Source organism: Diceros bicornis, chromosome 21 (assembly GCF_020826845.1).
Source record: "Diceros bicornis minor isolate mBicDic1 chromosome 21, mDicBic1.mat.cur, whole genome shotgun sequence".
Classification (NCBI taxonomy): Eukaryota; Metazoa; Chordata; class Mammalia; order Perissodactyla; family Rhinocerotidae; genus Diceros; species Diceros bicornis.
This window is the reverse complement of record NC_080760.1, coordinates 14,223,842-14,295,930: the sequence shown is the minus strand read 5'-3', so window position 1 is coordinate 14,295,930 and position 72,089 is coordinate 14,223,842. Positions and strand designations below refer to the sequence as shown.

General features: G+C 40.8%; 1 protein-coding gene across 5 annotated transcripts; it reads right to left on the bottom strand.

The window, feature by feature from the left end:
* Nucleotides 1-16,349: 16,349 nt before the first annotated feature.
* On the bottom strand, nt 16,350-54,123 carry NDUFAF6 (NADH:ubiquinone oxidoreductase complex assembly factor 6). 5 transcript variants are annotated; one of them, XM_058564648.1, is made up of 10 exons: nt 53,912-54,123; nt 48,218-48,317; nt 42,688-42,810; nt 37,904-37,960; nt 34,060-34,162; nt 32,039-32,172; nt 30,600-30,701; nt 28,452-28,508; nt 23,412-23,547; nt 16,350-16,469 (listed from the first exon to the last, which is right to left on the bottom strand). In XM_058564648.1, the coding sequence occupies exons 1-9, from the start codon at nt 54,106-54,108 to the stop codon at nt 23,419-23,421; spliced, it is 1,002 nt and encodes a 333-aa protein (XP_058420631.1). In that variant the 5' UTR covers nt 54,109-54,123; the 3' UTR covers nt 16,350-16,469; nt 23,412-23,418. The 5 variants fall into 5 exon arrangements, with proteins under 5 accessions (XP_058420631.1, XP_058420632.1, XP_058420630.1 ...); XM_058564649.1 differs by lacking the exon at nt 16,350-16,469 and adding an exon at nt 18,858-19,638; XM_058564647.1 differs by lacking the exon at nt 16,350-16,469 and having other exon boundaries at nt 22,115-23,547.
* Between the last annotated feature and the right edge of the window lie 17,966 nt (nt 54,124-72,089).

Genomic DNA, 72,089 nt, shown 5'->3' with positions numbered 1-72,089 from the left:
TGTGTTTATTTCTCAGATCTTTTCAACAATGTTAAAGATTCTGAAGAGGTCTGTAGGAATGCAAGTACAACATTCTTCCTATAAGGTGGCATATGTTCCACCTTGAGAGGCCTGTGTAGTATCTAGAGGGTTCTATTCTCAACTACCACCTGTTTGATTTTATGAACCTCCTAGATAGGGTTTTCCATCACCTTGGTGACACTCTCTAGCTTTCTTGCTATTTTCTGAACCATGGCTTGTAGGACTTTTCTCATTCTTCAGGCCTTTTGTAAAGTGTGGGATGAAAAGGCATGGGAGAAGGCCCCAGATTCCTTTTAAGTAATTAAAGCGTTTGAACTCAGATCAAAATCCAGTTTTTCTCGGGCCGGCCCTGTGGCTTAGCGGTTAAGTGTGCGCGCTCTGATGCTGGCGGCCCGGGTTCGGATCCCGGGCATGCCCCAAGGCACCACTTCTCCCACCGATGTGAGGCCGAGTCCCACGTACAGCAACTAGAAGGATGTGAACCTATGACATACAACTATCTAATGGGGCTTTGGGGGGAAAAAATGAATAAATTAAAAAAAAATCTTTAAAAAAAAAAAAAATCCAGTTTTTCTCATTCTTGAATCACATTATCTAAGGGAACTTTATGGGCCAAGCAGACCCTGGATGATCCTGAAGGTAGGCATTAGTTTACCAAGGTAGCAGATCTCTGTCCAATTGTGGGTGATAGTCAACAGGCTTTTGTGCTGCAAATCCGGTACCAGTTATTAGCGGCCATCAGAGATTTGTCTTCGGCCAAAGTACCCCTAAGGAGTTATCATACGGCATTGTAATGTTTTGTACAATTATCAAGTGTGATTCAAGGCCAAGCAATGAAGTTTTTAGTATAAAGGTCATTAAGTATATTTAAAACAAAATTACTTGGGCCTGAGCCTATATACTATACCATTTTAAAATAAGGTCTATATGGCCGGCCCCGTGGCTTAGTGGTTAACTGCACGCGCTCCGCTACTGGCAGCCCGGGTTCGGATCCCTGGCACGCACCGACACACCGCTTCTCCGGCCATGCTGAGGCCGCAACCCACATACAGCAACTAGAAGGATATGCAACTATGACGTACAACTACCTACTGGGGCTTTGGGGAAAAAAAGGAGGAGGATTGGCAATAGATGTTAGCTCAGAGCCAGTCTTCCTCAGCAAAAAGAGGAGGATTAGCATGGATGTTAGCTCAGGGCTGATCTTCCTCACAAAAAAAAAAAAAAAAGAATGAACCCTAATGTACAAAAATTTCCTTAACAAATCATTTAGGAGGCTGGGGGAATCCCAGGATGGAATGTAAAATGTGACAAAAGCACCTGACTACATTACAAATGTGAGAAGTAACCTCACTGTTAGGGGGTAGGAGAAAAAGATGCTGACCTAATTAACTTTGGACATGAGTAGAGTCTGTGAAACTAAAGGCAAAGGTAACTGTACATAAGCACTGTGCTCTAGTTGATCTAGTTGTTTCTCACAGGGGTACAAGTTAATTCTGAAGCCACCATTCACATGTACTGAAATTCGACAATTAAGTAAATGATAGTGGATGGCAGGAGCCAGGATTCCCTCTATTGGCATGGGAGGTCACAGACATGTTATGATGAGTTTGGGAGACACAGTAGGAACACATATTTAGCTTAATATAGATATACAAGGTTACATGTAGAAATATTTACAGATATATATAATATACACGTGGCTTAATATACACACATATTTTTCTTTGCTCTTTCAGCTGAGAGGGCCTAGAAGCAACAACACTCCAGTAACCCAGTAGCCATGAGTACACCTAGCACCCAGATCTTGGTTTCTAATACCATTCTCCAATAAAAGAAACCAGGGCTCTTTGGAGAAATGGCTGACTCTAGGACTGGCACAGAAAACATACAAGATAAGCCTGGAGCATCTTGTAGTGCCAGACAGTAAGGAAGTGCTCCAGAAAGAAAGGAAGAGGGGCCGGCCCCCTGGTGTAGCGGTTAAGTGCACGTGCTCCGCTGCTAGTGGCCGGTGTTCAGATCCTGGGCGCGCACTGATGCACCACTTGTCAGGCCATGCTGTGGCGGCGTCCCATATAAAGTGGAGGAAGATGGGCATGGATGTTAGCCCAGGGCCGGTCTTCTTCAGAAAAAGAGGAGGATTGGCATGGATGTTAGCTCAGGGCTGACTTTCCTCACAAAAAAAAAAAAAAAAAAGGAAGGAAGGAAGAAAGGAGGGAGAGAGAGAGGCAGGGAAGGAGGGAGGGAGGGAGGGAGAAAGAGAGAGAAAAAAAACACACATGCACACACAGTGAAGGGACACAGGAGCCAACTGAAAGAGCTCCCAATGGCCGAAGCTGGAACAATTTGAGCAACAAAATGAAGTACTGTTGGATAATAACTCAAATTATAGAATAAATATCCATTAGTCCATGCTGATATAAATAAATGATTGAATAAATAAGAAAATGCGAGAGAACAGACAAATCTCCCATGCAGAAGGATTTCAAATCATTTACGTAGATACTTTGCCCTCAAGGAGGTGACGTGTACGTCTCACTCCTGAAACGTGAGCTGCACATGGTGACTTCCTTCCCAAGAGCACACTATGAAAAGAGGGGGAGAGTAACCTTCCAGGGGAGAAATACTAACAAACACCACCTCAGCAAGGCGATCAAGGTCAATATCAACAGTGGTAAGTCATACTGATGTACCCTTGATATGATGTGATGAGAGTGGCACTTGACTCCGTGATCTTCCTCCTGAAAACCTATAATTCTAATCTGATCGTGAGAAAAACATCAGACAAATCTCAACTGAGAGACATCCTACAAAATGCTGACCAGACCCCCTCATAACTGTCAAGGTCACCAAAAACAAGGGAAGTCTCAGAAAGTGTCACAGCCAAGAGGAGCCTAAGGGGATGTGATGACCAACTGTAATGTCGTGTCCTGGACGGGATCCTAGAACCATCAAAAGATATTAGGTGAAAACTAAGGAAATCTGAATCCACTATGGACTTCAGTTAATAACGTAATTAAAGAGGGTTTCTACACCTCCCCTCCAAAAAAAAAAGGCTGAAAACTCCTGCTTTGCTTCATTTCCACAGGGACTTTTCGAGATCAGAGTTTTCTCTTGATTAACTTCTAGTGTTTATGTGATTAAACCGTCAAAGCTTTACATTGTCATTAGTTAAAAATGAAGTGCTGCATTTGCAACAAATTGGCCCCTCCACTGCCATCTGTCAATTAATTAATCGTGATGCATTCCATTCTCTTGAGAAAGGGCCCACAGTGGGGTTTGGGGGGCTTTGGTTGGGGGTCTGTGTGTGCACCTGTGTTTGCCTAAGCGCTGGTTAAGTAGCCTTCATCTGGCTTTCCCCTCAGGTCACTTGCTAGATGTGTGACTTTGAGCAAATTACCTAACCTTCCCTTACATGCATAATCGGAATCTAGTCCTTCACTCAGTGAAAACGTACTGAGAACCTACTGTGTACTGGGCCCTGAGCTAAGTCCTGGAGATGCAAAGTACAAAAGTGAACTCTGTCCTCCACAGAGCTTATGGTCCATAATAATTAGTATTAATTAGTAATAATTCAAATTATCTCAAACAAAAGCAAAATAATCACAACCGGGACACACAGCACCAGGGTACATGGGAGGGTATGTTCTGCCTTGAGGTCTGGGAAGATTGCCTGGGGTAAGCGATGCTCCAGAGATCCAAAGAGTGGGAGGGGGAGGAAGGCCTGCCTGGCAGAGGAAGGCACAGAAGGCCCTGTGCCCAGGGAGCATGGTGAGCAGGCTGCCCTGGTCTCGGCCTCCCTCCAGTCCCCTAGTCATCTAGCTAGTTCCTCCAATGTGCTGAATCTGGGAAGAAGGACATGAAAAGGGACAAATGTCTCCAAGTCAGCCACACTTGAAGTCCTCTCCCTTCCATTCCTGGGGAAGAAAATGAAGACCCAGAGCCCGCCTCATGGGAATTGGTCCCAGCAGGAACCCTCGCAGCGCCGTCCATGCTAGCAGCCCCACAGTTCCTGTGGCTCCCACCTCCACCTCTGATTCTCTCCGCTGGCTCCTTCTGCCCCTACTGACTGCTTATTCTGCCCTCCTTCTGTGCTTCACGGCTCTAGTTTATGAGTGGCCTCTCAGTCCCTTGGCTGCTGCTCACTGCCTTCTTTACATCCCTGTTGTCCCAAATGGCACAATTTCGTCTTTTTTTATGGTTGAGTAGTATTCAACTATGTGTATATATATATCACATCTTCTTTATCCATTCATCCCTTGATCGGCTCTTAGGTTGCTTCCAAGCCTTGGCTATTGTGAATATGTTGCAGTGGACACAGGGGTGCATATCTCTCTCTCTCGCTCTCTCTCTTTTTTTTTTTTTTTGAGGAAGATTGGCCCTGAGCTAACATCTGCTGATCCTCCTCTTTTTGCTGAGGAAGACTGGCCCTGGGCTAACATCCGTGCCCATCTTCCTCCATTTTATATGGGACGCCACCACAGCGTGGCTTGACAAGCGGTGCGTCAGTGCGCGCCCGGGATCCAAAACAGCAAACCCCGGGCCGCTGCAGCAGAGCACGCACACTTAACTTGCTTGCGCCACCGGGCCGGCCCTGCATACGTCTTTTTGAATTAATGTTTTCATGTTCTTTGGATAAATACCCAGAAGTGGAATGGAATAGCTGGATCATATGGTATTTCTATTTTTAATTCTTTGAGAAATCTCCATACTGTTTTCCATAGTGGCTGCACCAGTTTGCATTCCTACCAGCAGTGTACGAGGGTTGCCTTTTCTCCACATCCTCACCAACATTTGTTATTTTTTGTCTTGGTAATCATAGCCATTCTGACAAGTGTAAGGTGATATCTCATCGTAGTTTTGATTTGCATTTCCCTAATAATTAGTGACGTTGAAAATCTTTTCATGGGCCTGTTGGTCATCTGTAAATCTTCTTTGGAAAAATGTCTCTTCATATCCTCTGCCCATTTTTTGATCGGGTTGTTTGTTTTTTGTTGTTGAGCTGTATGAGTTCTTCATGCATTTTGGAGATTAACCCCCTGTCGGATAAATGATTTGCAAATATTTGCTCCCAGCTGGTGGCTTATCTTTTCATTCCGTTGATGGTTTCCTTTGCCTTGCAGAAGCTCTTTAGTCTGATGTAGTCCCATTTGTTTATTTCTTCTTTTGTTTCCCTTGCCTGAGGAGGCATGATATTAAAAAAAAAAATGCTAAGACCGATGTCAAAGAGTGTACTCCTATGTTTTCCTCTAGGAGTTTTATGGTTTCAGGTCTTACATTCAAGTCTTTAATCCATTTTGAGTTAATTTTTGTGTGTGGTGTGAGATAACGGTCTACTTTCATTCTTTTGCATGTGGCTGTCCAGTTTTCCCAACACCATTTATTGAAGAGACTCTCCTTTCTCCATTGTATTTTCTTGGCTCCTTTATTGAAAATTAGCTGTCCACAGAACAACAAAAGTCTCCAAATAGCCAAAGCAATCCTGAGGAAAAAAAACAAAGCTGGAGGCATCACACTCCCTGATTTCAAAATATACTACAAAGCTATAGTAACCAAAACAGCATGGTACTGGCACAAAAACAGACACACAGATCAATAGAATAGAATCAAGAGCCCAGAAATAAAACCACACATCTCTGGGCTCTCTCTTTAATTGTTTTGGTTTTGTGTGGTTACCTTGCCCTGCTCACACACCACTGATGTGTGTTTGTCAGAGATTCTCTTGCGGTAATTGATAAAAACCCCTAGAGCCAGTTAAGCAAAAGCTTTCTAAGATCAAGTGACTGGAGAGGGAGGAGTGCTGGTGGCCTCAGGTATGCCTGGAACCAGGCTCTCCAGTCCTTCAAATCTCTCTGGTGTTGGCTTCATTCTTTCAGGCTGGCTGGCTGGCTGTACAAGACTCACATCCTGAATGGCTATATCCTTAATTTCCCCCAAAGAGGAAAGAGAAAGCTCCTTACCAGAACCAACTAGAAAATTCTAGGGAAACACTGATTGGGTCATTTACCCACCTCTGCCCCAAGAGATGCATATGGCTGACTTGGGGAGGAGAAAATCCCTCCTCAAAAAAGAGGGTACTAATCTAGGCTTATAAAATAATAAATGTCTGTTTTGGGGCCTCAAAGAAATTATTTTTATTTCCAAGCATTTTGAGGCTGTGTGTTTGATCCTGGTGACCTTCTAGCCCGAATTTTCCTGGATGGTCCCAATTTCATTTAATGTGATTTTTCCTCAATAAAGATAATTTTTAAGCGTATAACTAAATATGATTTATTTTAGTACACCTTTGTACACTTTTTTGTATACTTCATATGAATGAACAAACAAATCTGAAAGTCATTTGTCAAATCTTGTGTCTTTGGTTTAGAAAACCTGATGTATTATTGCTCTACTGTAGAGCACACTGGAGAAATTAGCAGAAATCTCTGGATCTTCCTTCTTCTGTCATTTGAGCTGTTTCATTGGTCTCTTGACCCACTTGAATGGGATCCTTGTGACCTTGAATTCTGCTTGTTGATCGTCCACGTCTGGGGTGGTGTCGACCTACCAACAATTGGTGAAGGATGTATTTGCTTAACAATTGAGATCTAATATTTTCCACGTTACACTCTATTTGAGGTGTGGGGGCCCTTTTTGCTGGCTGCCTGATAATAATCATTCCAGGTTTCTTTGAATGAGGCTCCTTTGAGATTATGAGGGAAGGAATTTGGGGTTTGCGAAGTCTAAATCAAGATTTCCCCCTCTTTTGGCTTCAGACTAAACACGAGGCTCTTGATCTAATGGCAGTCTCTAATGGTCAGTGGCAGGTGGGATGGCTGGAAGGAGGACGCGAAGGGCAGGAAACTGGTAAGGAAGTAACGCACACAGGAAAAAATCCACACCTGGGGTTAGAAGATAGCTATGAGGGTGGAAAGGAAGAGCGGAGTCTAAGAAACACTGTGCAAGAAGAATCCACAGAACCTGCTGACTAAATGGATGTACAGAGAGAAGAGGAGAGGGGAGTCGACGACAGCTAAATGGCTTCTTGTCTGTGATAGAGACAGAGGAAATGCTCAACCATTAATAAAAATGGGGATTTTGGAGTGAGAGCATGGAGCTGTACAGTTCTAGATTTACTGAGATTGGAGGAGATAGAAAACCACCTTCAGGTGGTTGGAAACTGAGGACCACTTTTAGTTAATGTTCAGGAGGGGAAGTGCAGAGAGGTAGAAACCCCAGCACCAGGTCAAAGATCAACCCAGTCAGGGGTCAGAGGGCACCAGAGGAGCCACACAAGTCAGTAACCAAAAGGGCTCCCAGGTCATCTTCATATACTTGTATACAGCCCTGAGAACGTTGAGACTAATCAGCTGGACTATATTCATTTATTCTTTCCTTTCTTTTGTTTTTTTAAACTTCTTATTATGGAGAATTTTAAAAATAAAGAAAGATAGAATATAATGAACCCCCTTGTTCCCATCACCCAGCCTCAACAATGATCAAATCACGGCCAATCTAGTTTCATCCAAACCCGCATCCACTTCTCCCTGCCTTATTATTTTGAAGCGAATTCCAGACACTGTATCTTTCACAATACTCAGTATTTCTGTATGAATTTCAAAAGATAAGGACTCTTTTTAACATAAGCACAGTACCATTATCACGCCTTAAAAATTAACAATGATACATTATCAATATCAAGTCAGGTTCAAGTTTCCATTTTTAAAAAAACCAGTTTATTTGAATCAGGACTCAAATTAGACCACAGAGTGGGACTGGTTGATAAGCTCTTAAGTCTCTTTTAGTCTGTGGATTCTCTCTCCCTCTCCTCCTCCTCCTGTAATTTATTTTTGAAGAAATGGAGTTGTGTGCCCGTAGAGTCTCCCACACTCTGGATTTTGCTAGTTGCATTCCCTCGGGGTGCTTTTTTTTTTTTTTAATTTTTTGTTTATTGCAGTAACATTGGTTTATAACATTGTATAAATTTCAGGTGTACATCATTATACTTCTATTTCTGCATAGATTACATCATGTTCACCACCCAAATACTAATTACAACCCATCACCACACCCATGTGCCAAATTATCCCTTTCGCCCTCCCCCCTCCCCCCTTCCCCTCTGGTAACCACCAATCCAAACTCTGTCTCTGTGTGTTTGTTGGTTGTTGTTATTATCTACTACTTAATGAGGGAGATCATACGGTATTTGACCTTCTCCTTCTGACTTATTTCACTTTGCATAATACCTTCAAGGTCCATCCATGTTGTCACAAATGGCTGGATTTCATCGTTTCTTATGGCTGAGTAGTATTCCATTGTGTTTATACCACATCTTCTTTATCCATTCGTCCCTCGATGGGCACTTAGGTTGCTTCCAAGTCTTGGCTATTGTGAATAATGCTGCAATGAACACAGGGGTGCATGTATCTTTACGCATTGGTATTTTCAAGTTCTTTGGCTAAATACCCAGCAGTGGAATAGCTGGATCATATGGTAGTTCTATCCTTAATTTTTTAAGGAATCTCCATATCACCTTCCATAGTGGCTGCACCAGTTTGCACTCCCACCAGCAGTGTATGAGAGTTCCCTTCTCTCCACATCCTCTCCAACACATGTTGTTTCCTGTCTTGTTAATTATAGCCATTCTGACAGGCGTGAGCTGATATCTCATTGTAGTTTTGATTTGCATTTCCCTGATAGTTAATGATGTTGAACATCTTTTCATGTGCCTGTTGGCCATCTGTATATCTTCTTTGGAGAAATGTCTGTTCATGTCTTTTGCCCATTTTTTAATTGGGTTTTTGGTTTTTTTGTTGTTGAGATGCATGAGTTCTTTATATATTTTGGAGATTAAGCCCTTATCAGATGTATGGTTTGCAAATATCTTCTCCCAATTGTTAGGTTGCCTTTTCCTTTTGTTGATGGTTTCCTTTGCTGTGCAGAAGCTTTTCAGTTTGATGTAGTCCCATTTGTTTATTTTTTCTATTGTTTCTCTTGCCCGGTCAGACATGGTGCTTGAAAATATGTTGCTAAGACCAATGTCGAAGAGCATACTGCCTATGTTTTCTTCTAGAAGTTTCATAGTTTCAGGTCTTACATTCAAGTCTTTAATCCATTTGGAGTTAATTTTTGTGTACGGTGTAAGGTAAGGGTCTACTTTCATTTTTTTGCATGTGGCTATCCAGTTTTCCCAACACCATTTGTTGAAGAGACTTTCCTTTCTCCATTGTATGTTCTTGGCTCCTTTGTCGAAGATTAGCTGTCCATAGATCCTCGGGGCGCTGTAACATATTCCTCTGCCCTCCGCATGCCCTGTAAATTCGAAGCCCTGATCAGATTCAGACCCATTTTTATTTTAAATGTTATGCAAAAAGATGCCCAGTGAGGATGTTAGAGGGAGCCATGGCGCGGATGCGATCGGCAGGAAAGAGCGTCAAGTGAGAGGGGTCTGAGGACGGGTTGACCCCTGGGGAAGGGCCCCATTAAGGGGCAGGCAGAGAAAGAGACACCCGGGAAGAAGAGGAGGAGGAGCAGCCAGCGCGAGGCTGAGGCAGGATCTCGGGGCTCGGCTGGACCGGGCGTCTTCCCCTCAGGCCCTCCCCGGTCCGCGCGGGGGCACCGAGGCGACGGCGGCCGCTCCCACCCCGCCTTCCCTGCTATGAAGCAACGAGGCAGCCCCACCTCTCTTCTCCAGGTGCCCTGGCAGTCTGGAGAGAGAAAACTGGCAGTAACGCGCTCAGCCTCCCGAAGCGCAGAAACACTGCCCGCGATGCGAGGGCCGGAGCCTTGAGGACCGGGCTCAAGACTGAACACGCATAGCCCCCGATGGATCCGGATCCCTTGGTCAGACTGCCCTCCACTCCCCCTAGGGGAAGTGGGTAGCTCCGTGCTGGATGTCCCTCCGTCTGGCGAGGCTATGTGGTGTCCTCCTGGCCCTCAGTGTGTCCAGCCCTCGCAGCTGCCTTTGCAATTACACCCTCGCCCACTCGCCTGGCGGCCTGGCCGTCTCCCTGCAGAGGGCTCTGCTGCTCCACCTAGGTCAGGCTTCGCTTTCAGGTGCTGGCCTCCAGAGAGCCTAGTGATTGGCCTGCTTTCCCTCACTACTTGGGGCCCTGTTCTTCTTCCAAGTGTCCACCACCCACTATCCTCACCTGCCATGTGCCACTTTCTTGCTGGCTGTGAAGGTATTTGTAGTCACCTTGTTCTGGGCCTTCACTGGTATAGCTTTTGGACTCTCCCATCCTGCAACACTGGCCTAAAAAAGCAGCGAGTTGCACTACCACGTAGACACACCTGGTCTCAGGTAGTTGGATCAGGCCAACTTGGCCACCTGTGCCCCAGCAATGACCATTTGGCTGCTTTGCCCAGCCTTGCTGCAGAGCCGGGAGCAACACGTCCTTCTCTGCCTTGGAAAGTTCTGGAAAGAAGCTGGGCCCATCACAAAGGTCTCTCTTTAGAAGGAATTGCTGGTCAGGGCTTTTGAACGCTAATAGGAAACCTGTGAGCTGTGCAGCACAGTCAGTTCAGCTCCCCTTCGCTAACTGCCAGGCACCCAGGAATCTCAGCGTCAGTCACCACTTTGCTTTGGCATTAAGGCCTCTGTCACAGGGTTAACTCAGTACACACAGGTGCCCAGTGTCACTCAACTACAAAATGTAGATTCATATAAAGGATACTACAGCCTCAACCATGAAAATTAGACTTTCAGGGAATGGAACAAAGGATAGTTAGGTTCTGATGGGGGTGGAGGGGGTTCTGGCGTGAGGAGCAGCCCTGGGCAGGTCTAGGTGGGGCTGCAAAGTGGGGCAGCCCAACATGAAGGCCCGGGGTCTTAGTGAATGGCCAGGGTCGGGGATGACAGGAGATATGAAAGGGAAGGAAACTATCATTGATCATCAGGACAGGCGTTGTGCTGGTGCAGAGATACATGCAAAGATTAACTTCTGGGGATGGGGGTTAAAACTTATTGAGGTGGAAACTGGCACCTTTTGTTACTCCTTTCCCTTGAAGATAAAACCAGCCTGTGCGGAGTGAAACAAGGCTTGAAAGATGTGGACATGAGCAACAGGAAAACCCCCTCTGCCTGACACCGAACCCTCTGCCAACACAGCTCAGTTCCTCACCAGAAGCCCCCTTAGTAGGATCCCAGCCTCAAACAAGGCTCGGGGCCGAGGGCAGGCACTGTAGACGCAGCTGGTCCTGAGATGCCCTGGGGCATTGCTGGAGCTGAGCCCTGCACCAGGAATGACTTCAGCCTGCTGCCCTCAAGATTCCCACACGCCACTCAGCCACCACCTCTTAAAGTAGGAGGGACATGTCTCCACCACCATCCAAACTCATCTGTGGAGGAATTCTGCCAGGAACTACTTACGGCCAAATGCGGCCAGGCTGGCTATTTCCAGGACATGAGCCATTTTCCCTGTCCCCACTGAAGCAGATGCAGGTCCCGTGATGCCCACAGAGAAGCTGCCAAGGTCCATGGGTTAGCCCTGGTGAATGGCCAACCTCTTAAATCCCCCTGCAGGCCCAGGAACCCCCAGGACAGCCCTTGGTGGTGTGCCAGTCTGCAAGGCTAGCTGGCTAATGGAGCCCTGTGCTCATGGAGTCTGCCTTAGGCTTTCAAATAACCATACAGTACTAATAGACGCAAGCTAGTTGGTTTCACTGGGCAAGGAGGGTAAATTTAACTTCTAAGTGATCCACATCATCACCAATGTTGTTTCCCTGTTAGAGAAATTTTCTCCTGCTTATTGTTTTTCAAAAATTATTTTCTCCCTCTGACTTAAATCATATAAGGAAGGTGATTAGAGGAAAAAAAAACCGATGGGAGATATGCTTCAAAACCACAAACCTGAGTAAAGGGGAAGTGTGGGAGAGAGGGTTTTTTGTTTTTAATTGCAGTTGAAATGCACGACAAATTGCTATAGAAGTGAATTATGACACCAGCAATTCTCTGCCTAGCTTCTGGTTGTTGATACATCTTAATCCTTTGTGTGACATTAACAGTTTTAGTGTATATTAATTATATGCCACCTGGCCTATTTGAAATATAGCTCTCGAACTAACAGATTTTATGTGCTTTTTGTTTTGTTTATATATATATTTTTTTTCATAATCCAAAGTAGAGAGAAACTCAGAACTCACTTTTAGAAGCTCATTCTCTGAAGTTAAAAGAGATAAAAATGTATTTCTTCTCTTAAAGTTATTTGTTTGATAAAGAATTCATTAAAGCCTCCAAGATATAAAAGTCCAAGATTCAAACCTCAATGTCACTAAGATTCCAACAGATTCCCCGTTTTCTCTGAAAGTGACTGAGTGTGTATAGAAATAGATTAAAATAGCAAACCTACAGGGAGCACTTATTCAATGCTAGGCACTGTGCTAAGTACTTTACAGGTGTTAACTCATTTAATCTTCATGACATTTCTAGGGAGTAGGCGCTATCATTACCCCATTTTATGGATAAAAATTGAGGCTCAGAGAGGTTCAGTAACTTGCTAAGGGTCAAGCACTAGGAAGTACAGGAGCCAGCACATAAATCCAAGCTGCCTGGCCCCAGGGCCACACTCTTGTCCTCTATGCTATGCCTCTCAAAAAAAAAAAAGAGGCCCTCCCCTTAGGACACAGAGGTCCCTCAAGGAGCCCACCTTGAATTGAATCCTTGTCTGGGTATGAGGTTCATGAGTTAAGGAGCTCCTGGAAACGAGACTAAGGAAGGTGCAGAGAGGTTAAGTAACTTGCCCGAGACTGTGCAGCTGGTATGCGGCTGGGCAAGTTTCAAAGTCATTGTGTAACATCAAGAACATATTAAACTGGTTTGAGGTATTTATAAATTAAGTTCTTACAAAAATTAATATTAATTCAACAGATGTTTTTAAATCACCAACTATGTGCAAATGTGTCTTTAAAGTAAACCATCATACAAATAAGTACAAAGTGGTAGCTTAAGTATTCTGGAAATAATACAGTTCTTACCCTTAGTAATTTTAGAATCTAATAGATAATTGAGATTATGCTCACAGAAGTTTACAAGTTTGATTAATATTGTCGAAATGCTATCTGGCTCCGTAACTAACCGATCTGTTGTTGCTGTTTGTTTATTCTCTGTCTTCCATTAGAATATAAACTCCATGAGAACAGCCACCTTGTTTACCTTGTGTCCTGCTACAGAACAATGCCTGGTACACAGCTGGTGCTCAATAAATGAACACTGAATGAATGAATGAATGAATGGGTGTACTTACCAGCCTTGTTGAGACTGTGAGCTTAGATAAGCTCTCTGAGAATGAGACTGGACAATGAAGAGAAAGGAAAAATCTTGAGGAATTCTGCCGTTCAGAGGATGGGAGCAGAAAGAGACAGAAAGCAATCAGTGGGATGGAGGGCAAATCAATAAAGTGGAGGATCATGAATGTCAAGAGGAGGGAGAAGTTTGGGAAGTGGTGAACATTACGAAACACTGCAGAAAATTTTTAAAAAGATGAGACTTGGAAGATACTATTGCATTTGGTCTTTGGGGATGGAAAAAAGGTAGCTGCAGAAGAGAAACCAGAGCGGAACCCCATTTGCATAGGAATTAAGAAGTGGGTAGGACACTAGGCAGGAAGTTTGGCAGTGAATGGAAGGAAAGAGATGACAGTATTGGGCGTTTGCTTGCAGAATGCAAGGACATTGTTAACTCAGTAGAAAAGTGCCATGTCACTTGGTCACTGTCTCAAGTGACACTCGTCCTTTGTCCTCAGAGAACAAAAGGGGCCTTGAATTCCATGAGTGCCCCAGTGATGCTTTTTAGAACTTGGGCTTTGGACTCAGACTGCCCAAGTTCGAATCCCAGTTCTTCCTATTACTAGCTATGTGGCTTAGGAGAAATTACTTAATTCCCTAAGTTTTCTCATGGGTAAAGTGGGGATTCAGTGACTCACTGAATATTATTAAGCTCCGACCATGTGCCAGACATTGTTCTAGTGGGGGATTTTGCATACTGGTGGTAAATAGATCTCTATGCAATTCCAAAAACGTGAAGCTAACTAATATTTTAAAATCATATCTTAACCTCTGCTTCCAGGAAGATGGGGTAGATGTACTTTTCCCTATTGCTCACACTAAGTACAACTAAAAACCCTGGACATTATATATAAGACATGAGAAGGCAGACAGGCTAGAGACTTTTGGATCCAAGGCACAACCTATGATAAGTTCCCTGGGTTTTCTTTTAGCCTCATATATCCCAGACTTGGAGCTGAAGAAGCTGCCAACCTAGAAATGCCAAGAGGAGCAAATAAAAAAAATTCCCCACAAAAGCTTGTTTTCTCTAGCCAAAAGACCAGGAAAGGGCCAGCCTAACAAGACCTAAAACTTTTAGACAGTAACTACTTACTCCAGCTAAAAACCACAAAAAAAATGGTGTGGTCCCACTCACACCCACCCCAGCAAAGGGGGAGTGGGAGCCTAGACTTCCTGCCTCACTGGGCTATAACAAAGGACCCCAATTGCTCCCCCTCCTCCAGCCAACATGCACACACTGAGGTGGTATCAGAGAAGCAATAGGGAGCTGGGACTTTCATCTCCCCAACAGTAACAAGTCCTCTACCCGCTTGGTGTCAGTGGAGACCATATGGGGAGTCTGACCTTTCACCCACACTCAGCAATAACAGGACATCCCTCCCCATTCGTGCTGGGATGGTGCCAAAGGAGGCCTAGAAGAGAGTCAAGACTTTCACCACTGCCCAGAGGTAATGGGGCCACCTTCCTGTGGTGTCAATAGGGGCCACACGGGGAACAGTAACAAGGCATTCCTACCCCTTCCAGCCAGGGTGGTATTAGTGGGTGCCTAGTGGGATCCAGAACTCCCATCCTCGCCCAGCAGTAATTAGGGGCCCCTTCCCTTTCCAGTGTCAACAGATGCTGAGTGGTGACTCTGACCTTCTCCCACCACCTGACAGTAACAAGGCAGTGCTCCTCCCTTCCCCTGCCTGATTGGCTCAGAAGAACCAGTTAAAACAGAAGGTTTAAGTAAGATCCAGAGTCTCATAGTATCCAAAATGTCCAGGTCTCAACTGAAAATCATCCATTACACCAAGATTTAGGAAAATCTCAACTTGAAAGAAAAATGATCATCAATAGATACCAACACCAAAATGACAGAGATGTTAGAATTATCTGACAAAGATTCTAAAGCAGCCGTCTTAAAAATGCTTCAACAAGCAATTACGAACATGCTTGAAAAATGATTTACAAAGATATTTTCACATTCACAGATGTTTTCATAAAAGATAGACCAAAATACTGCTCTACTGGAAGCTCCCCAATTTAAGCCTAAATTCTCTTTCCTAACTGAATGCTAATATTTACATTCCATTTCTATAGGCAATTTCTTACATTAACTAAAGCACATGTACAGTGGGAGAAAATTTACCAATGATAAGAAAATGTCCTTTGCCTCAGATAACAAAGTCTCCATGTCTTGGGCACTCTGGGCAACTGCAGAACCAAGCTCAGGCCTCTCGGTGCCCTGTGGCCTGCTCTGTGGATAGGACAGGAGGGGCCTTCCAGCAAAGCAGTCATTCCTCAGAGCCACATCTGCCTAAATTTCCTTTTCCTTCTCCCTCCTGCTTCTCCATCGTCCTGAGTGTGTTTTCTAGGAACTTCCAGGAGCCAGGACCAGTGCACCTGCACTGGGGATTAGCTGCAATCGTAACTCTTCCTCTGGTGGGAGAAAAATATGCATTTATCTTTGATCTCTGGTTTCTCACCAGGACCCAGCTGGGTGGATCTTTCAGAGTCTATACACCCTGAGGCACACACTGGTTAATTTTGCTTCTGACATTCAGGCAACACAACATAAATTTCACCTACTGCTCATCCATTCTCTCTCTCACACACACGCACACACATGAAAAAGTTGGAGAGAATAAGAACTAGCTCCCCCAGAGCTAGTTTAAGAGGTAAGCTGAGCAGCTGCGTGGGGCATCAGTCCATACAGGACACTGAACATCACTGGAATAACTCAGAAACATGTTTCCATTAATTCAGGTCCCACAAGCAACTCCTCACATAACTAGTAAATGTGAATTGGTCCCACTTCCATAGAAGACAGTGTCTTGAGTGGAGAAAACAGTCCTCACTGGCACCAGCTCCATCCACACTAAATGAACCTTGAAAATTTATCTAAATGAATATTAGTTTGGAGGGAGCTCAATTATTAGCCTGCCTCATATTCCTTTCGAGCCCAGGGCCCAGCGTGCCACTTCTCTTGTTTACTATGGTTCATGTCTGAGCTAACCCTACAGGAAACAAAATGAAAATCCTGTTTTATTTTGTACCTGTCCAAAGCCAAGAAAAAAAAGAAAACAGATAGTAAAGATGATTTATAATTGTGTACTCTGTCAAGTTTTTGCTCAGAGGCATGCCATCTTGCAGTGTGGTTTACAGGCTTCTAGTTTATCCTCTTCCTCTCTTCTGTTACCTTTTCACTGTTTGAGGAGGGAAAAAGAGAAAAAAAAATAAGAGGACACCAAGAAGAAACAAATGCCGTTCTTAAAATTTTTGTAGTAAAAGACAAGGAAAGAGAAAGCTGAAGGGATTGACTAAAATTTGGTTGATGCTCCAGAATATGCCACTCTGGACAACAGTAATTTTTTTAAAAACAGATTTATGAAGAAGAATCAACTTGAGCGTGACTATCCACTTCTCAAAGTCTTTTATTTTTTAATAAAAAGGAGTTATGAGAACATTTCTTTAAAGAGTGACTTCCTCTAACTTATTTAAAATACGCATCAGATTCAAATATGTATGGAAATCGAGTATATACTCAAGATGGCTGACAGAATTGATTCAACTGGGCAACTATCTGTGGATCCACCTCATCTTGCTTCAAATTCATCCATGTGGATGTAAATGTAAGAAATCAAAACACAAAAATACTGAAAGAAATCATGGGAGAAAAGTTTTTTATAATCTTCAAGTGGCCAAAGAACATAAAGAATTAGATCAAAGGATAAACAAATGGCTTTTAAATATATGAAAAGATGTTCAAATTCACCCATAATAAGATAAAAGCAGGGGCTGGCCACGTGGCTTGGCAGTTAAGTGTGCGCGCTCCACTACTGGCGGCCCGGATTCGGATCCCGGGCGCGCACCGACGTACCGCTTGTCCGGCCATGCTGAGGCCGCGTCCCCCATACAGCAACTAGAAGGATGTGCAACTATGACATACAACTATCTACTGGGGCTTTGGGGAGAAAAGTGGAAAAAAAGGAGGAGGATTGGCAATAGATGTTAGCTCAGGGACGGTCTTCCTCAGCAAAAAGGAGGATTGGCATGGATGTTAGCTCAGGGCTGATCTTCCTCAAAAAAGAAAAAAAAAAAAAGAAAATGAAACTATACTGAGAAGTGATAGAAGTCCATAAGTCCTATGTTCCATTCTACCCTGGAAATCCTTATAAATATAGGCAAAGTTATTGTGCTGGCTTTTCTCAGAACATTACATGGGATGGTGGCCTAAACAACTTTATTTGGTTATTAAAGGAGAGGTTGACTTCAGAAGGCTGGAGGCCTTAGGTACATTCGGATTATAATTACAAAATGAGATAACATCCCACTAAATTGTTCCATAGAATAAAAATTTACAAGAATATTTTTCTAATATGATCTTTTTCACATTGTATTACTAAGCTAAAATGCAGACAAAAAAACTATATACAATATATCAATTTTGTATATTATATGTATGCCAAGGAAAGAATTGGAAGGATATAGACCAAAATGTTAATGGTGGCTATCTCTTACTTGCTAAAATTATGGTTGATTTAAAAAGTATTTTTCTGGGCCGGCCCCGTGGCTTAGTGGTTAAGTGCGCGCGCTCCGCTGCTGGCGGCCCGGGTTCGGATCCCGGGCGCGCACAGACGCACCGCTTCTCCGGCCATGCTGGGGCCGCGTCCCACATACAGCAACTAGAAGGCTGTGCAACTATGACATACGACTATCTACTGGGGCTTTGGGGGAAAATAAATAAATAAATAAAATCTTTAAAAAGTATTTTTCTTTTATACTTCGGTATTTTTCCCCCAAGATTTCTGCAATAAGCACGTGTAAGTTACTCGTATAAAAAGAAAATAAACACAATTTTTTAAAAATGATCTCTCAGGAAAGAGTGTAGTATACATTCCCCCAAAACCAAGATTCAAACAAATCTATTTCTAACAACCACATGGAATAGCTTGCAAGAAAGCCGTGGAGGAGGTGTCTTTATGTTGATTAATTGAAGTGAGAACTTTCTCAACTTATTAAACTTAGAAGATTAGCATAGGATAAAACCACTGCAACAAGAAATGAATACAAGATATAGTGAAATAGCTTTTCAAATCATTAATGTTGAGTTCCTAAAGAATCTTTGTAGCACCCATAAAAAAGATCTTGTGGTGTTAAAAACCTCTTGAGAGAGAACACTCTGAGAAATTCAATCTGTAGGCTTGTGTTTAAACACACAGGATATTATTATGTAACTAAGCAGCTGGAAAAATTAATCGTGATTAAAAATAAAAGGGAAAACACACAGTGCACCAAGGCAGGACTGTTTAATGAGAAAACAGTAACTCAGAAGGAAAACAGTATTTGTATAGGCTAATAAAAAGTCAACCCACAGATTTATCAAATAAGAATAAAGACATTCTATCTCACATCTGATTCAAAAGATACTGCTTATCTAAAGATATGATCACACTAGAAAAAATGCCAATAATATCCACGAGCATATACACAAATTATGTGTTATGGAACATTTGTCAGGTATTTATTTTCAAATTTCATGCCATTCTTAACATCCAAACACCTTAATGTATCTACGTATGTATGTAATGTATCTTTCCAGCCTCACTTTTCCTTCCTCACACCCTGCTTTCCAATCATAACCAACAACCTAGTTTCTTTTTTTCTTTCCGTTTTATTGATATAATTGCTGTACAGCACTGTATACATTTAAAGTGTACAGCAGGTCTTGACTTAACATATATTGTGAAATGATTACCACAATAAGTTTAGTTAACATCCATCACCTTATTTAGATTCACAAAAAAGAAAAAAAAATGTTATTTTCCTGTGGACAACCTAGTTTCTTGAACAACACATGCACTGCCCAGCCACCACATCTTTGACACACACTTCCAGTTCGTCCTTCACATATCAGCCCCAACCCACTAACATTTCCTGAGAGCCCACTACCCCACCTTGTACTACGGCACGTTCATTCAGACCACAAAGATTTATGGAGCAGCATCAAGATCTATGGCAGTTTCTGAGGATACGAAGAAGAATAAAACACTGTCTTGCACTCAGAGAACATGGCTAAGTGAGGGACAGACGCATAAACAATAGTTAAAATGCAGTCGGCTTTTGGGGAGAAAGCACAGCTATGCTTTGTGAAGCCAGCCTCGAGCTGGCGATCACTTGTTATTAATCCACCGTCCACAAATTCTTCTAAACCACTGGTCACAAACTCAAGTGCCCAAGGAGTAAGCAGGTAACATGAGTGTATGAATCAGGCTGGGTGTGAGATGGTAGCTCATGCCGGGACCTGTGGCCAAGTGGCGAGGACAGGATCTGTCTAAAGGCATTCCATTTCTCCTTCTTTTTCAAATGCTATGCCTGCAAAACAAAATGTGCCTGCAGGCCTCATTTGGTTCAGGCTGCCAGTTTGTATATTAACAACAATATTTATCATTTACTACAAGTAGGTCACTGTTCTAGGCACTTGACATATATTAACTCACTTACTCCTCACAACAACCATTGAGGTGGGTATTACGATTTTGCCGATTTTACAAATGGAGAACCTAAGGCATGGGCGAGTTCACATAACTTGCTGAGGTAACCCAGCTAGTGGGGTGGTGGAACTGGGGTTTGCATCCGGGCAGTGAGGCTCCTCCAGAGCCCACACTCTTAAGAGAAGTACTTCATAGCACTATATTCTACTGCTCTGTATCTAAACTGTTAAAATTGCTTTATTCAGCTTATACTACAGAATGAATTACATATTTAATCATCTGCACCAAACATTATTCCTTTTTGTTGCTGAATACCGTTTTCACTGATATATACAGATTTGATGGAAAAATTCAGGCCCATCCATCTATTCATTATTCACAAATTTAATCCCAGTCCCTGCCTACCACTATCTTTCTCATTCAAAGGGTCCTAATTTTTAAGAAATAACTTTGCAGTTACCTAAGAAATACATGTTCATTACAGGAAAATGCAGGTAGAGTGAAGCGTCCAAGTTATTTAATGTATTCTCACAGTCACTCCCCCAACTCCTCTCCCCTCCTTGCAACCCACCTCTGATATCCTTCCCAGTTCTGGGCGTATGTGGTTTCTGGCTCAGTCCTCCTTACAGGTAACAATGTTACAATGTTTATTCTCCAAAACAAGGATAATGTTTTGTTATGTTTTCAATAACCATCTGCATAATATTTATAACTCTGTAGGTCTTTCTGGACAAGGCAATCGATCAGGCCAGTGTCTTCAGAGAAGTCCTATTTATATGACCTAAAACACACCCAAGGGAATCTAGGGATTTGCTGAAATGGCAAAATATAAACTCTCAAGTCTTTGATCTTAATACAAGATGTTTCACTAGACCAGGGAATGTGGCCACTTTTTATTCACAAACTTTCCTAAGAACTCTGGACATTACATTCTGTCTGTTCTTTTTACATAAGTTAAAACCAAAAAATTAAGTCTTGACATAGACTATCCATTCTGCCTCCTGGCCTTTGTTCACACTGCTCCCTCAGCCAGGACCTTCCCCACAATATCTACACCCCTCCCCAACCCTGGCTCCTACCCAACCTTCCTGCCACTCCTCACAGTCCACCTCCTCTGGGAAACATTCTTCGACCTCAAAAGTGGTGACACGCCCTTCATGAATATACCCAGTGACCAGCACTTAATATCTATTTCAGTTGCCTATTTCTCTCTCATCTAATTTGTAGTTGGAATTTATATAGTAACTATACTTTTCTTACCTATTTTGTACCTAAAATTTATGCAGTAATACTTACTTATGAAAAAAGTTGTGCCCTTGGGCTTTTAAACTTGGCAATTTATTTTACAATCTCAAGAATGGTAAAAATACATGGGTTGTGGGCTTTGGGGTTGAAGTAATGTGGGTTTGGCATCCAGCTCTAGTTCTAATGGCTGTGTGACCTTGAACTTAACATCTTTGAGGCTGTTTTATCATTTGGAAAATGAAGACCTACTTCTCTGTGAAGATTAATGTGCAGAGCACACCACCTATCCAAGTTCATGCTCAATAAGTGTTAGCTGATGTTATATTTCTTAAGAGTAATTTAATTTCATCAAAAGGGAGATTTAACCAAATGGACAGAAAGAATCTTGCCAGTTGATTGGGAACTATCCAAAACATATTTTATAATGATATGCAACTTTACCTACATTGAGATTAATCTGTAATTTATATCTAACATTTGTTATCTGTTACTTTCCACCCATTCATATCAAAATATATCTTAAATGGTTTGAAAATATATCTGACTCCTTTAAAATGCTCTAATAAAAAAACAGGTTTGAAAAATGAAAAAGAATGTTGGCACCATCTAAGGGAGTATCTTTTATGCCACGAAGTGAATAGTACTGTAACTGTCTCTGAATAAAATCTCATCTTAATATCTGTGAGACTGGAAACTTCAGTTCATCCAAATCTCTAAAGCATCAAATTTAAAATGGCTTAGAAAGTATTTTGAAATTATTTACTTAATAGTAAATTGGTTTCTGAGCCAGTAAAGAATGCAGTAATCCAGTCGAGTGTTTAAACTCTTTAAGACCCTTAGATAGCAACCAAGATGCTTAGCAGCTGATTGCTGCCAAATTTAACCTCGGAAGACCCACAGACAATTCTTATTACTAACAAAGACTGTCTCTAATGAACTCTTCAACCCCGGATCATTCAGAATCCCAAGAGGAAATGTGTCCCATTTCCTTGTACTTGCCTTTTTCAGATAAGCTAAAAGCCTTTCTAAAGCCACAGAATTAAACAAGAGGATATTCGTTCAGCATCAGTTATCAACTAAGAGTATACTAACATATACAACCACATTGCACATTCATTCAATTATACATTTATTAATCTCTCGTTTATTAATCTCTACTCGCTCTAAATCAGAAGCCATTCTAGATGCTGGGGGATCCCTAGATGAAAAAAAACAATGTATTCTTGCCCTCACTTTGAGTTTTATTTGCAAAAATGTAGTATTTTAAGCCATCACTAAGTCACAATTGATCTAGGCACTAATTCATAGCTGCAACCAAAGGCTTAAGAGAGATAGGATAGAGAACAGTACACCAGAGGTGGTAGTGGGCAGGAGACAAGACCACTGAAAAGGTAGGAAAAGGAAACTGCAGCATAATCCTGGTCTTGTGAGGCGGAGACCCGTGCAGAGTCCAGATCTGCCAATTAGCAGCAAGGCAAACAATTTTGGGGTTTTTTGCAATTAGTATGTATTTTATAATTTAAATTTTTTAATTACCAAAAAAATTCCTTATTTCATAGAGTTTTAAAGATCAAATGAGAACATTGGAGAAAGTATACAGCACAGAGCTTATCACTAGGAAGCTCAAATAGTGCACTAGTTTTTAAAAATATACTATCCCCTTAATGAATATTCACTACAATTTTCATAATATAATTTACATTAATACACATTTTGTTAATACAATTTTGTTCATGATCATAATAATATTGAATGACAGAGAGGAAAGCTGTGGGGTTAACAAAAAAGTAAAAGCTTTCGAATCAGCCAAACCTCAAGTCAAATTAGGATTCCAACTCTTGCCAGCCAGCTGTCTTATCTTAAAGAAGTAATCATCATGGATACACTTCCATAGAGTCGTAAAGATTAAATGTTAGGAATATAAAGCCCTCAACATTATGACTGACACTCCTCAAATATTAATGTCACTCTTTGTGACCCAGCTGTAATAGATACCTGAGTTCTGGCTGCTCAGTGTGCTAACCCAGCACTTCTTGAGCCCTTTCCCCCTTCTTCTCCAAGAGTGAAGAAGGAAGGAGACATTCCTTCTCCCTGCCCTCTGGTGGCTGAAGCATGGCCTGCAGCCTAAGCAGAGCTAAACCGATGCTCCCTCCTGGGGCTCCAACTTTACAGGGATGGCACAGCAGACACTGTCTGGGCTGGTGGTGACAATGGCGGTGCCTGAGGCAGAATCTTGGCAGTGTCTTGGCACCCTAGCCCCAGAGCAACTTCTCATCAACTCTGTGAGCTACACACATCCATCCAATATATTCGTTTTCTCCTTAAGAGAGTCAGTTCCTATTGTTTGTAAACAAGAACCCTAACTAGTATACTTTTGTAAAACAAATAAAAGTAAATTAAAACCAGTACCATAATTTTAATATCTTTTTCTCCATGACCGAATATACAAAGATAATGGAAGTAATGTATTCTTTTGCTGTAAAGATGGGTGGAATATATCAAAATCCACTTGTTGAATTTTCTTTAAATAGTCCTCCAGAGCAACCTGGAAAAAGAGAACAATGGTCACTAGATCATAGAATGATTAAGTCTTTAAAAGAAACTAAAGAAAAGTAACAAGTATTAAGGCTATTTTAGTTTCTCTACAATGGTCTTCTATATACTAAGAATCTATCTATCTATCTATCTACCTATTTATTTATAGGAAGAATGGCCCTGAGCTAACATCTGTTGCCAATCTTCCTCTTTTTTTTCTTTTTTCTCCCCAAAGCCCCAGTACACAGTTGTATATCCTAGTTGTAGGTCCTTCTAGTTCTCCTATGTGGGACGCTGCCTCAACATGGCTTGATGAGTGGTGAGTAGGTCCATGCCCAGGATCCGAACCTGTGAACCCCGGGCCACCGAAGCAGAATGCGCGAACTTAACTGTTGCGCCACCAGGCCGGCCCCCATACTAAGACTTTAAATGAGAATTTTAAAAGGGAGAGAGAAAATAAAGACATCTTCTAAGAAGTTTCTATTAGGCCAGTAAAACAGGATCATAAAGCTATTACTAGAAATATCAAGGCAACTCTGATCATAATTTATAGTGTTCTGGTCAAAATGTGAAAGATTAGAGAAATTATTGTTTGTCCGGTCTTATTACTAGATTCTGTAGAATACAAAAGGGGTGTTTCAATCAAGGAAAATGAACACCACCACTACTCCCTGCCCAAAGAAATGCATTGTGCCATGAGGGGGAGCTCAAGCGGTTTGTTTAAAAAATTATTTTGTAAAAAAGTTTAATGGGTCTTCATCTTCTTGCTAGAAAAGATTTTACAAGCAAGGAGAACAATCACAGATCCCTATAAATGTCATCCCACGCTTCCCCCATCACACAAAACTTGATAAAGCTTTCATCGGGATGGGGGCAGGATGGAAAACACTGCGATGGGCAGTGCTCTTTATTTTACGGTTTTCAGTTATTTTTATTAATTTATAAATTTTTATTTTATTTCAGTAACTTTTTCATTAAACAGAGAAACCACTGGTTTTGCACTGCACAATTCTAAGAGGCACCACTCCCTTCTCAGTCCAGGTGCACAGCTCCCCCTAGAGTTCTGCAGCACAACCTGTGAATCCAACAGAAATCATGCTTATGGATTCTCTAGAATATACAGATGAGCAAAAAGAAAACAAAAAGGATTGTATTTTCTCCCAGACTTCTTTTTCTATACACTTATAAACAGATGAGTGTACATACAAACAAATTCAGTATCCACTTTTTAAACCCTGAACTTATAAATATGTACAACAGGATATGTGCACGAATGTGCACAGCTGCCTCGTGTCATATTAGCAAAAAACCTGGAAACAACCCAGAAGTTTTCTTTGACCGAAAAAAGATAAACTGTTCACATAATGAAATATTATGCTGCAGTGAAATGACTGTGCTATAGCTAGATGCAATAATATGGATAAATCTTAGAAACGTGTGTGTATGTGTGCACGCAGAACCAAGAAGATATAAACAGAAATTGGTCCATTTTTATAAAGCTCAAAAACAAAACTAAGCAACATATTGTTTAGGAATACATAAAATGGGGAAAAGCTTTTTTGGAATAAAAGCAAGAGAATAATAAATACAAAATTCAGACAGCTTCTTGGAGGAGGAAGGCAGAGGCAAGGGGATGAGATGAGGAAAACACCTGAGTGCAATTTAATGGTGACATTCTAGTTCCTGGATTGAGTAGTGAGTTCATGGGTCTTCATTATGTTATGCTTTATAATACATGCATACATATATAGATATATTCATTTATAGATAACAAATATTAAACATTTTAAAAGAAATAAAAGAAAAAAACTTTGAAGATATTTTAGTGTTCTCTCTCCTTTTTTTGTGGAAAAAAGAGCTTGTGTTATTATTCATCATGTTCTGTAACCTGCTTTTTTTTTTTTGTGAGGAAGATCAGCCCTGAGCTAACATCCATGCCAATCCTCCTCTTTTTGTTGAGGAAGACTGGCCCTGGGCTAACTTCTGTGCCCACCTTCCTCCACTTTATGTGGGACGCCGCCACAGCATGGTCTGGCAAGCGGTGCATCAGTGCGTGCCCAGGATCTGAACCCAGGCCGCCAGCAGCAAAGCATGCACACTTCACCGCTAAGCCACAGACCGGCCCCGTGTAACCTGCTTTTTTTTTGTGATCAACTTTCCATCTCTAAGAATTCTATTATGTTCATTTTAGTAGTTTTATAATATCCAATTTTAAGGAATAGTTAATGAAATTAAGGTACAGGGACAGGATAGAATATTATACAGCCATTAAATATTGTATATATAGATATTTTTAATGATGTGGTTAAAGGCTTGATAAGTAGGACACTGACATATAAAGTGTGATTTCAACTACATAAAAAAATTCATTAAAAAAAGAACAGAATAGGGCCGGCCCCGTGGCTTAGCGATTAAGTGCACGCGCTCCGCTGCTGGCAGCCCAGGTTCGGATCCCGGGCGCGCACCGAGGCACCGCTTGTCCGGCCATGCTGAGGCCACGTCCCACATACAGCAATTAGAAGGATGTGCAACTATGACATACAACTACCTACTGGGGCTTTGGGGGAAAAAAATAAATAAATAAATAAAATTATTAAAAAAAAAAAAAAAGAGGGCCGGCCCCGTGGCTCAGCGGTGAAGTGCGTGCGCTCCGCTGCTGGTGGCCCGGGTTCGGATCCCGGGCGAGAACCGACACACCGCTTGTCCAGCCATGCTGAGGCCGTGTCCCACATACAGCAACTAGAAGGATGTGCAGCTATGACATACAACTATCTACTGGGGCTTTGGGGGGAAAAAAAAATGAATAAATAAAAAAAAAATTTTTTAAAAAAAGAACAGAATAAATAGCATCTCTCTCTGGGTTTTGGAATTACAGGTGATTGTTATTTTCTTCTAATATTCTTTTTATATTGTCTAAATCTCTGAGAATGTATTGCTATTATAATTAGGAGAAAACTCCATTAAAATACAGATAAAATGTGACCTCAAAATTAGAGTTCAACTGGACATTCACAAATTTGGTTCAAAGGAAAGTTTGGCTAATGGTAAATAAACTGTTCGAGGTAACAAATTCGTTGTGAAATTCTCAGACATTACAATTTCTGAATATGGCTTCTTAAAACCTCATCTATAGAGAACATACTACAGACTAGTCATTTTCAAATAGTTTTTAAACAGCAAAACCTTTTCTTTGAACAAAATAATTAACAGATGCCCCGTACATAAAACAACTAAGAAGAGATGTGCCCCAGCTGGAATGAAGGTGTACGATAGAAGCAGTCCCTCAGGAATTGCTATATACTCCCTCCAGTTTCTCATGGCACAGGATGGAAACTGAGAGCTGGGCTCCAGCCTCAAGAGTTTCTGATTCAGTAGGTCTGCAGTGCGGCCCAAGATCTGCATTTCTAACAAGTTCCGAAGTGAGGCAGATACTGCTGGTCCAGGGACCACACCGTGAGAACCACTAGTCTAAGACAGCGGTTCTCAGGCCCAGCTGCACTTCACAATCCTGGGGGAGCTTTTTAAAAGTATCAATCCTGGATCCAACCTCTTAGATACTGTGATTTAATTGGTTTGGGGAGGGGACCAACACTGTTTTAGGTTTTTTTGTTTTTAAGCTCCCCAAGTGATTTTAATGGGCATCCAGAGCTGAGAACAACCTTTTTTACAGAAGTGAACAAAACAAAGTCCTTAACCTTCATGGAGCTTAACTTAGAGAGTAAGTTAAAACAGCTGATGGTACATCACCAAATAACCATTAAGACCAAATAACCATTAAAAACGGTGATACAGAACAATACATGTTGGCATAGAAAGAGATGCTTGACACCCCATTTATACAAAAAACTCATATGTAATTATATGAACATATAAAGTCCAGAAAGATGAACAGACATTATCTCTATAAAGGATGGAATTGTGAGAGGATTCTAATTTCTTCTTTTGCCTCCTCTTATATTAAGTGAATATCTAAAATATTAATATATTACTTTTATAATAAGTAAACCTAGTTAAGAAACAAAATGATTTCAAACACTCAGATCTGAGACACCTAGGATAGAAGCTGTGAAGGGACAAACAAATCTTGAAATGTATTTTAGGGAAAAAGAAGATATATTTGGTATTGTAGAAAATGCATGAGTTTTCAATTTTCAAAGATCACAAATCTTTGAACTTCGGTTTCTATCTATAAAATGAAATAAATCGTGCCTAGGATGACTAGGAATAATGTAGGAAATGACCTAGCTCAGAGCCTGTCCATAATAGGTGCTAAATAATTGGAAGCTATTCTCATTTCTTTATGTATTTTACAACAATGGTTCCCAAACCTGGCTACACATCAGAATCATCTGGGGAACTTTTTAAAATCACAGATTCTCCTAGGAACGCCCCCCTCCTCAATCCCAAGAGTCTTATTTAGTAAGAATCTGTATTTTTTAAAAGTTTTCCAGGTTATTCCATTGGTCTGTGAATGAGTATTCAGGAACCAATGCTACAATATGGTCACGATACAGAAAAAAATTAATAGAATAATAAGTAATACTTACATCGCTATAAGTAGCCTAACAATCCTATAAGGTAGTTTCTCCTATGATACCCATTTTATCTATGAGTAAACTGAGGAACACAGTGGTTAAGGAACTTAGGGTTCCATGGCTAGTAAGTGACAAAGCAGATTCAAACCAATGCAGCCTAGCTGCAGTCAGTGCTAGCGACGACTCCACTCACCTGCCTCTGGGACGTACAGGCATGACCATCACCAAAAGAATGTAACTAACAAAACCCACCCTAAGGGAGGGAAACAAAAACAAGACTCCACACTAAAGAACTGCATTGGGAACCTTATAAAATAGAACAAGAGATCACACACATCTGCTTCATTAATTAAACAGCCTTCTCTGTTAATCTACTTACCGTCTGAAGAAAGGCAGGAAATGCTTTCACAGGAACACTTTTGTGAAAGGACCGCGCCTGAAAACGAAGACAAAAGGAAACTGGTTTGAAATATAAATATTTCTGGAAACAAACACTCTCCCTCTGAAAGTGAACACACAGCAACACCAGCAGTTTAATAACAGTTTAATAAAAAGCAGAGAAAGCAAGAAAATAGCCCTTCCAAAGCAAGAAAATAGCTCTCATCTCCTGCCGGTTAAGATTAACTTCCTAACCCTAAAGGACTCAGGAAAAAGTTCTATATTAACAATTCCATTCTTTTTACAGATTGGCTTTGGCATTTTCTACCTTATAACATCTTATACCTTCGACCCTCTGGATCTGTGGTAAGGGGTAAATGAAGAAATACTTGCATTGAGAATCCCAGCACCTCCCCAGCTGAGATCGTCATTCATCTCCTGTTTACATGAATTTAAGATCCTCCTGGCTGATCTTCCTGCCTCTGTGTTCCCCAGCCTTTAATTCAATCCACGTGGCCAGCCAAATTAATGTCCTTAAGTCATTGTTTTATTTTTACTTTAACTTAACTCCCTGATAGATCAAGTCTCAACTATTCATCTTGGAATTCCAAGGCCTCCACATCTTGACTCTAACCTCATCTATCCAACCTAACTCCCTACCTCTCTAGACTGTGAAGCCCTAATGCCCCGTCAGGCTGATGCCCATCACACTGCATTCACCAAGCCCACTCCTGTCTCCAGGTCTTCGTTTATATTGTCAGATGCCGCCTCTACTTACTGACTCACTTCTTAACCCACTACACGGTGGTTTTACCGTCGTCTACTAAAACTGCTCTCAAGATCATCCACGATTTACTAATAATCATACCCATCTTTTTTCTTCAATCTCTCTGTGGCATGCAAAACTTGAACATTCCCCTTTCTTGGAATTTTCCCCTCCCTTGGTTTCCAAGACACTGACTCAGTGCTCCTACTTCTTTGATCACTCTTTCCTTCTTCCTAATAAATGGCCCTTTCTCCTTCTACTTGAGAAATGGAGGTGGGCCTTGAGGTTCTGCCCTTCATCCTCTTGTCTAAATGTACATTCTCCTTGGGCAACAGCATCCAAACTTAGAGCTTTAACCGTAAGCCTTCTACATGGATGACTCCCAAATCCATATCTCCAGTTCTGACCTCCTTCCAAAGTCACAATTCGGCTTTCTTCAATAGCCCATCTCCCTAAATGTCCTCTAACCCCCTTAAATTCAATGTCCAGCAGCTAGTCCAAAGTCTACTGATCAGCACCTTGCATACCACTGCTTTTTCACTGTGGTCTCTGAATGGCACCATCTATACTTGTACTCTGTGCAGTCTTCAACTTTCCCTCTTCCTGATTCTGCTGTAATCCAGTTATCATGTCTAGTTGATTCTACCTCTGTTATGTGTGTGTGTGTGAATGTGGATATATATGTCTATATGTATAACATACACATACATATATACACATATATAAACATCTACCCTCTGTAAATCAGACACTCTTTAAATGTGGCAATAAGGAGATTATTTACTAGCGATTATTATTAGAGTAGGCAGGATGGAAGCTAAATTATAGCACAACGAACAGTGCCAGGGTGGCGAGGGCCTTGAAGTAATAATGAATGCAGACCACTTATTCAAAAAAGGTCAGTTGGGAGGGAAACATAAGAAACAGAAGGGTCCATGTGCTGCCTGTAACTTCAAAAGGCAGTAGCAACAAACCAGAAGATAAAAGGGGCAAGTTATCAGAGAGGCTGAAAACACCATCTGGGGACTGCTGAGTATGCAAGGTCTTAGAGGAGGTAGGAGAGGCATCGGCCTTGGCAAGGCAGAAAGACACACTGTCCCCTGAGAGACAGACAAATGGTGAGCGGATGGATCAGAGGGAGCCTAGCTCAGGAAGCTCAGGCTTGATTGACTCAGTAAAGGGTATATACATCTGCTGAGAGAGAAAAAGGGGGATTTTTAAAAAGTGGAAACTTTACAGTAGTCCCTGAGATAAATCTACAGGGATTTCAACGAGAGACGGAATACGGACCACCAAGTAGGGAATACCATAACAATGCTCTAAGAACAGCCACATCCAGAGATGATAGCTTCCCAAACGATTTGGCAAAAAGAGGCTACTTACATGCTTTAGGTGCAGGTGTGCCTGGCTGGCAATATCATATACCACATCTCTCACATTTTTATCTTGCTTCTCCCGTAGAAAATCCTCTTGTGAAACACCATGCTGTGTGGGGAAATATACGTTATATTAGGAATGGAAAAGCACAGTTAAAACTAACTTAGCTCAAGAAAACAGGTGATAGAACAGTATAATGCCTATTTTATTTTTAAAAATATATGTATGTGTACAAATATGTGTGTGTGTGAATACACAGACACACATACACACGCACACTTCTGGAAGAATATGCAACAAGATGTTAATTAACAACAGTTGTAGGTAGGACAAAAATATAAAAGCAAGACAATAAACAAATTTAAAAGAACAGACAATAATGAATCTCATACAGAAAACCAAGTTTTCATATACAATATTCTTTTTTAATGGATTACTTCCTCCTTTAAAATAAAGAGCACGCTAAGGTGAACACTAGGAACCATTACTGTAATGGCTCGGAAGGGAGCAAGGCATCAACACGAAGCCACACCAAGTGAGGTCCTCTGGAACTCCTTACTCACAGCTCCACCACAGACCTCAGACACCTGACTGACACAATTCTGACCTGATAACTCTGAGCAAAAAAGCAATAAGCATTCCAAATCAAAACAACACTAAGATATCACCTCATGCCCGTTAGAATGGCTATAATCACCAAGACAAAAAACAACAAATGCTGGAGAGGATATGGAGAAACAGGAACCCTCATACACAGCTGGTGGGAATGCAAACTGGTTGGTACAGCCTCTATGGAAATGGAGGTATGGAGATTCCTCAAAGAATTAAAAATAGAAATACCCTATGATCCAGCTATCCCACTACTTGGAATCTATCCAACGAACCTGAACTCAACAATCCAAAGAGGCTTATGCACCCCTACGTTCATTGCAGCATTATTCACCATAGCCAAGAAGTGGAAGCAACCCAAGTGTCCCCCGACTGATGACTGGATCAAGAAGATGTGGTATATATATACAATGGAATACTACTCAGCCATAAAAAAAGACAAAATCGTCCCATTTGCAACAACATGGATGGGCCTAGAGGGTATTATGTTAAGTGAAATAAGCCAGAAAGAGAAAGACAAACACTGTATGCTCTCACTCATATGTGGAATACAAACAAACACATGGACAGAGAAAACTGTATTGTGGTTACCCGGGGCAATGGGGGTGGGGGGTGGGCACAAGGGGTGAAGGGAGACATGTATATGGTGATGGACAAACAAAAATGTACAACCCAAAATTTCACAACGTTATAAACTATTAAAACACCAATTAAAAAAAAAGCAATAAGCATTCGTTTCAAAGCAGTTACTTGAACAGACTAAGCAAAGAACCAAGAGATGACATCCCCATATATCCCTGAGGTAAATGATTAGAGGGCACAAATGACAGCCTTACCAGCATACAAATATCCATGGGAAGGAACACCCTTCTTCTGCTTCCATGATACGGCGTTGCTCTCAAGCAAGTGACAATGCCTTGTGCTTTTCCAATGTGACTCGCGGCATGATCTGCATGGAGATCCTTTATACCTATGATTTTAGAAATTAGACAACAGGGCTGCTCTTTTCTCTTTAAATGCAAAACTAATCAATAGAAGCAGCTTGGAGAAATTACTTAAACATGTAAAAGTAGGTGTTTATCCTATGTTTTATATCTGAAAAACAGGATTTATGAGAGCAAAACGGCACAAAGACAGACAGGTTGACCGTTTACCACTAAGAGGTTTCTGAATCTCAACTTTTATATAAAAGAGTTTTCTTGGGGTCGGACCAGTGGCTTAGCGGTTAAGTGCACGCAGTCCGCCACTGGCGGCCCGAGTTTGGATCCCGGGCGTGCACTGACGCACCGCTTCTCTGGCCATGCTGACGTGGCGTCCCATGTACAGCAACTAGAAAAATGCGCAACTATCTACTGGGGCTTTGGGGAAAAAAAAGGAGGAGGATTAGCAATAGATGTCAGCTCAGAGCCAGTCTTCCTCAGCAAAAAGAGGAGGATTGGCACGGATGTTAGCTCAGGGCTGATCTTCCTCACCAAAAAAAAAAAAAAAAAAGAGAGAGAGTTTTCCTCAGACTACAGCACACCAAAGACACATTTGGAATTTTAATCAGCTATGTGGAAAAACATTACAAGTCTTCCATTTCTTCTCCTCAATGCAATTTCCATATGACCTCATTTTAAGTATATGCTTAACAAACATTTTGCTCTTTGCTCCCTCCTTTCATTGTGCTAGCAAACATGTCACCAAGTGTGCAGGCAGAACAGGCCTGGGAAACTCAACACGGACTTGTGTTATTCCTTTAGGGTGACATAAAGATATATTACTTTCTTCATAAGAGATGGTATTGCCCTTGGCCCAAATAATTTCCTCATTACAATAAGACCTCACCAACTTAGAACAAAGTCAGATGAGGAAAAATATCATCTAAATTACTTATTTAAAAAAAAAAAAAGGGGCTGGCCCCGTGGCTTAGTGGTTAAGTGCACATGCTCCGCTACTGGCGACCCGGGTTTGGATCCCAGGCGCGCACCGACGTACCGCTTCTTCGGCAAGGCTGAGACTGCGTCCCACATACAGCAACTAGAAGGAGGTGCAGCTATGACATACAACTATCTACTGGGGCTTTGGGGAAAAAAAAAAGGAGGAGGATTGGCAATAGATGTTAGCTCAGAGCCAGTCTTCCTCAGCAAAAAGGAGGATTAGCGTGGATGTTAGCTCAGGGCTAATCTTCCTCAAAAAAAAAAAAAAAGAAAGAAAGAAAAAGAAAACTCTCATAAAAACTTTTAGAAATGCAGTTTTATTTCTTCCACTTTTTAATTTTTTTACATGGGGAAGTATTATCGACAGAGAAGGAAGAGTCAGGCCACAGGCCTTCCAAACTGTAGGAAATGCTATTATAAAAAAGTAAAATCAGGGCCGGCCCGGCGCCGTGGTGGTTAAGTTCTCGTGCTCTACTTCGGTGGCCCGGGGTTCGCAGGTTTGGATCCCAGGTGCAGACCTACGCACTGCTTATACTGTGGCAGCATCCCATATAAAGTAGAGGAAAATGGCCACAGATGTTAGGCCAGGGCGAATCTTCCTCAGCAAAAAAGAGGACGATTGGCAACAGATGTTACCTCAGGGCCAATCTTCCTCAAAAAAAAAAGTAAAATCATCTGCAATTCCCAGATTATTAATTACAGTATTCCCATGAGGTAGCTCAAGTACTTTTATGAGAGCCTGAGAATTCTGATTAGTCTGCACTCCACAGAAAGACATATATTCTTCTTCTTGCTCAAAAAAAAAATGTTTTTCCTTTATAGACAGTGCAAAGAAAAGCTTCAGTGTTAAACTGGTTAGCTTGTCAAATTATGAAAGAGTGAAGTCTGAAAGGTATTTTCTTTGAAAACGAGAAATAGAAAATAGAAAAAAAACTTACTCAGTACTTCTAGTGTTAAATAAAGAAGAGAGCTCTGTGTGTTTTCAGCATAACTTTCCAGTTCCTGGATATTACGATAAGCTTTGTCATCCAAATTTTTTTCCTACAGTCAAACAAAATGCAAATAAAGTTTGCTAAATTGTCAATATTTTATAAAGAAATGGCACTATTTTTTGCCCTAAAGAATTCAATAAAAAATAAAAATATTTAGTATATATTTAGTATACAATAAGATTAAAATAAAACTAAAGTATTGAAGTCTTACACATTCAATACTTACAAATCACCCCTCAAAATAATACCTCAGGAATAATCTCAATGCACAAAACATCATGGACATTGTGTTGGCTTAATTTTTAATTCCTTTAAACCCCAATTTCACCTAAATTTTTAATTTCTTCTAAAGCCCTATCATGAAAAACTGACTTAACTGAGCTCTTACTTAAGCACTTTAGACATTATCTTCTTAATCCTAATAATGCCCTCCAAAGACAAGGAATTAATACTTTTTCCATTCTACAGATGAAGAAACTGAGTCATGGGCACATTAAGCAATATGCCTAAGGTCATATAGCTAATAAATGATGGGGATAGGATTCAAATCCATACATTTTGACTGTTAAGCCCATGCTCTTAAGAAAGAAAACGTGCCTAGAAAAAGAAAGGAGATCATAATCAGATGTCACCCCCAAAAGGAAACCACGCTCAATCAAGTAACAGGGTTGATTACCCGAACATATTATATTTGAGAAACAGAAAAATGTAAATCATAGAGCAAGAACATCTAGCCACTTTTATAATAATACATTTACAAAAACTCTATTGCCAAGGTAATACCCTCCTGCCTCCTTTTTTCCAATCAGGAGAAAATGGCACTAGCAATGATCCCAGGAAAAAAAATATGTCCAAATCTTTCACATTTTTAAAAATTGAGACATAATTCACATACCATAAAATTTACCCTTTTAAAATATACAATTCAGTGTTTTTTAGTATGTTCACAAAGTTGTGCAACTATCACTACTATCTAATTCCAGTTGTGCAACTATTACTACTATCTAATTCCAGAATGTTTTTATCACCTCAAAAAGAAATCCCATATCCATTAAGCAGTCACTTCCCATTTCCCCCTCCCCTCATTCCCTGGCAAATCACTAATCTACTTTCTGTCTCCATGGATTTGTCTGTTCTGGACATTTTATAAAAATGCAATGATACAATATGTAGCTTTTTGTATCTGGCTTCTTTCAATTAGCATGTTTTCAAGGTTCATCCATGTTGGAACATCTATCGGTACCTCATTCTTTTTAATTGGAGAAATTATTCATAATATTCCAATGTATGGATATACCACATTGATGTTTATTCATTCACTGATAGACTATGGGTCGTTCCCACTTTTGGACTATTATGAACAATGCTGCTATGAACATCTGTGTACAAGTGTTGTGTGGACATGTAAGTTTTCATTTCTCTTGGGCATAAACATGGGAGTGAACTTGCTGGGTCCACGGTAACTCTATGTTTAACCTTCTGAAGAACTGCCAAACTGTTTTTCCAAAGTGGCTGCATTATTTTACATTTCCACCAGTGATGTATGAAGGTTTCCAATTTCTCCACGTCCTCACAAACACTTTTATTGATTGTCTTTTTTATTATAGCATCCTAATGGTGTGAATTGGTAGCTCATTGTGGTTTTGATGTGCATTTCCCTAGTGAGAATATGCTGAGTATCTTTTTAGGGGGTTATTGGTCATTTGTTTGTCCTCCTTGGAGAAATGTTTACTCAAATCGTTTGCCCATTTTTAAATTGGGTTGTCTTTTTATTGTTCAGTTGTAAGAGTTCTTTACATATTCTAGATACAAGTCCCTTATCAAATATACAACTGGCAAACATTTTCTCCCATTTTCCTATATTGTTTTTTCACTTTCTTGAAGTTTTTAATTTTGAATAAGTCCAATTATCTATTTTTTTTTATTGCCTATGCCTTTGGTATCATATTTAAAAAATCACTGCCTAACCTAAAGTTACAAAGATTTATACCTATGTTTTCTCCTAAGAATTTTACAGTTTTAACTCTGACATTTAGGTCTTTGATCCATTTTGAGTTAGTTTTTGTCTACGGTGTGATGTAGGAGTCCAAACTCATTCTTTTGCTTGTGGGTATCCAGTTGTACCAGCATTATTTGTTGAAAAGGCTCTTCTTTCCCCCTGAATTATCTTCACACCCTGGTCAAAAATCAATTGACTATAAATATATGGGTTTATTTCTGGACTCTCAATTCTATTCCATTGATCTATATGTCTATGCCATGCCAATACCACACAATTTTATTACTATAACTTTGTAGTTAAGTTTTGAAATCAGGAAATGTGAGTCCTCCAACCTCGTTCTTCTTTTTCAAGACTGTTTTGGCAATTCTGGGTCCTTCGCATTTCATTATGAATTTTAGGATCAGCTTTCCAATTTCTGCAAAGAAAGGCAGCTGGAAGTTCTATAGGGATTGCACTGAATCTATAGATCAATGCAGGGAGATTGATCCCAGTCCTTTACTTTTAAATATCCCTCTCTACAAATGCCAAATGTTATTTAACACTAAACAAATAAGATATCTTTGTCTTGAGTGCTCTAATTTTCTTCACCTCATAAAAACAGAAGACACCTGAAAAATAGATTTTCTTAATGCTAATTAACTCTGTAGACCAACAGACCAATTTTTTAAACGTTGAAGTCATTATCTCTCACTTTGGCTTATATGATTACTACTATAGCCTATGGTTATTAATAGATTGTATCCAAATAAACTAAGTAAACTCACATTTTCAAGGCAACAGTATGTGATAAGTATCAGGCCAATGAGGACACTGAGCCGACAACGTGTCAGAAAGATTACACAAGTTAGCACAGGCCATAGAGCAATGTGCACGCTTGGTTGGAACTAGAATTTAATTCAAAGAACTTAGTATAGGATTCCATTCACTTGAACTATCCGACTTCCCTGGTTTCCTCTACTATTTGGACAGAGATCCAAGTACTGGTGTACATAAAGGTATGTGTATAACTACTCAAGTTTTGATGATATTAGGGAATTACCTGTAATTTTTTAAGCAATGATAATCATACTGTGATTATGTTTTTTAAAATTTTTTATCTTTTCAAGATACATATATATTTGCAGATGAAATGATATGATGTCTGGGGTTTACTTTAAAATAATCCAATGGGGCTTGGTGAGGGGAGTTGGTAGAATATTTATGAAATAAGATTGGACATGTTTATCACTATTAAAGTTGGGTGACAGATACATCAAAATATATTACACTATTCTCTCTACTTTTGTATAAGTCTGAAAATTTCCATTTAAAAAAACGAAAATAGGGCCGGCCCTGTGGCTTGGTGGTTGAGTGCGCGCGCTGCGATGCTGGTGGCCCGGGTTCGGATCCCGGGTGCGCATCGAGGCACCACTTCTCCGTTCATCCTGGGGCCGGGTCCCACATACAACAACTAGAAGGATGTGCAGCTACGACACACAACTATCCACTGGGGCTTTGGGGGGGAAAAATAAAATAAATAAAATCTTTAAAAAAACGAAAATAGCAGAGTGTGGGTGTGCACACCCATGCCTCTCCCTGGGTGCCTGTCTCTGCCTGTCTGTCTCAAGGTGAAGGGGCAGAGGGCTGAGGTGGGCGGCATGCAGTGGAGAATGGATAAAATGGCACAGTTCTCTAAAATTTTCCTTCCTCCAAAATATAATACACATATTAAAATATTTCCTCCCTGGAGAATTAGCTTAAGAATTAAAAAGGAAGAAAAAACTTAAGACTTCAGCAATTTCAACTTACTCTTTCATCAATGATTTTCATAAGCCATCTTTTAGTCAGATTATGTCTTTTGACAGCCTAAAAAAACAAGAGTGTTGTAAGTTTTTACAAAGTACTAGAAATGACTTCTGCAGATCTCAATAAAGTAAACAAACCAAATACAAAACTAGGTAAGGGAACATTTGTCGTAACTCATCACCAGATGGACAATTGTGTTAAAGAAATATCAGGGAAAAAGCAAATGTCCCTAGAAAACATTTCAAAATATTTCCAAGTAAAGATAATATGTCCAAAACTTTTCCACTAGCCTATCTTTTCTTCCTATACATTAGTAATCTAGTGATTCTACCTTCGAAACAAGAATTAAACGCCGAGCTTCTGTTATGTGGTGGGCTCTGCCTTCTAGGCCTGCCTATGACACACACTTCCCCCAGGATAGAGAGTCCATGTAGCAAAACCACCACTCCTCCAAAAATGAAGAGCAGCTGAAAGCCCAAAGAAAATAATCTACAGGGTGCAGTGTTATCTTAACAAGTGAGACACTCCAATAGGAAAGAACACACCTAGTGCCCAGATCTTTGTCTCTAATACCATTCTCCCCAAAGCAAACAGGGCTAGAAAAATGGGTGATTCCAGAGCCAGAGCAAGGGAAAGTCAGAATGATACCAGAATATTTTATTGTGCCAGAAAATAGAAAGTGCTCAAAAAACTGACGGGGGTGCACGTCATAAGGACATAGGAGCCAGTTTGAAGGGGCTCCCACTGTCCAAATCTGGGACAGTTTGAACTCCAGAATAAGTATAGTAACGAATTACAAACTACTGGAAAAAACAGGAATTCATGAGTCCACACCAATAATTAATAAACAAATAAATAAATATAGGAGATCGAGAACTTGTCCTCATAGCAGAATGCCAAAAGCCAACTGGTAATGCGGACAGAGTGCTCGAGTTTGGAAATTATCATTTTATAGTCATAATAGTAAAGATTGAATCAGACAAGAACTATCAATAAATGTTAAGTTTAGGGGGAAATTGATGAGGAGCAGGATATTTGCATAGTCTTAAAGCTGATTAGTTGCAAGAGGAATTATATTTAAACAGTGGGAAAACCAGGCAACATCTTGACTGGGTGATGAAAATGAACAATGCCAAGAAAGCACAGATGGACAAAGTGTGCCTCCAGATGTGATACCCTGAGAAGAACATACCACCCATGCAGTATTCTGGCCAAGACTGCATAAACCAAATCTAATCATGAGAAAACATCATACAAATCCAAAACAAGGAATGTTCTAAAAAAAGTGAGGGGCTATACTCTTCAAAAATGTCAATGTCATAGAAGACAAAGAGAAACTACAGAAATGGTCCACATTAAAGTAGGCTAAAGAGACATAACAACTAAATATCTGACCCGAGACTGGATCCTATACTGGAGGGGAAAAATACCATAGTGGATAGTATTGGGTCAACTGACAAAATTGGAATATAAATGGAAAATTAGGTAAAAGTGTCAGACCAAAGTTAAATTTACAAAAGTCAATAACTGTTCCGGTTATATAAGAAAATATTAGGAAATACTCACTAAAGTACTTAGGGATAAAGGGCCATGATGTATGTAACTTACACTCAAATGATTCAAAAAAAAATTACGAGTGTGAAAATACACACACACACATAGAGAGAGAGCACATATGCACACGTGAGTGAGCACTGCACAAATGAGTAACAAATGGGATAAAATGTTAACAACACGTGAATCTGGATAAAGGGTAAAGTGTTCTTTAAATTTTGTAACCTTTCTGAAAATTTGAAATTATTTACAAATAAGTTTTAAAAACACAGTTTTCTTGCCAACACTAAGTATATTTTCACAATAAATAAACATGGCAGTGAAACAAAGTCTTTGGAATATCCTATACTTGAAGACTCTAAGATGTGACTGATAATAAAATGCATAGGCTAGCACGCTCATCGACACACATTTATGTGACAAAGGGTGGAAGCACGGAGAACAGAGCCCACTTTGCCTGGCAGAAATCTAACAGAAGCTAAAAGGGCTGCATGGAGTTGGTTCCGGGTACTCAGCACTACTACTATTACCCAGCAGGACTCCCTAGAGGCCTTTCTCCCCAATCCCAGGAACCAGCCTGGGAATCCTCAGTCATTACAGAGTCCTGATCTTGTTTTATTTTTTACGAGTCTGAGTGGGGTGGGGCATGTTTGATCTTTGTAACCACACCATCAAGCACCATTCTTGGAACATAAAAGTACTTTAAAAATATTTAGTCACTAAAAAGTCAGATTCCTGGGGCCGGCCCAGTGGCACAAGCGGTTAAGTGCACGCATTCTGCTTCGGTGGCCCGGGGTTCAAGGGTTCTGATCCCGGGTGCACACCGCTTGTCACACCATGCTGTGGCGGCGTCCCATGTAAAGTAGAGGAAGATGGCCACAGATGTTAGCTCAGGGCCAATCTTCCTTGGCAAAAAAAAAAGAGAAGGATTGGCATTGGATGTTAGCTCAGGGCTGATCTTCCTCACCGAAAAAAAAAAAAAAGTCAGATTCTATTTACTCAAGGCTGAGACTATAACAGGTGTAGTTCCTTGGCCACAAAATATAGCTCTTCTGTCTGCTTCTGAAGGAAATCAGAGATCAAGGTAAAAAATAAATATTTATAAGAAATATAAAACCTGCTGAATAAAGTATCAAGAACTTTGGAAATAGAAGCCACATAGAATAAAAACCTGGGCTATATACATAAATTCAAACTGCACTAACATTAATACACAGAGAAATGGAGAAGACCATATCAAATGTATAAGAAATCATGGATATTCAACTATTTTGTACCAAAAAGCACCAACGAAACACGGCGGCAGGAAAGTGCTCTCTGGACAACACACTGTCACTGGTTCCCTATCTCATCTTCTAAAGGAGCTGACACTCCCGAAAGAACCAATGGAAAGTTTCAGTGGACAGGGGCACAACAGCACATGCTCCAGCAGAATGGAGAACATGCAATGGGGACAACTGCTCTGAACACTGCCTGCTTCTTTCAAATATTCGTATTAACCTTCAACACCAGTCACATCAGAATGCTGGACAACATCAATCATCAAGATTCAAGCAGCTATTAAAACTGGAAAAATTGGCATACATGTAAACATTCTGTAATTCAGATATGTCTTCTGGTTTTGTTTTGTTTTTTTTTTTTGCTGAGGAAGATTTGCCCTGAGCTAACATCTGTTGCCAATCTTCCTCTTTTTGTATGTGAGCCGCCAGCACAGCATGGCCACTGGCAGACCAGTGTTGTAGGTCCACACCCGGGAACTGAACCAGGGCCGCCAAAACGGAGCGTGCCGAACTTAACCACTAGGCCACCAGGACTGGCCTGTCTTCTGATTTTTTTTAAGAGAAGCCAAGGGAAGATAAATTTGTGTTAAAGGAATCTCAGATCTTCCATATTTCCTGACAAAGGCCAGAAACTTCAATGCAAGTCTTAGCATAAACCTCTACTGCAGTCAAGTTTGTGTATAAAATAATAAATAGAAAGAGTTTCTGATTTCACAGAAACTTTTCTCTAAACTGAGTCACCTAGGTCAAGGTTCTAGAAGTGGGACAAATAGAGACAAACAACTAATCTAATACTCACAGCTTCCCATCCACTTTTTCTTCTCAGTCCCTGGTGGGGAGAGAGGGCCTGGCTTTCCATCCTTACTGGGGCTCTGTGAAGTCAATCTGGGGCCCAGAAATGGGGCCTGCCTCTGCTGGCACGCAGACCTGAGAAGAGGTGTACCACTGTCAAGCCTGTCAGGGGCTCCTGTTATAGAAACTGTCTTGTGGCACTATCATATTACAATGGGGATACAGATCAGTGACGAACGACACCTAATTCCCTTCCTCCGTTCATAGTTTAGCATATTTCTAAACTCTGCATGGCTGTTTATGAATGAGGGGTCCATATAACTGCTTTAATGTAAACCATTTACTACATACATCTAGCTATACAAATAATACTCTAGTCCACAGGTTTCCATTCTCTAATACCTAAAATTTATCAACGAATAAGCAATTCTATCAAACCAGACAAAGCAGTTTTAGATTTGTGTCTGGACGATGGTGGGAGCAAGTCTCCCTTCACAAAAGATCAATACATGTTTTTCTACAGCCCAGAATATGGATTAAAGCACTGAGATAAGGAGCTGCTGGGCACACAGAACAGAAAACCTACCGGCCAGTGCCTCAAAATTTGTAGGGTTTAAATTCTGCAACCAGGGCTGGCCCGGTAGCGCAAGCAGTTAAGTGCTTGCGCTCCACTGCAGCGGCCCAGGGTTCGCTGGTTCGGATCCCAGGCGCGCACCGACACATCACTTGTTAAGCTGTGCTGCAGCGGCATCCCATATAAAGCAGAGGAAGATGGGCACGGATGTTAGCCCAGAGCCAGTGTTCCTCAGCAAAAAAAAAAAAAAAAGAGGAGGATTGGCAGATGTTAGCTCAGGGCTGATCTTCCTCACCAAAAAAAAAAAAATTCTGCAACCCAAGGTGTAGAAAATAAATATGTAATTTATAACATAAAGAGACCAGATTCCCTTTTTTTTCCTTTAATAAAGAAATACATCAAAGATCTGTGCAAATTATCGGCAGATGATTTTTAATTCATTTATCAAAACTAACATAGACCTGAATATTACACAAGCCTAAGAATATTTTCAGGATAGATTCCCCATTGCCACTATCCAAATTGTATGCATCAGAAGTATGCTCAAATAACATTCTTACAAATTAAAAGCAGTATTTTTCTTTTACCTTCCACAATTCAATGGCCACAGGCTGGTGTGGTGGATTGTCACAGTATATATCGTCCACAGTTTTCCTCCAAAACTGCATTCGCATCAGTCCAATTGTTTTCTCAGAGACTGAGTCCTTAACCTGTAAACAGGGTTTAAAAACTTTAATAAATGCTGTTTACAGTCTCAAAAGTCAATATTCGTGACTTCATAATCACATAATTCAGCCAAAAACAAGTTTAACTCTATACATTTCAATTTTCCCTTGAAGTTATGTATCAGTTAAATCATTGGCATTATGAGTTTCCTAAGTAAAAGCCACAAATTATTTGTTACTTATTCAAAAATATTTTTGGGGCCAGCCTGGTGGTGCAAGGAGTTAAGTGCGCGTGGTCTGCTGCGGCGGCCCAGGGTTCGCCAGTTCGGATCCCAGGCGCACAGTGACGCAGCACTTGTCAGGTCATGCTGTGGCAGGCGTCCCATATAAAGTGGAGGAAGATGGGCATGGATGTTAGCCCAGGGCCAGTCTTCCTCAGCAAAAAAAAAAAAAAAAAGAGGAGGATTGGCAGATGTTAGCTCAGGGCCCATCTTCCTCACCAAAAAAAAAAAATATTTTCAAGCATTCAAAAATAGGCAATATTCTTCTAGAAATAAACTGCAAGAAAAAAACAGAGAGGGAGGGAGAATATTTAGATTAAAAGAAATTTAAGAGATAGATCCACCAGTTGCAACATGTGAACCTTATTTGAATCCTGATTTGAAGAGAGATACAATTGGGAAAATCTGAACACTGGATGTTTAATGATATTAAGGAACTACTGTTAAATTTTTAATGTATGACAATGCTATTGTGGTTATTTTTTCAAAGTGAGTTATCTTTTAGAGATATATACTGAAATATTCACAGATGGAAATAGTTACAAGACTTACTTCAAAACAACCCGGAAGTGGGGATGCAGTGGGTATGGACAGAGACGGAAAAACAAGATTGGCTCTGAGTTAGTAACAGTTGCAGCTGGGTGATGGGTATATAGGGGTTCATTATACTACTCTCTCTAATTCTATATTTGAAATTTTCCATAATAAAAAATTTTTTAAAAATAAGTAGAAGAAAAACAATCCTCACTAGGTTAGTAATACTAAAAATATTTTTAAGTCTGAAGATAACCGAGGAAATAGAACCAGGGGCTTTTTAGAGGAGGCGGATAAGGAACCAACATTTATCAAATTTATCAAATGTCTTCCAGGCCCTGTGCTAAGTAATGCCCCAGAGATTATCTGATCACAGTCCTCACAACAAACTCACGGGGTCATTACCAATACGGCCATTTTACAAATACAGAAATTATGGCTCAAAAAGGTAGTAGTTTATCCCATGCTCTGCATACTCACAGCTCTTATAACCATAAGGATATGCAAAAGATTATGGGTGAGAGGAGGGGTTGACTGTAAAGGGGTATATGAGGGAATTTTTTTGGTTGATGAAATTGTTCTGTATCATGACTACTGTGGTGAATACGTGACTCGATGCATTTTTAAAAATCTATAGAACTGCACACCACAAAAAGTGAATTTTACTATATGTACATTTAAATGAACTGATTCAGGGCCGGCCCCATGGCTTGTGGTTAACTGCGTGCGCTCCGCTGCTGGCGGTCCGGGTTCGGATCCCAGGCACGCACCAACGCACCGCTTCTCCAGCCATGCTGAGGTCGCGTCCCACATACAGCAACTAGAAGGATGTGCAGCTATGACATACAACTATCTACTGGGGCTTTGGAGGGAAAAAAATAAATAAAATCTTTAAAATAAATAAATAAATAAATAAATAAATAAATTAACTGATTCATTCATTCACTAAGTAATTTTTAAAAAGAAAATCTTCTTTTTAGACTGTCTCCCTGACTCACAACTGATTAAGAATGGCGTTAGGGGGCCGGCCCCGTGGTTTAGTGGTTAGGTGTGTGCGCTCCACTGCTGGCGGCCGGGGTTCGGATGCCGGGCGCACACCGACGCACCGCTTCTCCGGCCATGCTGAGGCCGTGTCCCACATACAGCAACTAGAAGGATGTGCAACTATGACATACAACTATCTACTGGGGCTTTGGGGGAAAAAATAAATAAAATTTGAAAAAAAAAAAAGAAAAAAGCATGAACTTTTAAAAAAAAAAAAGAATGGCGTTAGGTTCAGGCAAGAATCACCAATGTGTGCTAAATCTAAGAGGTAAATTATTTTTTAATTGAGATATAACGCATATATTGTGAAATGATCACAATAAGTCTAGTTAACATCTTCACCACACATAGTTACAAACTTTTTTCTTGTGATGAGAACTTTCAAGATCTACTCTCTGAGCAACTTTCAAACATACAATACAGTGTTATTACCTATATTCACCATGCTGTACATTACATCTCTAGGACTCATTTATTTTATAACTGGAAGTTTGTACCTTTTGACCCCTTTCAGCCATTTCACCCACCCCCTAACCCTCCTCTCTGGCAACCACCAATCTGTTCTGCTGTATCTAGGAGCTTAGGGGTTTTTTGGTTTGTTTTGTTTTGAGATTCCATATATAAGCGAGATCATAAGGTATTTGTCTTTCTCTGTCAGACTTATTTCACTTAGCATAATGCCCTCAAGGTCCATCAATGTTGTTGCAAATGGCAGGATTTCCTTCTTTTTTATGGCTGAGTAACATTACACTGTATCTATATACCATATTTTTTTTATCCATTCATCTGTTGATGGACACTTAGGTTGCTTCTATATCTTGGCTATTGTAAATAATCCTGCTATGAACGTGGGGGTACAGATATCTTTTTGAGTTAGTGTCTTTGTTTCCTTCAGTTAAAAACCCGGAAGTGGAATTGCTGGATCATACGGTAGCTCTATTTTTATTTTTTTGAGGAACCTCCATACTGTTTTCTATAGTGACTGCACCAAGGGTTCTCTTTTCCCCACATCGTTGCCAACACTTGCTATTTCTTGTCTTTTTGATAATAGGCATTCTGACAGGTGTGAGGTGATATCTCATTGTGGTTTTGATTTGCATTTCTCTGATCATTAGTGATATTCAACAACTTTTTACATACTTCTTGGCCATCTAGGAGGTAAATTTTGATGAGGACCATGGTCTTAAAATGTCTCCTTAGAGTGCTTATTAACAGCAAGGAAAAAATATCAACACGTTGACTGGTGACCAAAATTAATATCACCAATAAGAGGCAGATGGACATTTCATACCTCCTTATGATTCCCTGAAAAGGACATACACCACTTAGGTAGTAAATACCAGGCTAGGAATACATAATATAATCATAAGAAAACATAAAACTCCAAACGAGAAACATTCTATTTTTAAAAAGGAACAGTATTGTTTAAAAAATGTTAATGTCATAAAAGACAAAGAAAGGCTGTGGAAATGTTCCAGATTAAAGGAGGCTAAGGAAAACTAAATGCGATATACGATGCTAGATTAGATCCTTTTTTCCCAGACGGGGAAAAAAATGCCATAAAGGACATTATTGGGTTATTTGACAAAACTGCAAACCAGATGGTAAATTAAAGTATTGTAACAATGTCAAATTTACTCAAATTGATAACTGCACCTTGGTTATGTAAGAGAATGTTCTTATTCTTATGAAATACACACTCAAGATTATAGGGATAAGAGCCATGGTATAATCAAGTTACTCTAAAATGATTCATAGAAAGAAGAGTGTGTGAACATACATATACACATATATATACAAATATATACATATGTACAGAGAGATAAAATGATAAAGCAAATGGGGCAAAACATTAACAACAGGGTTTATGAGTATTCTTTGTACTATTCTTGTGTGTGTGTGTGTGTGAAATTATTTCCAAATAAAAAGTGGTTTTGTCTTTAACGGTCTTGGTGCTGGATGGATCTCTTAGCAATATTTAGTGTTGAGATCCCAGTGGCATATGGTCTGTCCTTAACACAGCATCAAAAGTAATCCTTATAAAACATGGCCAAGAGATAATGTCCTTCTCTGCTCAGAACCCTGCAATGGTTTCCCATCTCAGACTAAAAGCCAAGGGATTGCACGGGTCTCCAAGACCCTACCTTTCTGGCCCAGGTACCTCCAACCTAATCTCCTCCCACACTCCCCTCCCTCCTCTGCTGTACCACACAGGCCTTTTCTTTGAACATATCAGGCACACTTGTGCCTCAGAGCCTTTGCACTTGCTGTTCCTTCTGTCTAGAATACTCTTTGCCCACTCTTTTGCTTCCTTCAAATCCTTGCTCAAATGCCACCTTCTCAGCGAGGATTTTCCTGACCACCCTACATAAAATAGGAACCCCTGCTACACCCAGCCTTCCCTATCCCCTTTTCTCCACAGTACTTGTTTCCATCCAATACATTACACAGTACTTGCTTGTTCCTTGAGTGCAAGGACTTTGTATGTTTTATTCAATGCTACACTCCAGTACCTAAAACAGTGCCTAGCACATTTTAGACAATACTTGTTGAATGAACAAACAAAATTGTGTGTGCAAAAAAGCAACAAGATACTCCTACAAAGTGACAGAGAATTCAGGGGGAACCCTAAGAGTTTATTTATTAAAAATGGAATTTTAATCATTTTAAAGTTATGATGGAAGATCACAATGGGGTCTCTTTATTGCTAACGTGATTGACTTAAGATGCCGATGTGTAGTTTACACCTGAAAAAGGATGAGGTGAAAAAATATGGACCCATGACTTCTAGAAATACACCAAGGAAAAATAGAGTCCATTAGACTCTGCAGATTCATAGTGTCTAACCTCAATTGTGCCTCAGCACTATACTCACTTCTTTTTATTCGTTCCTAGTTCACTTCCTATCATATTCACTAGAGAAGCTACGTCAAAGCTTGCCACCCTCTTCAAGATTCCAAACCCTCCCCTGCTCCCTCACTCTCAATAACAGACCTCTCCATTTAATTTACTGAGATCAAGGCCACTCTACTTCAACTCCCTCATTTCCATCCTCCATTTCAATTTATGTTGAATCAGCACATGTTCTTTCCACTCTAAGAAAAAGAAGGGTCTCCTCTTCCTTTGTAATTCTTCAGACAAAAGTAAGTTAGTATGATCTAAGGTCTGCGTTTGCTATATTTGCTTCCATTACCCATTTTACAGTCAAGCTAAAAACTCAATTTAAAAAGTGCTTTAAACAACTGCCATATACATGTAAATTATGCAAATGTTAGAAAAGATAAGCAGTAATACTCTAATTAACCTATTCAATTAACAGACAAATGTGCAATGTTAATTGTGTAGTTTTATAATAACCTTAGAAAAAGAAATAAAAAATTCCAGAATGGAATTTCCAGAAACATTAAGTTCATTAGCTACTTTTATTTTTGGAATTCAATTGTTACGCCTAAATAGCAGAAGAAAGAAATCACCAGCAGAGACCTTAAACACATCTAACATACAAATTACAACTATATGTCTTTATTGTTCAGCATTAAACACATTATATCACCATATTTGCACATAATTTTTCAAGGTATTTTAATACCAGCCTGAGCCAGTTCCACATTGAAGGCTCTGAGTGCAAAAGCAGAGCTTCTGGATTCTGCAGGGAGCAGCAGGGAGCATAAATAGCCTTCATAATCTCGTTTCCTATAACAAACAGGCAAAAAAAGATAGTTACTTTTCACTTTCCAAACTGCACACAAAAAAATACTGACCAAAATTAACTGAAAACAAGACTTCAATTCAAAATAGGCCTACAACTTCTAATATTTTACACCTGTTTCTCTACAGTTACAAAAAAAAAGTAACTGCCCCCAATCCCAGACCAGTTAAAGAGAAGAAATAATCAATCTCTATCAATTTATTTTGACTTATATAGTACTTATAATTTTAATTGTTTCAGAATCACTTTGGTTTTAATAAGAATTCAAATGAGCGACAGAAGTAGAAATCAAGAAAACAGTTCTAGCAAGTATTGGTATGAACTCACGGTTTTTAATACACAGACAAATACATAGATAAGACATAAAGACAGAAAACAATATAGGGGTGTGTGTGGGGTGGTGAGCTCATGGGTACGCACACGCACTCACACATACTTACGTTTCCTAGTGGCATCTGCTGAGAGCCTAGAAGCAATGATAACCCCGTAAACCCCCAGTATCACTGAACACACCTAACGCCTAGATCTCAATTTCTAAATACCATCCTCCACTGAAAGAAAATAGGACTCCTCAGAGGAATGACCAAGTCCAGGGCTGCAGCAGGGGAAATACAAGATAAGCCTGAAACACCTTCTTGAGCAGAAAGTAAAGAAACATTCAAAGAATGGAGGGACTTGTCAAAATGACAAAGAAACTGGCTTGACAAAGTTCTCATTGGCCAAGTCTGGGATAATTTAAGCACCAAAAAAAATAGTGATAGTACCAGATTGTAACAGGACTCCATAAGTCCATACCAATATAAATTAATGAATAAATACAAAAAGAAGGAAAAACCTGACAACCAGTACAATGCCTACTGACAAATCTAGAAGACATGATGGAATCTTTTTTAAAAAATCATCATTTGATAACTATCAAAGTAATAATTGATTCAGGCAAAAATCATGTCTGAAAATGTTAAACAGGAAAAAGTTTGATAGAAACAGGATATACATAGTATTGAAGTATTTCCTCACAAAATATCTATTACTTACAAATTAACATTCTTATTAATTAAATTCAAGGGAGAAACCTGAAAGACATCTTTTCAACCAAGTAATAAAAAGTTCACACCACAGTAACAGAATAAATCAACACCATGTGTTACGATACTGATATGATACTGAGAAAAGCACAGCATTACTTCTGTAATATTCCTGCCCAAAACATATAAATCCTAAGGAAACATTAAATAAACCCAAATTGAGAGAGATTCTACAAACTGGCTTGTTCTTTTCAAAAAATGTCAAGCTCATGAAAGATAAGAAAAGACTAAGAAACTGTTCTAGACTGGAGAGGACTAAAGAGTTACAACAACTAAATGTAGCACATCATCCCAGATGTATGAAAGACATACTGGAATAATCAGCAAAATCTGAATGGAGTTTGTGGATGAGATGGTAATACTGAATCGATTTTAATATCCTGATTTTGTTGGTGGTACTATGGTTACATGGGAGAGAACCCTTGTGTATTAAGGAATATACACCAAAATATTAAGAGGGGTAATAGGGCATCATGTCTACATCTCATTCTCAAATGGTTCAGAATGTTAACAATGAGGGAATCTGCATGAAGAGTATATTGGAGATCTGTGTGCTATTCTGTAATTTTCACGTAAATTTGAAATTACTTCAAAATAAGAAGTTAAAAACATATAGTCCTTACTATATACATTCTAGGATGACTTAAGTATAAAGTACTTAGACTGCCTAATGACAAGGCTACTTTCATTGTACTACATTGGAACCTTATTATAACATTATTTCCTATAAAACAGTATTCAATATAAAATGAGTCCAATCTCATTCCATGGAGTTTAGGTACTGAAATTCAGACTACCCCACTTTTCAATTGGTTCACATTTTGTTGCGTGCCTAACAGAGAACTTAAACCGCTTCTAGCCACTCCCTTCACAATTTCTCCCAGCCTCCACACAAACAACAGAAAGAGATCATGAAGAGTAACGCTGCTATCACAAGACAGCTCTACGAAAAAATCTCACCATTAGCGGTTTCAGATACAAAATGGACAGTATGGGCAAAACAGCTCAACAGTTTATACTTTTAAATATATACAAATATAAATACTTTAAATTTTATTTTACTATAAACAGTCTCTGAACTTCAAAAGTGTTTACACTTGAAAGTTAATATGAAACAGTGAGAAAGCACTGAATAGAAATCAAAACTACAATCTTACTTCTGTCATTCAACTAGTTATTGACAGAAATGATACCAGCTATGTCTATTCTCTAATTTGCAAAATGAAGCTTGATAACCTACCTGTTTCATATCTCCCAAAAATAACTGAGATGTGAGGTAGTTCAAGTTTCTTATAGGGAAATGAAAATGAAATGAAGCTATAATAGAACTGTAACAACTCTTGAGAAATAAGATATTCTATACAGCTAAGGGTTTGCCCTATGAACAATTTTTTTTAAATTTTGGTTAGAAATTTTTCTAAACAATATTACCCACTTATTTAAGTGGCTAACCAAGGCCCAGTTACTTGAGAACTGTTCTAAATAGTGAGACATGCCATACTATGATGGCTTTATACAGCAACAGGGCCAATAACTTTCATTCATTCATTCATTCATTCAAACATTTATTCAGTGCCTACTATGTGCCAGGCACTGTGCTAGACACTGAAGATAGGTGTAGACTTCAGTGTGGTAGGGAGAGACAGACACATGAGAAATAAGCATATCTGGTGTTACGACTGCTATGCTAGTTCCATGGACCTGTACCAGTGAGGCACAAAGAAAGAAGTGGTTCCCCGGTGAGGCTGGAGGAGGATGGAAAACAAGTACACTTGCAGACATGACCAATAGCACTCCCTCACCTCCTTATTACAGCACTAATCCCAAAGCCTGGGGCAGCGTTCCTCAAAACCAAACCCCAAGAAGCCTATGTGAGAGATTAGGTGTGAGATTTTCCCAGGAACCTAGACGCCTAGGAGAGACCCGGCTGGCTACCCTGAAGTGATGGCCTGGTATCTTTTCTGGTATTTGGAGGCCTTGCATAACATACATGTCCAAAACAATTCTGCACAAATAATTTCAGAGGCCAAATCTTACAAAGATCAATGGACAATTAGAAACTAAAAGTTCTAATCTTCCTTTCGAGTTTCATTTTGTCTTTATTTTAAAACTATTTATTGAGCATTTGTTATGTGCCAGCATTTTTATATACATCATCACATTTACTCCTGATAACCAGGCTGTAAAGCAGGAGCAGAAATTCACAAACGAGGAAATAGCTGAATCTTTTTTTTTTTTTTAAAGATTTATTTATTTATTTTCTCCCCAAAGCCCCAGTAGATAGTTGTATGTCATGGCTGCACATCCTTCCAGCTGCTGTATGTGGGACGCGGCCTCAGCATGGCCGGAGAAGCGCTGCGTCAGTGTGCGCCCGGGATCCGAACCCAGGCCGCCAGTAGCGGAGCGCACGCACTTAACTGCTAAGCCACGGGGCCGGCCCGGAAATAGCTGAATCTTAAAGAGAGTAACTGTTCCAAGTGACAGAGCTAGAAGTAAGACACTCAGATCAGGTCTGCCTGCAAAATCCAGGCTTTTTAATAAATCTCTAGAGTCAACAGCCTCCATTCCACTCAAATACCAACATGGACAGATTACCATGTGTAAATATATATTTGATAAAAGCTGTCATATGATATCCATAGACTATTAGTGGAGGAATACATAAGAAATTAATAAGAGTGATTATTCACCTCTGGAGAAGAGTCAGGATACTACTGGTGTCAAAGAAAAATTGCACTGGACAAGGGTATGAGCGGTATACATTGTGTGTGTGTGTGTGTGTGTGTGTGTGAGAGGAAGATCAGCCCTGACTTTACATGGGACGCAGCCACAGCATGGCCTGACAAGCGGTGCATGTGTGCGCGGCCAGGATCCGAACCCTGGCCGCCAGCAGCGGAGCGCATGCACTTAACGGCTAGGCCACGGGGCTGGCACGAGTGATATACATTTTGATAACTCATTTTTGGGGGTTTTTTGGTGAGGAAGATTAGCCCTGAGCTAACATCTGTGCCCATCTTCTCTACTTTATATGTGGGACACCTGCCACAGCATGGCTTGCTAAGCGCGTGCGTAGGTCCCTGCCCCTTCCGAACCTGCGAACCCCGCTTCCCAGAAGCAGCGCGCGTGAACTGAACCACTACACCACCAGCCAGCCCAGTAACTTGAATTTTTTATCATCAAAAAATAACTTTAAGAGCTGGCCCAGTGGCACAAGCGGTTAAGTGCACGCGCTCTGCTGCTGGCCCAGGGTTCGCAGGTTTGGATCCCTGGCACGCACCAATGCACTGCTTGTCAAGCCATGCTGTGGCAGGGTCCCATGTAAAGTAGAGGAAGATGGGCAAGGATGTTAGCTCAGGGCCACTCTTCCTCAAGAAAAAAGGGGAGAATTGGCATCCGACGCTAGCTCAGGGCTAGTCCTCCTCACAAAATAAATAAATAACTTTAAAATATATAAAAGTAAATATAACCTTTTAGCAGTTTGGGCTTTTACAATTTTTAATGCCCTAATTTCCACTACTGCTATCTTGTTGCCCCTATAAATAATCAACAATAAGGGAGGAGAGGAACACCATAAGAAAGTGTTTAAATACAAAATAAAACGCTGAAATGCATGGGACTTTTATTGTGTTGTGCTACATTTTGCTAAAATAGGATTCACTGGATTTACTAGCCCAATCAAATCCAAGGTAGTATTCTAGCACTTCTCCGAAGTCCTGGAGCCGGGTACTTGGAGCCTTTTTACCACTGTTACGAATCAAGGGCAGCAAAAGGGCAGCGGGGGCTAAGCCATCTGTTGCCGCAGTCAGGCCTGGATTCCATGGCAGCCCGGAATCCCATGGAATCCCGGAGACCGGATTCATCCAACTTGACTCCACAAATGATTAACAGCAACTCCCATATGCCAGGCCTTTCGGTGTTACCAGGGCGAACAAATCGGGTCATCAAGCCCCCGACTTTATGAGGCTATTCTGCTGAACCTCAGGTAGATTCCCTCATCTCTCTAAACCTCCGTGTCCTCGTCTACTGAATGAGATAATACGGCTTATACTGTACTCACTGTGCCCTTGCTTTGTGCCAGGCATTGTTCTAAATGCTTTAATCCTCATAACTCTAAATTGTAGGTCTACCTTTGACCGTCACAATTGTAATGAAGATTAAGTAAATGACTTGTAAACTACTTTGCCTAGTGGCTGACAATTAAGGTCTCAGAGTTAGCTACTGTTGTAATTAAAATTAATTACTAATCGTCAAGTTTTAAAAGGCTAGGCATGCAAAACGTTTAATTAGGTAAACATTAAGGTTCAGGCAAAGTGACAGACAAGGAATTTTACCACCCTCTTGCAACGCGTGTGAAAGTTCCGGCTGCCTCAGTCCCCCACACACCCGCACCCGGAGCCAACCCGAGCGCACACGCAGCGGGCCGCCAGGAAGGCGCTGCTCCGCCCGCCGGCGGCGCCCCGACCTCCCGCCGGGGGCAGGCCGGGCTCGCTCACCGCAGCAGCTCCATGCAGTAGCCGTCAGTGCCTGAGGCGCCCAGTCCGCTGGCCGCCGCCACGCTCCGCCCCGACCCCGCGGGCCCCGGGAGCCGCCGCGCGCGCGCCCACAGGCCCCGGGGCGGCCGGCGGCGGCACAGGCCGGGAACGCCAAGTCCCAGCGGGCCCCACGCCGACCCCAGCGCGGAGGCCGCCATGACACCCACGCCGCATGCCCTCTGACCCCGCGCCGTCGGCGCGCAGCCACGCCCCGCCACGCCCCCAGCAGGTCCACCCGCGTGCTTCCAGGCGGCGGGAAGCGTCTCGGGACGGCGCTCCGAGGAGAGCCAGGTGTCGCTGTGGCCCTCGGCATCTGGGCCGTCGCCGCGCTTTTCTGCCTTGGTTCCAGGAAAGCCCCGCCTAAATCCAGTCAGTCCCGCCCAGGCTTCCCCCCTCCCTTCCCGGTCATAATGAGCATGTATGTATCAAGGTAGGAGGGTAGAGGAAATTTTAATTGACAGTTTACTAGCTTGATTTATAACTTTTAAATATTTATTCGCATGGTATGTGAGCCTCGTTTGGTACTGTTACTCTCAGGCCCATTATATTAGAGTTGGGTCTAGTTGCCACCAAGTGAACTGGTCCAAGCCAGCAGCTGCCGACATCGGGATCCCAGTGACACCTCCTGCCCAGATTTGCCCGAACTGTTCATGCTGCAGCCAGACTGGTTCTTTCTAAAATGTACATCTAATTGTGAGCCTTCCCTGCTTGACAACATTTACTGCGCACGTTAGATGATGCCCCTCGCTGATATGGCCTCTGTTTACCTTTCAGCCTCAACTCTGGCCATTCGCGTTTGTGACTCCAGCTTAATATTTCTCTTTACACCCAAAGGAGGGTACCCTGTTGTCTGGACCTAAGAACTCTAGCCAATTCACCCTGCTTTGGTGTTACTCCCTGACACTGCCTGTCTTTGGCCTATGCAGTAGCAGGACCTCAGTTCCCCCTGCATAACGTCGTCTCTTCCCTCTGGGCTTCTGTCATTTAGCTATGACAGACACACACTAGTGTTTTCAATACCACAGTTTAAACCTTATCCTTAAAAAAAAAAAAAAGAAATCACGCATCTACATCTCCAGTTCTGATCTCCTGCCCAGCTGGACTTTTCCACGTAGACATCTTGCCATTACTTCAAAGTCTACATGTGTAAAAACCAATCAAACTAATTCCTCTTCTTAGTCTCTTTATTTATCTAAACAGTGTCCTCCTCACAGTCAACCAGGGAAAACACTTGAGAGTCATCCTTACCTCTTTCTTGTTCTATGTCTAATGTAATCTAACAGTCAGATCCTATCAATTCTTTTTCTTTCACATACATCCATGGCAGCATAGCTGGTACAAAACTACCTGGATTCAGATCCTGGCTCCACCTGCTACTATCTTTGTGACCTTGGGTGACAGACTTACCTGTTCTTGTGCCTCAGATTCCTCACCTATAAAATGGACATAATAATAGAACCTACTGGGCCAGCCCTGTGGCTTAGCGGTTAAGTGCGTGCGCTCGTCTACTGGTGGCACGGGTTCGGATCCCTGGCGTGCACCGACGCACCGCTTCTCTGGCCATGCTGAGGCTACGTCCCACGTACAGCAACTAGAAGGATGTGCAACTATGAAGTATAACTATCTACTGGGGCTTTGGGGAAAAAAAAGGAGGAGGATTGGCAATAGATGTTAGCTCAGAGCCAGTCTTCCTCAGCAAAAAGAGGAAGATTAGCATGGATGTTAGCTCAGGGCTGATCTTCCTCACACAAAAAAAAACAAAAACAAAAACAAAAATAATAGAACCTACTTCATAAGGTTCTCATGAGAATTAAACGAATTAATACATTTAAGGCACTTGGGGCAGTGCCTGGCCCGTAATAGGCACTCAACACAAGTGGGCTCTGTAGGGACAACATTAAGAAAGACTTTTTATTTATTTATTTATTTATTTATTTTAAAGATTTTATTTATTTATTTTTCCCCCAAAGCCCCGGTAGATAGTTGTATGTCATAGTTGCACATCCATTCTAGTTGCTGTATGTGGGACGCGGCCTCAGCATGGCCGGAGAAGCGGTGCGTTGGTGCTCGCCCGGGATCCGAACCCGGGTGGCCAGCAGCGGAGTGCGCGCACTTAACCGCTAAGCCACGGGGCCGGCCCAAGAAAGACTTTTTAAAAGGACCAAAAAAGATTGCTGGTGTCTCAGTGGAAAGCTAGACATTGTCCAAGTTATCTGATTATGTGGGGTCTCTGTGCCTTTATTGTCTTTGAGCTATATTATAATTCTGCAAGTTGCAGAATATTGACGGTAATGCAGATGATTCTTGTTCATAAATATGCGAATTGTGTCCGCAGGAGATTCAGTTGCTTATTGTTCTATGGATATTGACCAGTTTTGCCAGTTTCGCATCTATTAAGCAGATTTACTTAAGCATTCCTGACTGCCTGTATATGTCTAGTACTTTGAATACTCCTTTGAACTGGTTGTAATATCTTCCTGGTTCTCTCAATTAATGAATTAAATGAAGTTTTTGACCTGTGTTCATTTTATATCTGTATGAGAGTCATTATACAATTTTGTTAAAAATTATTTTTTTACAGCTACCATTAGCTATTATAACTTCTCTTCCATTTTATTTCCAGTACCCAAGTTCACATCTTTCTGATGGACCTATTTCATTTGTTTCCTTATCTCCAGGCCAATCCATCTATATTGAAAAATACAGCCATTTCTAGTTATCGCAATGCATACTAAAGGTGTTATGAGCCTGTGGTTATATAAATCTGAAGGCAGAATTCTAGTTAATAGCAATAGAGGAAAAATTAAGAACTTTTAATATTATGTTATGGATAACACAGTGTCACCGACTGACATTATTTGAACATCTATTATTTGCTAATCTTGAAATTAATTTTTTTATAGATACTACTGCTATCTTTTTTTAGAACTATGAGCACATGAAAGTATTTCCTTGGTTTAATTTCCTGGTATCATAACCAATATATTTGAAATATGCGTACACTTTTATTCATTCAGGGTTATAATCAAGGCAGAAGCTCAGCACTTAACCAAAAAGTTAACAGTAAGAAATAAATGACCACGGGACCGGCCCGGTGGCTTAGCGGTTAAGTGCGTGCGCTCCGCTGCTGGCGGCCCGGGTTCGGATCCCGGGCGCACACTGACACACCACTTCTCCGGCCATGCTGAGGCCGCGTCCCACGTACAGCAACTAGAAGGATGTGCACCTATGACATACAACTATCTCCTGGGGCTTTGGGGGAAAAAATAAATAAATAAAAATATTATAAAAAAAAAAAAAAGGGGGCCGGCCCCGTGGCGCAAGCGGTTAAGTGCACGTGCTCCGCTGCGGTGGCCCGGGGTTCCCTGTCGGATCCCGGGCGCGCACCGACGCACTGCTTGGCAAACCATGCTGTGGCGGCGTCCCATATAAAGTGGAGGAAGATGGGCACAGATGTTAGCCCAGGGCCGTCTTCCTCAGCAAAAAAAGAGGAGGATTGGCGGGTGTTAGCACAGGGCTGATCTCCTCACAAAAAAAAAAAAAGAAGAAAGAAATGACCACAGAAGCACGATTTGTTAACTTGGCCTTTAGCTGTGGCATATGCTCCCTGTGTCGTCTTTGAGTATATGACTCTCTCCCTGATGATTATAACTGATCCATCTGTGTAATTGTGGATGAAATATAATAAGATTTCTTTCCAGGCTGTAGCCCAATAAAGACTATTCTTTGGTTGATTGTTACATTTTAAAGAGTTGTGCCTTATTGTTCCAGAATATTGCTCCACCTCTTATTTTTTCCATGGCGTCTGTTAAGAAATGAGTTTCATTCTTTACATTAAGAGTCAGTCTGGCCTGTTGGCTTTAATATGACACCAATTCTGGAGGCTAGCTGCTCAAGATCAAGGTGTCAGCAGAGTTGTCACCTCTCTGTGTCCTCACATGGTCTTGCCTCTGTGTGTGTCTGTGTCCTAATCTCATGTTTTATAAGCACACCAGTCATACTGGATTAGGGACCACCCTAATGACCTCATTTTACCCTAATTACCTCCTTAAAGACCCTATCTCTAAATAACAGTCACATTCTGAGTTACAGGGGTTTAGGACTTCAATATATGAATTGGGGGGAAACACAATTCAGCCCATAACGACTACTATATTCTACTGCCAGGAAAAGAGCTGGGGGGGAGTGTACGTTCTACAAGAGGGAACAGCATGTGCAGAAGCCCTGCATCAGTAAAGGTTTCAGCACGTTCACAGAACAGAGAGAAAGCCTGTGTAGCTGGCACTTACTGAGTATGCAGAAGGGTGGACCATGTGAGACTGGAGAGGTAAGCAGGGATCGAGTGATGTGATGTTTTGTAGGCCGGGTTGAGATTTGAGGATTTTATCTTAAGTGCACTGGGAAGCCACTGGAGGAATTAAAGCAGAGGTTTGGTATAATCTGACTTAGATTTTAAAAGACAACTCTGGTGTCTGTTGGGAGAATAGATTGGAAGCAGAGAGACTGGTTAGGAGCTTATAGCTGGAGACCCTGTCAGAGTTGTTGGTGACTTGGACAGGTGTAGTAGTGGGGATGCAGAAAAGTGAATATCAGACATGTGGTAAAGGTAGCACCAACAGAACTTGCTGTTGCACAGAAGGTATCAGGGAAAGGATGCTGCCTGCTTCCTCCTTCCTAGCAGAACCCTTTTGTGCATGTATCCATCCTCCTCCTTTAGAGGAGCCGGGCACCATCCTCAGCCCACAGAGGTACTTCCGATTAGTGAAACTAAGCATGGTATTTCCACTTCCATCACCAGTGACTGGTCCAGGACAGTGCATATTTCCCTGCTCTGGCCAAGGACGCTTGTGGAAAAATACACTCTGGGGCTTCTGATAAAGTTGCCTCACTAATAAAAGGAGACACAATGTACAATACACCACTTATGAAATATTCTTGCCAAAAAGGTTTAACATAAATCTAATTAAGCTTCTAAATCTAATTTTGAAGTTTATATGAAATACAAATACAAGAGGAACAAGATAAATGACATCATAAGGAAATAAATCAGAATAATTCAAAAGAAAAACTCAATGTCATGAGAAAACAAATTGGGGGAATGTTCTAAATTAAAAGGAACCAAAGAAATATAAAACCAAATGCACTGTATGAAACTTGATTGGATTCTGGTTTGCAAAAGATGAGCTATAAAACACATTTTGGGGACAACTGAGGAAATTTGAATTTGGACTAAATGTTTAGTGATATTAGAGAATTACTGTTAATTTTTCTTAAGTGTGATGATGTTGTGGTTCTAGAAGAGACATCTTTATTCTTAGGCAATATAGGCTGAATTGTTTAGGGGTAAAGTGTCATGATGTCTGCAACTTTCAAATGATACAGGAAACAATATGTATACGCACATATATCACACAGAGTGAAAGAAAGAGATGAAGCAATTGTGGCATGTGGCAAAATGTTATCAACTCTTGAATCTGGGTGTAGGGTATATAGTCATTGCACCACTCTCTCAACTTTTCTGTAAGTTTAAAGTTTTTCAAAATAAAGAGAAGAGAGGGTCAGAGAGACACGAGAAAGTTGCATACCTCTTCTTCCTCTGGATGTCATTTCTGAATGTGACTCCGGTAACAGCACCAGCCACCTTGCAGCCATGAGGGAGACTAGCCTGAGAATCAGGCTGAAGTGCTGACATGGCTCTGCGTCCCTGCTGACATGAGTGAGTAGATGCATTTTCAGTCATTGGAGCTCCCCTTCCTCAGAATTTTTTTGTTATGTAAAATAATGCATATTCCTTACTATTTGAGCCTTTTTGAATTGAGCCATTATCTCCAGTGGAGACAAGAATAAACACTGAAAACAGAGGGGTCAGGGAGGCAGCCAGGAAACAATGGAGATACAGATATATATCATAATTCATATACAATTTTGCTCTCTGCTTTTTAAAATATTATAACATGAATTTTCCCATATCATTAAGATTTATTTATAAACCTTTTTATGCAATATTTTTGAGTAGGTAATATATTCCTGTGGTAGATTAACTATGGCCACAAATTCTTTGCACTACTCTTCTCGAGAGGTGGAGTCCATTTCCACCCCTTGCACCTGAGCTGTCCTTGACATTTGCTTTTAACAAAAGGAGATAACAGGAGTGACGTTGTGCAGCTTCCAGAGCCTACACCTCAGAAACCTTGCAGCTTCGACTTTCCCCACCTTGAACACTTCTCAACTCCTACATGTAAGGAAAATGGTCTAACCTACTGGAGGATAAGAGGTCATGTGGAGGAGAACTAGGCAAGAGCCAGGACCAACTGCCAGACATGCAAATGAGGCCAACTTGGACCTTTGGGCCCACCAGATCTTCCCGCTGAACACCACCTCATGACTGAGGCCAGGTAAAGAAGCAGAAGAACCACCCAGCCAACCCGCAGAACTGGGAGAAATAAAAAATCATCGTGATAGGTCATCAGGTGCTGGGGTGGTTTGTTATGCAGCGATTGATTACTAATACAATTTCCATGGTGCAAAAAATTTTAAATATAAAGATGTACAAGTGAGGACTTGAAGAGATATTTGTACACCCATGTTCATAGCAGCATTATTCACAATAAGCAAGGGGTAGAAACAACCCCCATGTTCACTGACTGCTGAATGGACAAAATACTGTGGTATATACATACAACAAAATATTTTTCAGCCTTAAAAAGGAAGGAAATTCTGACACATGCTACAGCATGGATGAACCTTGAGGGTAGTAAGTGAAATAAGCTAGTCACAAAAGGACACATACTGAATGATTCCATTCATATGAGGTACCTAAAGTAGTCAAATTCATGAGGTAGAAGTGGAATGCTGGTTGCCAGGGACTGGAGGAAGGGAGGAATGGGGAGTTATTGTTCAATGGGTACAGAGTTTCAGTTTTGCAAAATGAAAAGAATTCTGGGGATGAATGTTGGTGATGGTTGCACAACAATGCGAATGTACAGTCATGCGCTGCATGACAATGTTTCGGTCAACAAGGGACCACATATACAACAATGGTCCCATAAGATTAGTACCGTATAGCCTAAGTGTGTAGTAGGCTGTACCGTCTAGGATTGCATAAGTACACTCTATGATGTTCACACAACAAAATCACCAAATGACACATTTCTCAGGACATATCCCCGTCATTAAGCAACGCATAAGTATACTTAATGCCACACAACTGTACATTTAAAAATGGTTAAGATGGTAAAAATTTTTATGTATATTTTACCACAGTTAAAGATACAAGTGAAAAATTTTTCCTACCTGTTCCTCTTCCGCCTATCCCTTCACTCCCCCACAACCCCCAGGTAACCATTATCATTAGTTAATATGTATCTATGGTGGTTTTAAAAATATGACCACAAATTTTTTGATACTCCTTTCATCAAGAAATTAAGCTTAATTCCCCTCCACATGAATGTGAGCTGGATTTACTTCTAACAGATAGAACCCAGCGTATGTGATGATACTCCACTCCTGAGATCAGACTATAAAAGGCACCTTCCGTCTCCGGTTCTCTCTCTCTCTCTATCTGAATCTCTCTCTCTCTCACCACTTGCTCTGTGGGAAGCCAGCTGCCATGTCATGTGAGCAGCCCTAGGGAGAAGACCCACATGGCAAAGAACTGAAGCCTCCTGCCAACAGTCGTGTGAGTGAGCTTAGAAGTGGACGTTCCAGGGGCTGGCCCCATGGCTTAGCGGTTAAGTGCGCGCGCTCCGCTGCTGGCGGTCCGGGTTCGGATCCCGGGTGCGCACCGAGGCACTGTTTCTCCGGCCATGCTGAGGCTGAGTCCCACATACAGCAACTAGAGGGATGTGCAGCTGTGATATGCAACTATCTACTGGGGCTTTGGGGGGAAAAAAATAAAATAAATAAAATCTTTAAAAAAAAAAAAAAAGTGGACGTTCCAGCCCCTTCAGATGACTGCTAACAACTTGACTGCAACTTCATGAGAGACCCGGAGCCAGAGCCACCAGCAAAGCCACTCCCAGATTCCTGACCCTCAGAAACCATATGAAATAAAGAAACCGTGGTTGTTTTAGTCTGTTAAGGTTTGGGGTAATTTGTTATGTGGCCATAAATAGCTAATACAGTATCCTTTCCTTTATTTATGGGTATACGTGCAAATATGAATATAGATTCTATCCTCTCCCCCACATTTTTACATAAAAGATAGTATTTGTTCACATTATCCTGCACTTTGCTTTTTCTTCCTGAAAATTTCTCTTACAGATATTTCCATATAAGTTCATTGTGAGTTTCACTATTATTTTTTTATAGCTACATACTGGTTAATTTAACCAGTCTTCTTTTTTTTTTTAATTTTTTTATTATTATTATTATTTTTTTCCCCCAAAGCCCCAGTAGACAGTTGTATGTCATAGCTACACATCCTTCTAGTTGCTGTATGTGGGACGTCGCCTCAGCATGGCCGGATAAGCGGTGCGTTGGTACGCGCCTGGGATCGAAGCCGGGCTGCCAGCAGCGGAGCACCCACACTTAACTGCTAAGCCATGGGGCCGGCCCTAACCAGTCTTCTATTGGTATACATTGGCTTTTTGTAATCATTTGCTATGACAACCAGTACTTATTAGCTTTGTACATCATTTTTGCATGCAAATGCATAGAGAAATTGCCAGAAGTAGAATTTCTGGGTCAAAGAGTATCTAAAATTGTAATTTTGATAGATGCTGCTAAGTTCCCTTCGTAGAGGTTGTGGCATTTTGCACTCCTACTAGCTATTATGACAGAACCCAGTTCTGCACAGTCTTGCCAAAAGAATATATTATCAAGTTTTGGGATTTTTGCCAATTGTATAAGTAAAAAGTGGTATTGCAGTATAGTTTTAATATGCATTTCTCTTATTAAGAGTGAAGATGAACATCTTTTCATAGTTTTAGAATCATTCTTATATCCTTTCCTATAAACTGCCTTTTCATAAGCTGTGCCCACTTTTCCATAGGTTACAGGTCTTCCATATTGATTTCTGTGAGCTCTGTATACATGAGGGAGATTAGCCTTTTGTGACATAAATCACAATTTTCTTCTCAGTTTGTTTTTGGTTTTGACTTTTCTTGTGGAATCTTGCCATGTAGAAATTTTATAATATATTTTTATATAGTCACACTTAACAATGTTTTTAAGGCTTCTGGATTTTGAGTCATCGTTAGACCTTTCCTGTTTTAAACTTTTTAATATAATTTTTCTCCCTTGTTTTCTTCTATAGTACGTCTATAGTTTTACTTTTTACTTTTTTTTTTTTTTGGAGAAAGTAAATGTTACAAAGGCATGGATTCAGCTTTTTTCTTTATAACTATCTGGTTGTCTTACAATCATTTATTCAATAGTCCACCTTTTCCCCTTTGATTTGAGATGCTTCCCTTTTCACAAAATAAACCCATGTATGTATTTTGTGTCTATACTGCTGCATTTGTCTCTCTATTAATGTTCTAGTACCACTGACTTTTAGCTATTGAGAGTATGAAATATGTTTTCATATATATCTGGTAGTACTAGTTTTTCCTCATTGCTCTTTTCCCCTCACAGAGTTTTCCTGGCCATTCATGTTTATTTTTCCATTTGACTTTTAGGATCAATTTTTCTTTTTTTTTGTTGTTTTGTTTTGTTTTCGTTTTGGTTTTGGTTTTTTTTTGAGGGAGATCGGTCCTGAGCTAACATCTGTTGCCAATCTTCCTCTTTTTCTTTTTTCTTCTCAAAGTCTCAGTACATAGTTGTATATCCTAGTTGTAGGTCCTTCTAGTTCTATGTGGGACACTGCCTCAGCATGGCTTGATGAGCAGTGAGTAGGTCCACACCCAGGATCCGAACCAGCAAACCCTGGGCCACTGGAGCAGAATGCACAAACTTAACTGCTACACCACCCGGCCAGCCCCCAGTTTTTCTATTAAAAAAAATTCTTGGGGCCGGCCTGGTGGCATAGCGGTTAAGTGCACGTGCTCTGCTGCGGCGGCCTGGGGTTCTCAGGTTCGGGTGCCGGGCGCACACCAACGTACCACTTGTCAAGCCATGTTATGGCGGCATCCCATATAAAATGGAGGAAGATGGGCATGGATGTCAGCCCAGGGCCAGTCTTCCTCAGCAAAAAGAGGAGGACTGGCCACAGATGTTAGCTCAGGGCTGATCTTCCTCACAAAAAAAAAAAAAATTCTGAAGGTATTTTTATTGGAATTCTGTTAAATTTATACCTAACTTATGGAAAATAGATTTTTTTTTATATTGAGCCTTCATAAACATTTTTATGACATTATAATTCATCTTATTGATAGATGTAACACCATCAATTTAACCATGCTCTTGTTGTTCTATCCTTATATTTTCCCCAATTTTTGATTTTATAAATAATTCTTAAATGAACCATTATAGTTGAATCTTTGTCCATATCTGTGATTATTACCTTATGATAAATTCCTAGAAATAAAATCACTAATCAAAGTCTGTGAATTTTTGAGATATCTCTCATTGCCAAAATTCTTACCAAGGAAATTATGTACTCTCAAAACTGTGGATGAAAGTGATAGATTTATTAAATTTTTAAAAAAGTCTTGCTACTGTAATAGGCAAAAAGTGATATCGCACTTTTAATTTGCATTTATTTGATAATTATGAGAGATAATTTTTTGTTTACTACATATTTGTATTTAATTTTCAGTGATTTATTGTTAACATCCTTATCCATTTTTTTGTTGTTAAAAACCTAGTAGTTTATTTCAAAGTATAAAATGTTATTCCTCACCCATTTTAATGCTGATGGTCTTAATGTTTTCCTTTTTGATCTGTGTGAGCTTTTATATATTAAGGCTATCAAATCTAAGTCTTTATCATATTTGTGTCAAATATTTTTCTAGTTTGTTTACTTGTTTATAACGTGTTATTGTGTGTCACTTTTTAATTTTAAAAAATTACTGAGTAAATTAAATAATACACAAGTTCTCTCTCCTCCACTCCTCTCCTTCCTACTGCTAAAGGATATGTGTGGTGAAGTTTGTTTTTTTGGTGTTTTTGTGTGTGAGGAAGATCAGCCCTTAGTTAACATCCATTGCCAATCCTCTTCTTTTTGCTGAGGAAGACTGGCCCTGGGCTACCATCCGTGCCCATCGTCCTCTACTTTATGTGGGACGCCACCATAGCATGGCCTGATAAGTGGCACAGCAGTCCACGCCCGGGATCTGAACTTGCGAACGCTGGGCCGCCGAAGGGGAGCCTGCGAACTTAACCACTATGCCACTGGGTCGGCCCTGTGTGGTGATGTTTTTTTGCTCGAAATTTTAAGCTTTTATATTGTCAAATCTATAGAACTTTTTCTTTATTAGCTTCCATTGTTTATGCTTAGAATGACCTCCCTCATAGAGAAATCAAAGGAGGAGAGGAGCCAGAGCGAGTATGGAGACACCAGTAGGTGGGCTATTGAGGGTGTCTGGGCCGGAGATTATCGTGGCTTGGACAGAGAGTGTTGCAGTGAAGATAAAGAGAGGCGAGGTCAATATGTAATTTGGAGGTTGACTTGCTGACAGATTGATGGGAGGAGGGAGGAGGTAGTGAAGAAAAGGGAGAAATAAATGATGGTTCCTAATTTTTGACATGAGCAACTGGTGGAATGGGAGTATCTCTTGCACATTCCTGAGCTGAGGAATGTGAAGTCTTTATGGGGTGATTGAGGATATTTTGGTGTATGATACTTTCCTGATGATATTCATCAACATGTGATCCCCTTTAGCAGGATCCTTAAATACAGGCTGACACATCCCTTGACTCTCTCTGGCTGCCCACGGTCTTTATTCTTTGACCTGCCATGTTTTAATGTGCCTGCCTACTTTGTAGGAATGTTCTCTGTGTGTTTACGAAGTGTTCGAGTTTGTCTTGTGTTCTCATTGGTGAGTCCTTCCTGGGGACTAATGTGGGCCAGAGTTTTCCATTCCCCAGTCAGTGGGAGCTTCAGAAGGAGTGTTTCAGGCACTGGAGGATCATAAACACAGGCGGGGAGCTACTTCTCGGTGCTTTCTGTGGTTATCAGATTGTTGCAATGAGGGCCCTCAGGCAGTTCCTGAGGGCTGGTGCTGCATAACTCACCACCACCTTTTTTGTTTCAAGATAGGGGTCATCAAAGGAGAACTTGGTTTATGAGTGTGTGGCCTGGAATAGCTAGTTTGGAAATAATCTCTGAAAACACAGTCAGCAGTTTTGTTGTTTTTGTTGATGTCGTTATTGTGCAGAACAGTGCCCAGTGAAGCTTCTACTCCTCCTTAAACTCCACAAACAGGTTCAGAGGACTCGGTCACTTCAGAACATCACAGCCCCATGAAAATGCCTACTGTAGAGAAAGAAATAAAGGTCATTGCCTCCGACCCAGCCAGCCCTCATACAATCAGTCTGATGCTTGCGTATGACTGCTCTCCCTTAATGACCCAGAGAAGATGGCTCTGACTTCCTGCCAAAAGGACACACACTGAGTTGTTTTTCTGAGAGTGACAGTGGCTTATGTGGAGCTATGCTATGCACATGCTCCCTCCTGATTCTTCTAGCAACCAGTAGCACATGCCAACAAGGGAAAAGGTTCACTCGAGTTAGAAATGTAGTCTGTGGTCTTGGAACAGCTTCTCTGGGCAAAACTGATCCTTCTGGGAAATAAGCAGTCTAGGTCTTTTAAAAATTACGTTCTAGCTGATCCACATTTGTATTGCATAATTAAAGGTCACACCTGCAGCCAAATTAAATATGTTTGTCAGTAAGGATATTTCCATCTGGCAAACAGAATACTGTGGGATTAATGCTGCTCCCTCTTCCTGGAATGTCCTTGTGTGCTGTATCTTCAAGGAGGCCATTTGGCCACGGTCCCAAATCCCCAGCCTTTGAGCAGCCACCTACTGCCTCCACAGACTCCCGAGAGAGCTACGCAGGGGGACAGTCCTGGGGAATGAACACTATTTATTACACTGTTTATACAAGCCCTACTGCTGATCTTGTCTGGATCACTTCAAAGGCAAAAAGAGACATACAAGGACAAACCCAACAAAAATGGTTGGACCCTAGACTTAGATCAAAGTGATGAAACTGCAGCCTGAGGCTTTCCTGAGGTTGGGGCTATAGGAAGAGACTCTCGAGCTTGTCCTTGTCACCAAAAGTCCTAATGCCCTTTTGCCACCTCATAAATTTCTACTTATCCTATGAACCCCAATTCAAATGCCTCTTCCTGTCTCAATTTTCCTTGAGAAAATTGAGCCCCATCCAAGAGAAATGAGGGGTTTCTTCATTTGTGATGCTATAGCAATTGATGTGTGTTTCTCTTTGATCACTTTACTGGGTCTTATTGTGGTAATCTGTTTACACGGCCCTCTTCCCAGACTCTAAAGGTAAATTATTCCTTCTTTTATTTCCAGTGCCTGGCCAAGTGCCCAGCACTGGGAGGTGTTCGGTGTATTGTTCTGAAAGCCATGTTTCTGGCCCTGGAAATAAGGCACCTGGTTGTGCAGTTTGTGCACTACACAAACGTGCCCGGCCAAGGGGGTGAGTGGGGCTGGTGTAGGGTGGTTTGGGGCTGTCTCTGCCCCGAGGAAGGGGAGCCTTCCTTGTTGCACAGAGGCACAAGCTGGAAGGGCGCTGCATAAGCCCAGGGGGAGCACCTCCTAATTTGCACAAGACACTGTATGGGCTTTCAATCTTCCCAAGTGGAACAGCAAAGCAGAACCAGCAACTGGAAGAAGGGCAGAATGTGAAGAAACTCAGGCTTGGAAGGAATAGTTCCTCTCGTGGAAAGTTTCCACCACTCATCTAGTAGTCAAGCCTTACAGTTATCTGATTTCAGAGAACTTATTGTCAATTATGAGTAAGAGGAACTTGAATGCATCATGCTTTTCAATGTAGCATACTTATCCTCAATTAGTATTTTTAAAAAATATTCAATTATACAATTTTAAACCTGAAAGAAAGTTAGTCATTTATTAATGCTACAAGTGTTTTTGAGCATTTAATACTGTTTATATGCTTAGTATGGACTAGGCACTAGAAACTATACTAAAATTGGCCAAAGTCAAATACCTATTTAGTGTCAGGTTTTTCATTTGCTAAAAGGGCATCTACCATACAATTGTATCCGCAACAAGAAGAGGCAAATGGTTACTGTGTTAGTGCAATTGCAGTTTTATCCATTTTGCTCTTCGGTTTCCACTGTGGTCTTATATTGCCAATTTTTCAATGCGGAAACTGTCATTTCTTTAGTTTTTCATTTATCTGTTCCCACCCACCTACCAAAAATAGACCATCAGCCATTCTGAGGATATCACTGCTAAATGTTCCATAGACTTGATGCACAAAATCACATGTGTGACGAAGGAAGATTCATGGTAGCCCCTACGTAAGACACAGCAAGACTTGTCACAGTTGTCATGTGGTTACGGAGAGTTGCCTCTGCACCAATTGTTTTGAATCAGAATTAAAGAACAAAAGTTAGACAATAGTTTGCTTTTTATATATATTAGAGATGATTCCAGGTTATCCCTATGATAATGTCATTCCAATGTGAGAGAGAAAAGGGTGGAGTTATAGCATTGTACCAGATCCTGCAAATACCGTGTCTTAAGCCACAGCCCTTAAATCAGGTGGCGGGAGGAGGGTGAGGGATAGCTTATCTGTGAACATCACCCCTTCACTCACTGTGTGTTTTGTAGGAGGAAATGGTTAGGAGTTGAAGGGCTTGTGATGTCATTTCTTCTTCTCTGTTTTCTTGTCTCCTTTCTTCATCTCCTCCTGTTCCTTCTCTTCGTCTTTCCTCTTTTGGCATCCACATTGGGTTGCCATCCACAGCTGTTCCAAGATCAGTTGAATATGGTTTGTATTTAATGAGCATCTTTGCACATGTGTTTTTATCCCAATGTCTGGGATGTACACTTCCTCTTTCCCACTCCCACTTGCCTTCTTCCCAGGTGTTTTCTTATCTGCCCCCACATTGCTAGATTGGGAGCACCTTGAGGAAAGGAAGCAAGTCTCCTACTTATTTGTTTTTATCCTCTGGCATTATAGTATGGTACGTAGTTGCTCATCTTTCTTAAATGAAAGTTAATGAATGAAGGCATTAATGAATGAATGAATGGATGAATAGGAGGTAAAGAGAGATGACAAGAAGCCTTCAACTCTATCTGTGATATTTTCTTTATTTAAACATTCTGAATCAAAAAAACAACATTTTCTTAATCAGGGTGGTAGATATATGAGTATACATTATCTTATTCTCCACACTATTTTTCATGTTTGGAAGTTTCTATAATATTTAAAAACCAAGATGAGTGATGGAGGTGAGAGCTGTATGACAAAAATGCCTTTCTTCAAGTGTCTCATCATATAATTAGGGAATTGTTCCAAGCACACAAGATTGCAGAAGTCTATTGGACTGTACATTTTTAGGAGTTGACTGGCTAGATGTAAAAAAGCAGCAAATAACTCCAAAACTAGAAAAGCAGGAATTGACACTACTTATGCTGTTTTCAGGGTAGCCTAGGGAACAGCAGATAAATATTTTTGGTATTTTTTAATACATATCCAGCCTCTATGAGCTATGAGATATGGTCAAGAAGAACTGGATGGATCTAGCATGGTACTGTCCAGCTAAATACCAGGGGGCTGATACAAAGCCTGTAGAAAACTGTGGCAAAATATCTCTGCTCCTTCAGGTCAGAGCTACTCTTTATCTTCTCCATCCTATTCTCTTTCTGGAAAGTTTTCCTGTATGGACCACATCAGTGGATGCTCATGACTTCTGGCTTCTAGTTGGGTTCAGCTAGAAGTCTAAAAGAAGGAAGAGAGGGAGGAGGTCAGGTTGCTTAATCCCCTGTAAACTTTCCTATAAAGTTTCCTCCAGCTGGCTATGTCCCTCCACTGAAGGTCATTGCTCCTCTCTCATATAGAATGGCAACTCTACTTGACTACTTAAGACTCTCTATCTCTTTATCTCTGTCTCTCTCTGTCTCAGTCTCTATCTGTCTCTGTCCCTTGGGTTCAGTAACTATCTCTTCTCCTCATCCCTTTAGGCCAAGGTATGAAGAGCTCATTAAGAAGCACCAGATGCCTGCACACATACACCTTTAAAAACAGTCCCTTTGTATACAAATTAGCCTCTTCTGAGTGTGCCATCTGTTTCCTGTTGGGACTCTGATTGATCAAGAGCTTGGACCATGATATCCAAGTTTTACTTCCTCACCAATAGTTAGCACCCGGGACTCTGTCCTTCACTTAGCAAATGCCAGAAGATAGTTCAGAGAATTACCTTTAAATACTAAACTCCTATCCATACGTGGTGTCTGCAGCTCTTTCTAAGTCTCTTCATCCTCTTTTTTCCTACCATGAAGTTATAGACTGCAAAACACTTGAAAACATATTGCCAGCATGAAATAATTACAACCATCTTTGTGTGTGTGTGTGTGAGGAGGACTAGCACTGAGCTAACATCCGATGCCAATCCTCCCCTTTTCTTTTTCTTGAAGAAGATTGGCCTTGGGCTAACATCCGTGCCCATCTTCCTCTACTTTATATGGGACACTGCCACAGCATGGCTTGACAGGCAGTGAGTCGGTGCGTGCCCGGGATCCAAACCTGCGAACCCCGGGCTGCCGCAGCAGAGCGCATACACTTAACTGCTGTGCCACCGGGCCGGATCCTACAACCATCTTTTAATAAATTCCACCTTTTGATCATTTTTGGTCACTTTGTGATCTTCATATACTAATACATTAATGTAAATCATAATCAGAAGATAAACTCTAAACTTTAATCTACCATATAGTGATGAGAATGGAATGTGTATGACTTAGTTAATTTGAAATATTATGGACAGCAACAAACAATGGAAATGGTAAGTGTCTGGGATAATGTCCCTGGTCCTGGCCAGGGATGTCTGGTGATATCCAAAACTCTTTAAGGCCTGTGCACATACCATTCCCTCTGCCTGGAATACTCTCCCTCCCTCTCCCACTCTTCATCTGGCTAGTTCCTACTTATCCCTCAGCATTCTGCTTTAATGTCTCAACCTCAGGTAAATCCCTGATCCCACTCTAAATTAACCCCCAACCTCCTGTTAATTTTTTCTGATAGAACCCAGTTCTTTTCCTTCTTCATACTTATCACAATACAAAGTGTATATTTATTTGCATGTCCATTGTCCGATGTCCATCTCACCCATGACGACAGGAACTAGGTTCGTTTGGTTCCCCCACTATGTTCACAATTCCTAACATAGTGACTATCAATATTAGGGGCCCAATCAATAGTCAGGAAATAAATGGATGCATAAGTTCTTAGAAAGGAAGAACCATTGCCTTCATGAATTATAACTCCATTTATACTACTATTATCAAAAGTGAATTATTTGCTTGCCTTAAGTTTAAGAGTATGCCTCAATTAGGGCTATTGCATATTGTTCCGAAGATAAATTAAAATACATGTATTTCTATATCTACTGTAGATTTGCATTTTATGAGTCATATTTTGTTCCAGAAAACCAAAAGCCCAGCCAAGACCTTGCCATAAATAGTCTTAAAAAAATAAGTCCTTTCTTTTTTTTTATTGTGAAATTTTTGTTGTACATTATTCTTTATCAGTCACCATATAAGTGCATCCCTCCACCCCTTGTGCCCACCCCCTACCCCCTAGCCCCTGGTAACCACCAAACAGTTCTATCTGTCCATGTGTTGGTTTATCTTCCCCACATATGAGTGAAATCATGCACTGTTTGCCTTTCTCCTTCTGGCTTATTTCACTTAACATGATACCCTCCAGGCCCATCCATGTTGTTACAAATGGGACGATTTTGTCTTTTTTTATGGCTAAGTAGTATTCCATGGTATATATATACCACATCTTCTTTATCCAATCATCAGCCAAGGGACACTTGGGTTGCTTCCACTTCTTGGCTATAGTGAATAATGCTGCAATGAACATAGGGGTGCATAAACCTCTTTGGATTGTTGATTTCAGGTTTGTTGGGTAGATACCCAGTAGTGGGATAGCAGGATCATAAGGTATTTCTATTTTTAATTTTTTGAGGAATCTCCATACTGTTTTCCATAGAGGCTGCACCAGTTTGCATTCCCACCAGCAGTGGATT

Excerpts from the sequence above, each read along its gene's own strand:
- NDUFAF6 (XM_058564648.1), bottom strand. The coding sequence starts at position 54,108 with ATGGCGGCCTCCGCGCTGGGGTCGGCGTGGGGCCCGCTGGGACTTGGC. Across the intron at positions 42,811-48,217 it reads TCAATGTGGAACTGGCTCAG|GTTAAGGACTCAGTCTCTGA; the intron begins GCTGGTATTAAA and ends CCCTGTTTACAG. Across the intron at positions 32,173-34,059 it reads TTTAACACTAGAAGTACTGA|GTATAAAGGATCTCCATGCA; the intron begins GTAAGTTTTTTT and ends CTAAAATCATAG.